The following is a 72,089-nucleotide window of genomic DNA, read 5'->3' on the forward strand; positions in this document are numbered from 1 at the left end:
AGCAGCTTGTGGAACTCAAAGGAACCAACACTAAAAGCACTAGCTGTTTAGGGAATGTTCTGGGATAGTGTTAATGCTACAGATTAGTCTTTAGTGTATAGCCATAAGTTTGTGCATTTTTTTTTCTTTAAGAAAAGAGTTGTTCTCACCTTAGTGGAGCTCTTAAACATTAACATTTATGACTTCTATATTGCGTCTTTAGTATCTCTATATTTTCCTACCATAAAAAACCTACCCATTTTTGATTGGCTGCTAGATGTGTATTTTTTTATTATTATTATTATATTGTAAGAATATGCTTCATGTATAATGGATCAATATTCTAATGTATTTATGAGATTAGGCATAAACAGTGGTTAAATGGTTGGTAGACTTCAGATCAGACCGATATTTATACGGCGCTATTTTTTGACATGGATCTATATAAACATTAATGATGTATAGGCTACAGTGCATGCACTGTAAATGTTTTAATTCAAAGCAACAAAAACAGCAATAACCCTGCACAGGAGCTGTACAAAGAAAACATTTAGAAACAACTTCAGGTGATCAACAACAAAACTGTTATGGAGAGGTCATGACATAAGGATTTAGGCACCTTTGGAAATATAATACGGTATACCAGCGAGTATAAACTTGGGTGCCTAACTGTTAAGCGGTTAATAAACTGATAATTAGTAATCAGTATTAATGTACTAATATTCATGTGGTGTTAATGTTATGGCTGATCGGTGTATGTTATACATCTATACTTCTTAGACCAGACTAAAAGTCCATTGTATAGTTCCAAGTGCTTGCGTTGAGCCTCCTACATGCAGGATTGAGTAAAAATGTGAAATATCACTCCCTCCTCTTCACTCATTCACTCCTCAGCTCCATCCTCCCACTGTGCAGCCCTTCAGAGCCGCCATTGTCCTGTCAAGGCCGAGCAAACATCCACCCAGAGATAAACAGATGAGAGAGGGAGAGTAAACTCTATGAAGAAAAGAGATCAGTACGAAGAAGCTGTTACTGTTGGTGTCTGCTTGGATTTTTTTTTATTTCTTCTTGTACAGTACAGTGTTTCTTTGTATTTTTGTTGCTTTCATGTGTATTGATTTGAAAAGACATATACACCCAGCATTTTGCTTTGAGGCCCATTTTGTCTACGTTATTATAATTTGCAAAGAAATATATAGGCCTACAAGTCGAAACTTTTACACATTCACACATGATTAAAGGTGTATGGTTAGCCCTTATTTATCTCGTCCATTAATGGAAACAGGATCATCGCTGACCAGATGTTATGTAGGTGTTGGATTATTCTCAGCATAAGAGTCACATTGACATGTGTGTGTATCAGGCACAGCAGTGTTCCTAGGATGTACAGTATCACTGTACAGAACAATCCACAGCTAAAATTCTCTAGGCAGCACTGATACTGAGCCCATAAACTTGTCTGCAGTTGTTCTACAACAAGCTTCTCTGCTCTTCATGTAGTTGAGTTACCGTTGCCCGCTTGTCAGTTCGAACCAGTCTCACCCCATGCTCCCCTGACCTCTCTCACCAACACCTTGCTCTGGCAAACAGAACTTTGAATAGCTTTTTTAAACATATTTTTTTCCGTCAAACAGAAGTGTGAATACGGTGTGGTTTTTCACACCATTCTGTATAAGAGTGTGTGTGGAAATCCCACGAGCCAAACCGAGCTCAACCAATTTCCTACAATTCTGATGTTTGATCTGAATATTCACATGCAACCTTTTTTGCTGCTGCTGTTGGATGATTGGCCGACTGAAAACAATACATGAATAAAGTGTGGAAGAATAATTATTTTTTAAAGTTTAAAATTATTATCATTTTAATGCTCATTGTCTTTGCGTCAAGCTGTAAAAGCTGATGAAAGTTTTAAATATAAAAGGTCACATATCCAACTGTTTTTCAGAGCTTCCATGAAGTGTGTTAATGCCCCAGTGTGTCATTTAGATTATGCTTTTATTCTTTTTTTTTTTTTTTTTTTTTGGGGGGGGGGTGCTTTAATTAGCTTGTTTGAGACCTAGTCAATAAAAATACTATACAATTAGGAAATAGGAATTTTGTTTGAAACAAGATATCTATCTTAATGTCAAAAAAAAATGAAAGACTAGAAAGTGAATTTTGCATCATAGTTTGTTCTCTGTTAAATAATACATTTATTTTTGGAGAATATTAGCAAAAAAAAAAAAAAAAAAAAAAAAAAAATAGCCTATAAAACTATAAAACCAAATTTTTTTTTTTTTTTTTTTAGAAATTTCACTATATATATATATATATATATATATATATATTTTTTTTTTTTTTTTTTTTTTTTTTACAATGTCCAAGCTTATGCTTTGAAAGTATTACTCACTTTCAATTATTTGTTATTAATTGTGTTAATGTTTTTACAAGAGCCAAGCAAGTCAAGCCAGGTCTAAGGGTCATTTTCTCAGTACCCCGGAGCCATGATTGGACTGCTTGCTTCATGTCTGAAACTCTGGCCTCCCAGGAACTCCTTTAACATTCCAAACATGTGGAAATGGCTTTGAGAGAGGAGTCAAGACTGTACAGGGGATGTGATTGGTACAACCTTTATACTTGTATTTTAGAGCTACACATACACTACTATTTCCAAATACAGCGGTGGAAATAAGTATTTGATCCCCTACAGATTTTATAAGTTTGCCCACTTACAAAGAAATGAAGGGTCTATAATTTTTATCATAGGTTTATGGTAAAGCAGAATATCAACCAAAAATCCAGAAAAAGCACATGATACAAATGTTATGAATTAAGTTGCATTTCAATGAGGGGAAAAAAGTGTGTTATTCTAGAATGCTAAATTTGACATGGTTATGGACACTACAGATTTTTTTTTCCTTAATTGAGTGCTTTCATTTAAGCAACAATTTTACAGGTCATCAATTAAAAGTGTCAATTCTTTGTTAAGAAATATAAATAATTTGCATTTTAAATGATTATTGTTTGACAGTATAATGCTAAAAAATAACCATTTCTTGTTCACATATAAAATAATTTCTCCAAAACGGCTGAAGTTAGCAAGTTGAAATGTTTAGGGTAGTAAGATTGGTTACTATCATGTTGTTTAAACTTCTTTGGCAAACATATTTTCTGTATTATATGTATAACATTAAAAAAATCAGCAGGAATACTGTGTTGTGGCTGGATGCATCTCGTGGCTCCTTCAGATCAGATAAGCATCATATAAAATCTTATGTTGTACATTGACAGCGGTGTTGCATTTGATGTGAATAAAATCATTAAGATCTAAGAGGAACCTAACAACAGCTCCTCCCCCTCACTGTAATTGTAGTCATTCATAATTTTCAACACAACTGGGGCAGGAAGTACTTATTTACCCATTTAAAATATACAAGGTGCCGCTCAAGCATGCTAAACAAGGTCAGGACGCACTCTAAACAAGCAGAAATAATGATTATTTATAAATGATGATATTTTTAACAGCAAACCTTCCCTGTAAAGGAATAACAATTACATTACTTACATATAGAACTGATTTAAATACACATGAAACTGACAAACAGAATAGAAATAATTACTGCATTAAGTAAAAGTGTATAATTTTTCTGGAAACAAACTATAAAAAGTCTTAATTAAAAAATAAATCTAAATAATACAGTAAGTGAAATATTTGCCTTGTAAAAAAAAAAAAAAAAAAAACATTGAAAAGAAATCAAATCTGTAGTGGCCTCTTCAAAGAATCTTCCCACATTCCCCAAACCGCCTTCAGCAATTTGGCATCACGCCAGCAAAGAGAAACCATCAAAACAACAGTGTCACCACACCTGGATAATGTAGAAACACACACATACACACACATCTACGCAAACAAACAAAGGCAACATATTTGTTGATTAAAATGGTGATAAGAGGTACAGTGCAGTGCAAGATTATGATCACGATTCCACCCAAGCATTGAAAAAGCCATTTAGCCAAAATTCCATAGACAGCAATTACTGTATGTATTAAAACACAATAGTTGTTGTTTAAAACCATCTTTTTAATTTTGATGTCTGTCAGGATTAGGCAAGTTCACACAGCAGCCACACCTTCATTTCTGTAGAAAATGCTAAGTGATGTGTAAAATGTGAGTCTATTTTGAGAAATATCAAAGAATTAATCAAATACTGGAAATGAGTCACAGATGAATAACAAGTAAACAGAAAGCCGGAAAAATAAACAAAACAATCCTTTGATTTGCGTACCAGCCGCATCCATAAAAAAAAATACTTGATGACAACATTCTAAGAAAATTTTGTGGGCGTTTCTCAAGAATTCTCATTAAAATTAAAAAAGGCAGATCATAGTAGAGATAAAAGTTATTCATGACGCAACTTTACCCTCAACTGTTAGGAGAAGTGAGGAGGAAATATTCGAAAGACAAAGTACTTGTTGCTCCCATGTTTGCTTCACATAAGCCAACCATGGCACTTCAAAAAACACGGTTACAGTATAACCACTCTGGTTACGTTCAAAATAGATATTTGTGCTTATACGAAGCCTTGCCAGTGTGTGATAATGGGGAGGCTTCAGACATCAAACTGTGTAGTCAAACTAAAGTTATCATTATTTTTACAACATGTAAATTTTACCACTACCGGAATATGGAAATGACATCGCAGAAATGCAGAACTCTCAAAATAAGCATATTATTAATATTTTTTTGTCATAGAAACAACTAAAAACGACCAGAAAAACCAATGATAATGTGTACCTGTGCTATTTTTTTTTTTTTGTGACCTATTTTTTTCTTGTTTGCTCAGTCATGTTTGGGTAGTTGATTAAAATGAACTAAAATTCAGTTCATCATATTACCTGTTTTGTGTTAAATAAAAAAGGAGTTGTCACTCTATACTGAACGACCCTGAGATATATACAGTATGTTTATAAAAAGAAAAATGCAAAACAAATAATGACTAAAATGCTCTGAACTTTAAGGGCTATAAGTGCTATTTAGTGAAGCACAAGCCATGCACCCCCCCTATAAGAGAGCTAACGTGGCTCTAACATGCGCAAATTAAGCACAGGCGCATGCACGCGGGGCGACAAAAACCACAATGTAGTATATTATCACTAGACGGATATATGCGACAAAGAACTGACAGCAGACATCGAGGGAGAACTTTACTGTTTGTTCCCCACTCTCGGACGATGGAGGAAGATCTAATAAATATGGTAAATGAAAAATTAAAAGAATGAACAAATTGATCCAGACTTATGAAGCACAGTGTGAACAAAAGCCATGGATACCATTTAGGGGGAAAATTGAGCCTCTAATAATAAATCTGCCTGTGCATGTGGTGTAAATGTGTGTGATGGCAGACAGAGTGAAAAGAAAGTGGAAAGGGGTTTTTCTGTACAGTATGTTTATTAATATTTAGGCCAACTCTAAATACACTTCGTCATTCGTGGACCTGTATGCCCACAACCCGCAATATTTTCTCTTAAGTTCAACCGAACATCCTGAGCCAATGGTACTTTATGTTCGTTTGTCCAGTGGGTTGACCTGGACAACCTTCGCAAAACTAGCACTTCTCTTTTTTTGAGCCGTCTTCAGAAGAATGCTTTATTCCTAGCAATGGGGTCATGACTGCCTCCTCACTGATACTAGAAGTTTTGTCTTTTTCTTGATCTGAGACTGGTCCTAAATCACTCTTGAGCTAAGACTAGTAGCTGGAAGTTTTTGAGGGGATTTGTAGAAGTCTTATGGATATGGCCTCAGAAATATAGCAAGACACACAGAGTGAACAATTAAGAGTGAGATTTGCATGGTCTCCCAGTGCTTAGTGGGTTCCCTCCAGGTACTCTGGTTTCCTCCCACTGTCCAAAGACATGCAGATTAGGCTAACTGGCATTCCCAAATTGGTCATAGTGTGTGTGTGTGTGTGTGTGTGTGTGTTTGCCCCGCAATGGACTGGCACTCCGTCCAGGGCGTACCCTGCCTCGTTCCCGAAGTCTCCTGTGATAGGCTCCAGGCCCCCCTCAAGATAAAGGTGATGAGTGAGTGTGAGCGAGAACAATAACAGACTGGAATGGTGGGTATGGTTGCACATAAAAGTATTGGAATCCTCTGGCAAATATATTATAGTACCCCCTACACCTTGGCATGTCCCTATGTCATATTAGCTGTTCCATTTAGGAGCAGGTTTAGGATGGCATTGTTCCTACATCTGGACTGTCAGACTCTGGTCTGTGAAGTTAGCGATTAGAAAATCATGTACACAGGAGCTGTGTTTTGGATTTTGAAGGGCACTGCAACCACCAAGGGAATTTGCTTAGTTTGTAAGATTAAAGCAAAGCCATGAGATATGTTACAGGGTTAACATGGACCAAGAAATTATTGCGGTCAAGAAATGTGTCTACATACAGTAACTAGTCACACAATATGGGCAATTCAAAAACCCCAAAAAAGCTACTGTCTTTAAACTCAGCAAGCACAAAACATTACCTATTTGCTCACACTTTTGTTATACCACTTTACCTGCGGGAAGCCTGGAGCTTGTCCTGGGAGACTTTGGGCACGAATGCGGGGTACACCCTAGTCAAGCTGGCAATTCATCACAAGACAGACAATGGGCATTTTAGAAATGCCAGTTCATCTAATCTGCATGTTTTTGGGTTATGGGAGAAAACCAGAAGACCAGTAGGAAACCCACCATGCACCATGGGCGGGATTCAAATCCTCAACCCTGGAGGTGCGAGGCCACATTGCCTCGCAATTGGGGTTTTACTGTATCTAAATCCATTATGGTAAGACTGAGCAATTGCAACTTAATACTCACTTTTCTTTGCTAAAGTAAACAGTAGCACATGATTCAAATAAAACTAGTATTTTATTAGCAAATTTTGCTACATATTTACAGTTGATACAGTGGCCACGATCACGAGCCATTTAAAAAATTGAGCATAACATGAACATTTGGCAAGAATCATAGGGTGTAATCAGGCCAAGCAGGCATGCCCCACATTATACATGACAACCTGTCCAACCACTTTCTCTCATTGAGCACAAATACACACACGGATTAGCGCAAATAGCAAGACACAGGTCTCTGCTATCAAAGCCACTCTATTGAAAATCCTTCATCCACTTAGCTCTGGCACGGCCACTCTTATTCAAACATGAGTATCTAAATAAATAGCAGCCAGCTGGAACAGGAAGTAATGGCTTCCCTTACACAGTTAGCATCTGTAAACTCGGCCAAGATCGATGGTTTATGATTTTACTGCCATCACAGGAATGTGTTGCTCCGAGAAGGCCCACACACTGGGTAAAGATGAGCCAAACGGAGTGGGTGGGTGTGTTAAAGTCTGGCAGAGAGGAATTAGTATCTGGCCATATCTCAGAATTTGAGGAATTTTGAAAAGAAAATTTAAATATATAACCAATTTAACCTAAACACCCATCCACTTTTATTTGAATAAGAGGAAAGTAAGTGAGGTTAATTAGAAGTTAGGCAAATGCTAGAAAACAAATTTAAATAAGGCGAGCATGTTGGTTCTGTAAATTTGGCTAGGAATGTCTAAAAAGGTAATATAAGTGTTAGATTAGCCTTTTGCTAGCATGATGTAGGCACAAAGCTAACCTGAGCTAGATAAGCAGGTTATTTGTACAAGGTACATTTAAGTAAGTTAATAAAAGATTGACATCACGGTGGCTTACTTGTTAGCACTATCGAATTGCACCTTCAGGGTCCGTGTTCGATTTCCACCTCGGGTCGAGTTTGCATGTTCTCCACGTGCTTGTTGGGTTTCCTCCGGGAACTTCGCTTTCCTCCCACAGTCCAATGACATACAGATTAGACTAATTGACCTTGTGTGTGAATGTTGACCAGAGGTCCTGCCAAGGTCGTAAAAAAAAAAAAGAAAAAAGAAATAGGAATAAATCACCATTGGCTTCCTAGTTGGACTACAGAGGTTGCTAGATTGATGGATGGATAATAAAAGATTAGCATTCTGTTTGCAAGGTTGGTATAGTGTTAAAATAAGGCAGATTTGTTAAAAGCTTGTTTTTAGATTTAAAACAAAACTAATACTGTATTAGTGTGAGTTTAGTACAAAGTAATGTAATTATGTATTGTAATGTTCATAAATACATCATGTTAGCATAACATCTAAGGCTAAAAGCTTAGGATCATTTCTAGAGGTTTACGGATAATAATACGTTAGTAAAAGGTGAAATAAAGTTTAATATTGGACTAACAAATTAACTGATGTTTTCTTTTGTACTGTACATCTCATGCATGAGTAGCATTTTTTCAGAAGCACAGTAGAAATGTCTTGTTTGTATAGACAGCTCACCGGCTGAAGGGTGTGTCATAGGAAATCATGCAGATACCGTTTACTGCCAGACCGTATCTCACAATTCTGAGTAGAAGCAGCTGGCATTTTACTGGCATTTTTTGTAAAGATGTCTGACCTTCAGAAAACCCAGAGGTGTTTCAGTAGAAAGTTGGGAATTTTTGAAGTGCAGCAGGAACATTTTCACAGCAATAACTTCTAATGGGAGATGAGCTAAGGAAATATTTCAAATTTAAATTCACATTAATATTTCTCTGTGAGTGTTATTCATCATGTCATCATTCTATATCCAATTGGGTGCGTTGGAAGAAATTGACTAATCTATAAATGTATACTTTATACAGTACTGTATGTATGTATTTGTATACACCAGAGAATTACTTTACCAGCCCAGGAACAGATTATTTTAAGAGATAAGAAAAGTTCCACACAGTTTTAAAAAAAAAAGGATTTTTTACAGGTCACCTACAAACAAGCAGTTTAATGGCTCTTACAGTCCTGTAACTTCTTTTTTAAGAGGCTCCCCTGTCCTCCACTCTTTAATTGTATTAATGGCATTTGTTATCAGTATAAAAGACACCTGACACCTTCACAACCTCAAACGGTCAGACTCTAAACTCCAAAAACTCCACTACGGCCAAAACCAAAGAGCTGTCAAAGGACAACTAAAGCAAGATCTCACCCCGTGGGGTCAAAATGATTACAAGAACTGTGAGCAAAAATTCCAGAACCACACAGGGGGACCTAGTGAACGACCTGCAGAGAGCTGGAACCAAAGTAACAAAGGTACAGTAACACACTGCGCCGCCAGGGACTCAAATCCTGCAGTGCCAGACGTGTCCCCCTGCTTAAGCCAGTAAAACATGTCCTGGCCGTCTGAAGTTAGCTAGAGAGCATTTGGATGATCCAGAAGAGGATTGGGAGAATGTATATGTCAAATAGAACTTCGTGTTTGGAGCAGAAAGAATGCTGAGTTGCATCCAAAGAACACCATACCTACTGTGAAGCATGGAGATGGAAACATCATGCTTTGGGTTAGTTTTCCTGTAAAGGGACCAGGACAACTGATCCGTGTAAAGGAAAGAATGAATGCAGCATGAATGAAGCATTTCAAGGTCCTGGAGTGGCCTAGCCAGTCTCCAGATCTCAACCCCATAAAAAATCTTTGGAGGGAGTTGAAAGTCCGTGTTGCTCTGCGACAGCCCCAAAACATCACTGCTCTAGAGGAGATCTGCATGGAGGAATGGGAACGAAATACCAGGAACAGTGTGTAAAAACCTTGTGAAGACTTACAGAAAACATTCGACCTCTGTCATTGCCAACAAAGAGTATATAACAAAGTATCGGGACCAAATTTTTGGTTATTGACCAAATACTTATTTTCCACCATATTTGCAAATAAATTCATTAAAAAACCTACAATGTGATTTTCTGGATTTTTATTTATTTATTTTGTCTCTCATAGTTGACGTAAACCTTTGATGAAAATTACAGGCCTCTCTCATCTTTTTAAGTGGGAGAACTTGCACAATTGGACGCTGACCAAATACTAAATAAAAAATTTTGTGCCACTGTATATCTGGATTTCCTGATTAACTTAGTCATTTACCTCAACCGACTGATCAGTAACTGCCAAGACCACAAGGAGGCACTTTGCCCCAAATAAGTTGATGGTTCTTAACCTATAAAGATGGGCCAAGACAGGCTACACAGAAGCATTACTACATAGAGCTTTGTAAGTACCTACCACAAAAATCACATACCATGCACCTACATACAGTACAACCACTCTCCCTAGCAGAACCTGGGATTCATAGGTGCAGCAAGAATTGCAGCAAGACTATATACTGTACTTAGATTTGGAACCACATCTCCACATCTGGCCATGTTGAGCACCATGTCATACTGTATGGGCTCTCTTGTGTCTCTCTGTCTTACATGCATTATGACTGATGATGTACTCAGGGAGAAGTTGGGGAAATTCATGATCACTTAAATAAGTAAAATTCTGATCAATTACTATTTTTGGTTAACTCACATTGGTGACATTGAGCAGGTCTTGTCCAGGTGTCCAAAGAGAAACAATTCCTTATTAAACTGGAGTTTCTTGCATTTCTTAGAGAACCTAGAAAAAGTTTCTTCTGTTACAGAACGCCATGCCAATCCCACAACAGCAAAGGAACTTCAAGGATTCCTGGAGCTTGGCAATTCTATTGAAGGTTCATCCATGGTTTTAGCCCCTTCTTTTCAAAAAGAAAAAAAAATGTCCCAAGCAATTGGGGTAAGACGCAGCAGCTGATGAAGATTTCAAAAAAGATTTTGGCTACATATGCTACAATCTCTATTGTCAAAAATCCAGATCCATAGTGTTTGTACATAATAGAAAGTTAGTAAGCACTGGCTTTCTACTCATAGAATCTTTCCCCAGCTGAGCAAAACTACAACATTGGAAATTGAGATCTGTTGGCAGTAAAGATTAGAGGGGGAGCACCAGTGGTTGATGGAAACAACATACCTCTGGCAAAGCAAAAAAAAAAAAAAATCCAGATTACCTGAAAACCACCAGCTGTCTGAACCTTTTCCAAACCTGGTGGTCACTGTCATTGTCTTGGCTTTTATATTATGCTTTCATTTCAAACTGCCTTTGTAGATTTAGAAAAAGCATGTGACAGGGTGCCGAGAGATGAGGTATTGTATGAGGAAGTCTGGAGTCGCAGAGAAGTATGTTAGAGTAGTGCAGGACATGTATGGGAGCAGTAAGACAGTTGTCAGATGTGCTGTAGGGTTCAAGGTAGAGGTAGGTCTGCATCAAGAATCCCTCTGAAACCCTTCTTGTTTGCTCAGTGATGACTGAGAACATCCTTCCAGTTAGTGTTTTGAGCCACCCACAATGCATGAGTGGTTTCACCAGAGTTTGCATGTATGAGAGAATGCACACAAGAGCTGGGAGCAGATGTCCAGAACAAACATGTGGTTTGCAGACCAACACAGAGAAAAGACCCCACAGTGCAAATCCAATAATCATGTCTGGTTGTCAACCCAAGACAGAATAGCCATGGCTGCAGGACACTTAAGGTTGAGTTCAGGAGTGTTGTGGTTTTGCCAGAATTCCATTGCCGGAAATTCACCCCAAAATCAATTTCCCAGAACACACAAGGTTTCAGGATTGCATAATTTCCCTGCACATTTCGGGTTATTATTATACTCATCACAACGCATAGTGATGCATTTCATATTCTAAACAATTTCTTAATTCAACTAACTAAATTCAGACCACAATAGAAGCAGTAAACATACTGTAATTGCACAAATAGCGCCTTCAAACATTGAAGTCCGCAATTAGGTCGACTGTTTCCGTAGCATTTGTAAAAACAACAAAAAGGTCCTGTTGTTGAAATTTGTTTCCTTAAGACCTCTATCATCAAGATTTGAAAATGATCAAATATTATTGTACATTATGAGAGTATAACTAAACAAATAGGAGACAAGTCGATCAAAGGATAGGAGATTGGACTTCTCATTGGAAGGTCACAGGTTTAAATACCAGCACCACCATGCTGCCACTTTTGGGCCCTTGACCAAGGCATGTATGTGCTCTGCATAAGGGTGTCTGTAAAATGCGGTATACAGTATGTAAAAAAAATATTTGTTGAGTGAGCTTTCAAACCACAGCGTCGGTATACTAGACTGAGAAAAATTTATATTTGTGCATACAGGTTATTTATTGTATATTTCTTTTTTGGCAGTGTCACACTGAATGTGTTGTACTGATCAGCACAATTCTAGTCGTGAGCCATCTGATAGCTCATAATAAGGTATAATATGACTTGCGGAAGTCCCAATCCTTTTTTTCTGTCTAATAACAAAAAAAGACAGTGAAAAATGTAAAGCAGGAGCAGAGAGATTTTGTGTAACCTGAGAAGTGTGTGTTCAGTGTTTAGCATTGGGTGTGGTGTGACAGCACTCTATAGATCAGTACATTAAAGCTAACACACTGAAGACAAAGGATTAAAAGCAAATGCACAATAATCCTCACTCCCATGCAGGGAATATTTACAAAATCTCCAGTGAAGGACAAAACATGATGATACAGTGACTCAAAATAACCAAAGACTTTAAATATCCCTGTCAGTACAACTGGGTTGAGAATACGCAGGTCGAAAGTTCATGGAACAACAACTAATCTTCCCTGAACAGGTATGCCACGCAAGATTTCACAACACACTCTCTAACTCACTAACGTTGAGGACGTTAAGAGAGGACAGTTAGCAGCTATACAAAAAGAGTTGCAGGATGAGCTGAAAGCAGCAGGAACACCAAGTACACTGAGAACAATAAGCCATGACCTGCGCTTCAATCATCTCTGTTCCTACACCTCACACTAAGCTCTTCTGCAAAACATGAAGGATAAAGACACAGACGAATCAAAACTCTTTAGGGACAAAAGACGAAACTGAAATAGAGCTCAGCTTGGTATGTTCGGAGAAGAAACGAGTGAGTGTATGATCCCAAAACGACCACACAGTGTGAAAAGTGAAAGTGGGAAGATCATGACATAGATCATGGCTGATTCTACAGGACTTTCACAGGACCTGGGTGATACACATCATCAAAGAAATCCTGAATAGAGCGAAGTCCTGGGATACATTAGAGGGGAAGTTATTCTCATCACTAACATAATACGGTCGATCAAATATTTAGAGATGCCAGAGATAATGTTTTGTATTCCTGCAATCAATGATAGAATCATTTGAAACAGAGTCGATCAAATATTCAAAGGGTGGATGAAAGTGCTATAGAAGGCTTTAAAGTCCAACTGGAGGATTTCAGTCCATGGGCTTTGTGTGTAAGAAGTGTCAAGGAAAATGTCTTGTGTAAGAGCTGCAAGTTTATAGAAATAGGAGACAGTGACAGCTAAAGTTATCTTCCAAATAATCATTATAAAAATTACTGTAAATTCCGAAACAAAGATTGGTAAAAGTAGTAAAAAAAAAAAAATGAAAAAAATTTTGACAACAAAATGAGATGAATCCAATTTTCAGTCAGTCACACAATTTGGCGAAAATGCGTCAACATATTTTGGTTAAAAATTCCTATACAGTACATTTTTCTGTTTAGAATCTTTAAACTATCACTAGCATTGATTTTCTACAGTCGACAATAGATATGAAAATCATGAGCTGTGAGCAGGATGCTATCGTGTTTGGTACACTTGGTTATTTCCACCTTTTTACGGAACTCTACTGTATCATAACCTTATGGAAATGGATGCACTTGGACGACACATGAACAGACCTTGTACAGTACTATGATAAGGCTCTGTTCATCACCTGCTGAAGTGATGGACTTTATTCTACTGCAATCTCAGGGAGTTTTTCCCTTTCCACCATCGTCCTAAGCTTGCTCTGACAATCTGATGATTCATTTTGATTCTTTGCACATTTCTCACATTTCATACACATTTGCATACTTTTCTTTTAAATCTGTAAAGCTCCTTTGCGACAATGCCCATTTTTAAAAACGTTATACAGTACAAAAAAAACTGAATTGAATTGAATTATAGATTGTAAGCTTAGTTTTGTATTGTTTTTAATGTTTCTCATGAACTTTAACAAACACTCTAAGTGATGTGAGCAGCAAAACCCAATTCGTCTTTCCATATTCCAAGTTGGTGTAATGATTTAATAAAAAAAAACAAAAAAGAAAAAAAAATCTTTTTAATAAAACCAACAATGTAATATTACATCACACATTCGCATGGCCACAAAAACAGCTGCAGGCTGATTTATTTATTTGGAGAAAACTGTGGCAGGTAGAGTTATAGCATTTTGCAAAAACATCCAAAATTCATACTGACAGAACCCCACTGCAATTTACTCCAGAAAATTTCCGGAATGTCATAAAGTGGAAGACAGACAGTCAGAAACCATCAAACAAAGCTGAGCTGTTTGCTTTTTTGCAAAAAATAGTGGGTTAAAGTTACCCAACAGCAATGTGGAGAGAATGACAAAATGCATGAAAGCTGTAATTGCAATCCAGTATAATTTGTATATGAGCACGGAAAAAAATCATCTTTTTCATAAGGTGATTTTATTTTTATTCAATATTTTATTTAAACATTCATGAGAGGGGTCTCCAGTGTCAGAGCTTTATAATAATCAGAGGTTTAGCGAAACTTTCCAGACACCTTTAGAACATAGAAGTTTGACAAGAAATGACAAGTTTACTTTTATTTCTGCCTTAGTCACTTTGAGAGCGAAACTGAAAGACAGGTTTGTATGGAATGAACTGTTTGTAGCTGCAATAACATTAGTGATAACAGAAACGAACTTGTTCTGCGAGATCGATAAAACATATCTAATATATAAAAACTGTCAAATTGCTCTGGTCTAAAGAAAAAATAAAACACTTTAATACATGCTGTTAGTCACATAACAATCGCCCGCGTCATTAAAACAAATGATTTGTGGTTAGGGGAAAAAAATGAGCACAAATCCATCTTTCTCTCTGTTGACTTTCTTGGTATTTCCTACACTTTAAGGGAAGGGTAAACTTGAAAGTGGATATCTGTGAAATGAAACTGTCGGAGTTCAATCAATGTAAAATGATGAGTTAAAGAGGGGTGGAGCAGCTGAAATAGAGGGAGGGAAGCAGGGAGGAGGAGGAGGAGGAGGAGGAGGAGAAGTGAAGGCATTAGGACATGCTGGCTCACTCTGTACAAGTTCAGAGAGGAGAAATGTACGAGCACAACTTTCAGAGCCATCAATTTTCCTAAAGAGACAGCGAGTTGAGCTTTCACACACGCAAAGACAACAAGAGGATTCTGAGTTTGGGATAAAACTAATACAATAAAAATTAAACAAGCTGGACTATTATCAAGTTTGGGAATTGTTTTATTTTTGTGCACAGTTGCAAGAAACGTCAAAGAGACGAGATCTGAGAGATCTGAGGTAAGAGCCGACAGCTGATCTGTTCCTCGCTGCGTTCTGTGTGTGTGTGTGTGTGTGTGTGTGTGTATGCACAATGTTTTACGCTGCTTTTCCTACCTGTCCATGGAAATCAAGACGTCTGTTATTATGTGTATGAAGCAGAAATACCTGAAATGCCAGAACATAAATAATCTAATAATGTTGCTAAAATATGACTTGCTTTATATAACTAATAGTAATGTAATGTAAGTAATGAGGTCTAAACTTCCACTAAAGTGTGCGACTATAAGAGGTATTAAGGAGGAATGTAAACTTGTGCTGCTTGTTCACCTAACTGGGATAGAAGTCCACAACTCCAGCAAGGATAAACTGTGGTCTGGTACAAATTCCCTCCACTTCTTACAGTAGGTACGTGTGTGTGTCTGTGTATGTGAAGGGGAAATTGAGTTGCTGTTGGGGGGTTTGATAGTCTGAAAGGTAAAATGGGACATTTTCGAAAAAAAAAACAGAAAAAAAAACTTTTTTTTGTTGCTTTCCCCCCCAAGAAAGAGACCCCTGAAACATCACCCATCAAATCCCCAACCAGGCCCCCACACACACACTCTGTCTGTCTTTCTCTCTTTTTCCATCTATATGAGCTGATCATGTTACACAACCAGAGGTGCTCGCTATCGATGCAGACATGGAACACGTTACACGCTCTTACCGTTTTCAGTTGGGCGGAGTCAAGGGTTAGCATGTCACCTCGGCGACTTGGGATGAGCAACCGGGGGGGATGAGTACAGCGTGTGATCAGAGAGTCGGGTTTAGGCCAAGAAATGATTTCAATTTGGTAACTGTTCATATATACTGTATATACGTGTATATATATATAGAGAGAGAGACTCAGTCAAAAAAAATTATACACACTTCAGGAAAGGAAAAACTTGTAAAAATATTTCAATACTAAATTATTAAATTAAATACATTACAGATTAATATACAGTATATGACAATGTTATGATAATACTATGATAATTTTATTGGTATCATATTGATATAATATACATCATATTATTTGTCTTTTCTTGAAATGTGAAATATGTGATAAAAATATTTACCTTCTATGTATTAAAACTATAAATAATTAAAAATAGAATTTAGGAAATGGTACAAACAATTCAGATAGAACTTGTAGACTACAATCCACCTGGCATTATTATTGATAATAATTTCAATAATAATAAAAAAGAAGCTGTTTAACAGCAGTGCATTAAGCTTAAAAAAATGTTCCATTGCTTTTTTTTTTTTGGGACTAAGACACAGAGTAAGTCTGTTATGCAAATGAAATTAAAGTTACAAAGAATTAGCAATTAATAGGTTTACGAACAATACAAGCTAACTTTAATATCTTCAGCTGTCTTTGATCTTAATTTTTGTTGTAAAACAACAAAAACAACAAAATAACACTATTATAAAATAACATTATTATTATTATAAGTAAAAGGTATAAGTGTAACTTCCGCTGTACTGTATGGTATAATTGTGGGACGATTAGATTCCATACATCAACCAGCACCAAGAACTGTTTGTTATTCCGAATCCAAGACTATATTTCCACGTCTTACGCCTAAGACTCAGGCTGCTCTCTTAAGCATGTGAAATGTAATCCGTTTACACAAGACACTGATGAACCACAGCCAAGCGTCTGTAAAGGATAAAGAAAGATATTTCGATCAGATCTCTGCCTACCAACAAATAAACCTGTATTTGTTTATATCATTTACTTCACATATGCTTTTCTTTCATTTTCTAAAAAACAAGACCTGCTTTTTTCCCATTTTATTTCAAATACAATTTGTCAAATCATATTTATGTAGGCTTATGCCTGAGAAACCAAACAGATGTTTTATGGAAGTAAAATGTAATAAATTAGCATAATACAAGATGTCTGTTGGACAGGAGCGTCCCTAAACACTGTAGTATATCAGCCTGGATTTGGCACTGAAACTGCCAGAGGAAATAAAACACCAGGGAAATCCCTAATGTCTTTAATGAGAATGGATCTACTTTTATAATAATGCAATGCAATTTGTTGGTATAACTTAATTATGTTATTAATTCAGATCTTATTAATGTTCAGCAAAAAAAAAAAAAAACACATTCAAACATAAAAAATATATTATTTATAATTTAATAAACATATAGAATATCAATTTGATTTATTTATTTTTAATTCAGTAAATATCTTTTTTTTTATAGTTCTTTAAAACTGTCAATAACAGGATCAACAGTGTCAATTTCCTTTAATAAAAGCATTAAAAAAAATCAATATTTTACATTTTGATATGATGCTGAAGCCAATGAACATAAAATAATTAGCAATTTGTACTCACTTATAATAATAATAATAATAATAATAATAATAATAATAATAATGTTAAACCTCAGTCGTCAGTGCAAATTCTATTTTCTATGAGGTGTATCTCAGCATCTGGATCTGATCATTTATTTTGAGACCACCAAGTGCTGCATTCATTCAATTCAAAGACAACTTGTCAAATTATATTTCTGTTTAAAGGATTTAAACCTGAGAGCCTGAGCTTAGCTCTCTTCAGTATTTAAACAGTAATAAATAATCATAAGCTGTTCTTCAGGAAGGAAAAAAATTCTGAGAAAAAAAAGAATTCCTGCTCAACTAAAAGCTAACATCTGTAAAGAATAACAGGCTTCCCGGGAAGTGAGCGGAAGTTTATAGAGGGGGGAGAAATCCCATTTCAATCCAATAAAGCCTGACAATGTCGTCTATCCTCGTTTCTTGCACGTGAGTACGTTTAACTGTCCTGTGGCTTCTCTATTAGCCATCCTACAGTAAAACCACATATCTCCTCAGTTCATTAGACTTTACAGTTCATAATCCATGACAAATGTTTGACATATTCTCAGTAACCGAGTCTTCTATACTAATCTACCATCATGTCTGAGGAAAAAGTCTTATTTCAACCATCCCTTCACTACTACAGTATATTGTCTATACTCAATAATTAACAGCTCCCGTCCGTAACCGTCTTCTGTTTATGTTGCCTAGTAACAGTGTTCCCACAACTTTAACCACATAAATATGTTGTGTGCATGTCGAAAGCATTATTTCAACAATCCCATATGAACACTTTCTGCGCTACTTGTACATAATGCGCATGGTTGTTTAGTTTAGGAAATTAATGACTAAATGGGATTTCTGATTTAGATCTGGTAAACCAAGGATTTAAAAATATATAATAATAATTAAGCAATTCTTGATGTGCTATCTTGTGCAAAAATTATGTAGTGTGCACAATTAACTAAAAAAAAATAGATTTGAGAACTAGTTCATAAGCTGCAAAATAAGAGTGGAGCATGGAAGGCATATTGGTAAAATAAACCAGATTTTGCAGTGATTGTTTATAAAGTGAAAGTTATAACTAAGACTATGCAGTAATCAACCATTAACATTTAAACCACCCAGGATTTAGGTTCCACTTGTAGCTCTGGTCCCTAGCTAAAGTCATGGCTTCCTGGGATCTCCGGGTACGTTGAGATGTTTGACATTGCCAGGTTAGCCCTGGATCCTATAGATGATGTAGGTTGTGGGGTGGGGCCTTCAGGGATCAGGCTTGTTGGTCCAGCAATCGGATTGAAATCTGCAGGCTGGTTAAATTGCAACTTTGAATTCCTTGTCTCTTCGCTTGATCCATGGCAGGGTCTGATCCGTTGGGTGATCAGGTGCTTTTCTATCAAGGCCAGCCTTAACTTTTTTAATCAATTTGTTATACATGGCTCCTCCATGTACTGAACAGTATAAACTATATTTTCTTTAGTGCATGTTGTCCCCTGATTTTTATTCAGGTTTAAAACAAATGCATGTGTTTATGTGGTCATACTCTGTAGATGCTGGTTACAGTATAAACCCTGTCTCAGATGCATATACAGTACTCATATCATAGACAGAAATTTGCACAATATGAATGCCGCACATTGCTACAATTGCTGGAATGTTTTTCACAGAATATGCATGGTGAAGTATGATCTGTGAAAAATTTCGTGTTTTAAAAAATTGAGACATTCTATTAATTATCAATAATCAACATGTGCTTTGGATTAGCTAAGATTATGTTTTACTTTAAGGGTTACATTTATGTTAGACATACAGCTTAATTATTTATTTAAAAAAAAAACACCTTAAAGATTTAACATCATGAATATCTTTGCAAAATACTGTATATTTCTACATATATACATTTCTATATTTTCATAATGTGTAAATTTTACCACTATTAGAATATTGAAATAACATTATAAATAAATGTAAAACTCTCTCTCAAAAAAAAAAAAAAATAATAATAATAGTTATTATTTACTCCAATTTACTCCAGAAAACTTCTGGAACATCATCAAGTGGACGATGGATGGTCACAAACCAACAAGCAAAGCTGAGCATTTTGCTTTTTTTTGCAAAAATAGTTGGTATAAAGTTACCCAACAAAATGCATGAAAGCTGAAATTGAAAATCAGGGTTATTATTCCTCCAACTACTGATTTCTCAATGTTATTTAGCCAAAGCATTAACAAATTAATTAAGATCTGCAAATACTGCATGATCTTGAGTTATTTGAATGTGTTGTGAGGTTGTCGTTTTCTTTAACTATACACTCTAAATAACAAGAGTTATACCTTAAATTTCGGAGAAATATTCTCAGCAATTCATAAAAAAATGAAACAAAACTGTTTATCTTACCAATACATGCACCAGAAAGAAAAAAATACATAAGAAACTGATTATTTTGCAGTGGTCTCTTTTTTTTCCAGAGCTGTATGGATTTATTTTTTTTTTTACATTTTTAGCTCAGGATAGTTGGTTAAAAAGAAATAAAATTCAGTTTATCATATTTCCTACATTGTGCCTAAAAAAAAGGATGTATCACTCTACAGTATACTGAACAAACCCAAGCCCTATAAATACATATATAACCTATATATATAGGATTGTTTATCAGGTTTTTTTTCAAAATTAGTGTTCAAAATTAGTATACAAAACTTCTAATTTACCAAAATCCACAGATGAAATGATCAAACGTACAAACAGAAATCCTTTGGCAACACTGGGAATGTACGTATCTGTTCATGTCAGTCAAGCCTGTTGAATTGAATTGTGGGACAGAAAACGGTATACGCGGGTAACACTGATCTGAGGTATGGAAGCAGATGGACAGTGGCCCTCTCCTCCTATACAATGATGTGTGTTGTTATTATTTATGAGGCCTCTCGGGTTTCCCATTGAACCTGAGTTAAAGGTCTGTCTCTGTAGATATGTGCTCACACAGCGTAGCACGCCGCTGTGTAATGAGACGTAATGAGCCCTAATGAGAGCAGCTGGGATGCTAACAACACGCGCTCTCAGGGGAGATTACAGTCGACTTCATTCACCCAGCTTCCTAGTTCAAATTTAAACAGTCCGTCATTTCGTAATAATATTGTTTCTACTGTACGGATCAGTGATGTTGGAGCTACAGGGTTTGTTTGTTCAGCACTAATATTCACTGTAGGAACTTGCTCTATTCCACAGTAATGGTGCTAATTTAATTATTTTATGTAATACATATAATACAGAAAATGTGAAGCTACTTCTGAAGTTTACACAATATAGAAGTGACAATCTTTCTTTCCTGCATATTTCAAGTTGCTAAATTAAGCTGTTTGTGTTCCAGAAATGCCTATTTTTCAGCATTATACCGTCTCACTTTAAATAATAATAATTAAAGAATGCAAATTATTCATATTTCTTTGAGTATTGATACTAAGATTAGGCTTTTGGAAGCATATGACCCATAAAAAAATGAAAGCATTCTGGGCTGAATTAGGGATTTTTTTTTTATTTTTTTTTTTCAAAAAATCTGTAGTGTCTGTAACCATGCCAAATTCATGTTGCAATTTCCTAACAATTTAGAATGTTTAGACTAATACACTATTTTAGTTTTTTTATGTGAAATTTAAATTGGCCAAGTTTCATCTGAATGACAGTTAAGATCGTTGGAAAAATTTGAATTTAAAAAAGTTCCGGACACTATGGACATAAAAGGGCATGGAATTGTATTCAGCAAATGTGTGTCCTTTAATCTGATACAAAAAACAAAGCATGGTTTGGGACATAAGAAGCCTTAAGTCTTATGAAAAACGGTGCTATCCTATCCATATGATCTTATCCAATTCCCTTTTTCACCTAGGTGAGATACTTTTTAGCACCAGTACCATATTTCGGCCGTGTGTGTGCAAAATAACTATCATTTAATCTAAACGGTAAGTGTGGATGTGAATTAAAATCTACTCATGGCTGATTGAGATTAAGATACTCTAAATGAAAGTTATGTTAGTGTTCTAGTTCGGACACATGCTAATAGTACGCCAGGTTCACAAAGTCTCTTTAGTAATTTTATTCTTTCTGCCGTTCATGGTTTGTTAATGTTAACTCATGTAAGTAAACAATACTTGTTGTAAAGGAACAGTGTGTTTTTCAGTGGCTAATTTTCTGGAAGTTTCCGATAGTTTTATCAGTCAAAGAAAGTTAAACAAAACAAACTTCAAGTTAAAGTTGAATTAGTTATACAGTCAGGTTAGTCTGATCTTATGCTACTGTAATAATACACTCATAATAAATTGTCCCACTTAGGGCAACAATGAAATGTCTAAAAATGTACAGTAGCAGATAAGTAAAGACTGGTGTGTGTACAGAACAGTACGTGCGTCTTGGTTTAAGAACAGAACTGATCATTTATTGTAGCCAACCATTAAAAAAGGCTTAAAGCAGATCAAATATAAAGTGTTACCTCCTAATCCTTACAGCTAGAAGAGAAAAAAAAATAAAATTTAAATTAAAATTAACTTATGTTTGTCACGTACACAACCATACACACTGTATGATATGCAGCGAAATGCTTAAACGATTGTTCGTGACCTAAAAAAAGAAAGATAAGATCGAAAAACAAAATAAAAAGATTTCCCTGCAAAAATAGAAGAAAACAATCCACTAAAAAGAGGTTAAATTATATATATAGTTCTAAAAAAACATAACAGAAAAAGATGTAAATTTGCTTCGCTTGGCTTTCCAGTGAAACAAACATCAGCTATCAGATGTACATGCAAACTTCTCGGTTGCCTGTATGCTGAAAGTTCTTCATATGCTATAGTATAGATGTGCAATATTAAAAGGGTATAAAAAATATGCCGTGTAGGTAAAACATGCAGCAGTATTCAGTAGCTAATGTGCATCGTAATTTGTACTGTACAGTAACTGACTATAGTTGCACAATTCTACAGTGATGTGTGTGTACAGTATGTTTTGCGAAGATGTGTGTTTAGGATAAGATTCAGCATGCAACACTGAGATAAATCACAGAGACACTACTGGGCTGGGGACATTTTTTTTACAACATATTTAGTACTATATGCATCAGAGCTGAGAGAAAAAGAAGAGAAAGAGAGAGAGAGAGAGAAAAAGAAGAGAGAGAAAATCAGTTATCATCATATTGTGATTCTGATATTATAAAGTACCATTAAAACCACGTCTTTTGATGGTGTCGTCTCACCGACCTCACAAACAAGGAGCAGAAATAATCCGGTCCTGTCACAAGCTCTGAAAAATGTTGTTCTTTTTTCATGTTAGAAAAAAAATACAAACGGTTGTAATTCATGTCATCTGACCTACTGTAGTTGGGCACTTGGAACTTTTAATGCAGGAGATGTCTGAAACGTCTGTAGTCTGGTGATTAATGAGAAGGAAAAATCCAAAAATAAAAAAAATGTTTTTAAAAAGGAGTACTTAATGTTGTGCTTGAAAGTATGTTTTTGTACAAGGTGTGTTCAAGTCAAACCAGGACTTCAATTGTGCAGAATAACAACGCAGTTTAGAGAGTAAAACCCCTGCTACACTGATGCACTTATTCTACTTTCCAAAGTGCTTGGATACCATCAAGTTTTTTCAGTTTACCGGAGCCATAATCGTATATATATCTATGTCAAAACGCTCATTTAACTCACTGCAGATTAGTAATCTTTTGTGCTGGTTGAAGGCAGAGAGCTCTTTCATCTTCCTGACATGCAGGAGTTTGTGAATGATTGTGTGGACAGTTTCCACAAACAGATGCGTCTCTTACGCAAGTTGCTGACAAGTTCATTCATTCATAGTCTATACCGCTTTATCCTGTGTACCCGGACGTGGAGGACCCATCCTAGGAGGGCACAAGGCAGTGTACACCCTGGACAAGGTGCCAATCAACAACATAGCGCACACACACACAGTTTGGGCAATTTGGGAACGCCAATTACTCTAATCTGCATGTCTTTGGACTGTGGGGGAAACCAGAGTACCCGGAGGAAACCCACCAAGTACCGGGAGAACATGCAAACTTGGACTCCCAGGCGAGAATCGAACCCTCAACCCTGGAGCTGCAGGGCCACCGTGTTAATTAACTACTACGCCCCTAATAATGAGTTATTCTTTGATTTTTAATGATTTTCATATCTGAAAAAAATGAACTCGATTAAATACATAAAAAAAAGGCTCAAAAAATGTTTAAATACCCGCTGCATTTTCTCTATAGATAGATGAAAAACATTCTCAACTACAGGAGCAGGTATAAAAGAATAATAAGCTATATGTGAATGTGATTTTTATACAACACAGTGCAATGAACTCTCGTTTTGCATGGGCGTTTGTGAATGAATGTTGTCACATATTTAGAAATCCTCAGTTGCATTTGGACACTGAAGAATCTCATCAGATTTAATTCATCTTCACTGAGGCGATAAACTGTACATCACGCGCAGTTGACCTTATTTAGAGGCACAACTACAGTACAAGTAAGAAGATAAATAACTTTCAGGTTTCGCTTCTATAACATTTAAAGAATACTACATGACAGGGCATGCTGTTTTGGGAATTGAATCAACAACTGGGTGATGGGAAGCAACAAGTTTTTGGGATTTAAATTATTGTCAAGTTATTGTCACCACCTCAATGTTTCAAATAAGAGTAATTCATACGGAATGTTTCATTCCATCAATTTTGCATTTACAGCTTGGTTAAATGTTGCAGAGGTAGCATGGTGGCTAAATGGTTATCACTGTTGCCTTGCACCTCCAGGGTCTGGGTTCAATCCCTGCCTCAGAGTCTGTGTACATGGAGTTTGCATGTTCTCCCCCCCTGCTTGTTGGGTTTCCTCTGCGTACTCCTGTTTCCTCCAACAGTCCAAAGACAAGCAGGTGACTTCAATTGGGGTTCATTAATTGCTCATAGTGTGAATGTGTTTATATGCGTGTGCCCTGCAATAAATTGCCTAATTTGGCCATAAGTCTACTGGGATAGGCTCCAGGCCCCCTGCGACCCTGTATATGGGATAAAGTGGTATAGACGATGACTAAGTGCGTAAATGCAATGTTGTTGTTGTTGTTGTTGTTTATGCCTCGGAAAATACAAAAATTGAAAAAGAAAAAAACAGAAATATTTTTCAGTAATCATTGTGTATTTTAAAAATTATGTTCTGTTTGAGTGTAAGTTATGAAGTATGAGCTCAGAGTAGAATATAATAAATAGGAAAATGGAGAGTGGTGGGAGAAGTTCGCATGAAATACTGTATTATACTGTAATCAGATCCGGTGTGATATGGATTCAAAAGGAAAAGGAAGACAAAGCTTCAGATTTTCCCACTTACAGTTTTTGATACTTGTTGCCTTGTCATTTACGAACGTACTGTAAAACTGTGTTTACAATACCTTTAATGTTATCTAGCAATATATCGCTGGATAAATAGCTGTGGTTATGGAAAACATCTGAATCTTCAATGGAGTGAAAGCTGTAGTGCAATCACCCTGCTGTCACTGATAATAAACTAAAACCAGATTTTGCTAAAACAAAAAACTACTCATGTTTGATTATACGTGGTTGTTTTTTTGGTGTAAATGACTGATAGGACTCCAAAAACAATGTCTATTCTAACAACAACAATGACATCATCACTAATTGATTGGAAAACCTGCCATATGGGACACATTTCCAACCCAGCATGGCATGCATTCTGTATTAAGCAAGTGAGTCATACTTGGACTTTAATTTCATTGTTGTTAATAGTTTTAAAAAATAGCGTTTAAATCTAAAGCTGACAAACTAATTGACTTAATTTTACAAAACATAACTGTCTCGGAAATTGTTGCTGCATTTACTGTAAGTCCTCTATCATTAAAAAGAGACGCAATTGCGTTTAACAAGAAGAATTATGAAGAAAAACAACTGTGTGAGTTCAACGAACTGGAGATAAGGAGCTGACATTATGATCTATTATATGTATTTGATATTTTATTAATTATAAGTAATAGTAGTGCTCAATATTTCTCTGATATTTGTTAAACAGATATAAAAAATCTGTTCAAATGGACAAAATTTCAAATATTTCAAAAGTTCTTCAAAAACTATATACGTTTCATAAAGTCTGTGAAATATGAACTAACATATTTTTAACTAATTATAAAGTTAACTGCCTGACATGATTTGATTTCCTCCAGTATGTTAAAGTATTCCCTTTTGAACCAGCAAGTTGGAGAACAAGTTTGTACAAAACCAATATATTACATTTTCATTGGCTTAACAGAGGCTTAGAAAAAGTGCAAAATTAAATTAAACAAAATTTTTAAATAGTGTGTTTTTTTTTTCTTTTACCTCTGTATGTTTTTTCCCATTGTGATTCTGTCATGTTTTTTTTTTTTAGACCTTGAGTAAAAACTTCCAGCCTCCTATTTGTTGAATTTAAAAATGGTACTTGATGTTGAGGGTTGGTCATTCACTGGAGCTTCGTTGTGCGTAATCAGTGGTATTCAGTACAGGATGGTTAATAAGGTGGCACGGTGGTGTAGTGGTTAGCACTGTCACCTTGTACCTCCATGGCCTGGGTTCAATTCCCGCATGGAGTTTGCATGTTCTCCCTGTGCTTGGTGAGTTTCCTCCCACAGTCCAAACGTATGCAGATTATGTTAGTTGGCATTCCAAAAATGTGTAAAGGTTTTACCCTGGCCGTTAAAATGGGAGTAAATTCAATGGTCACCATTGGCCTTCTCAGTTCTTAGCAGGACTACACGGGTTCCTAGATGGATAAATGGATTCATGGATGGATGAATAGACACGTGATAAAGACACAAACCTTATTTTGGAGATAATTTTTTCAAAAGGGTCCATTCATAACTCTATCCACTGTAAACTGTTTCAGATTGATGCTGACGTTATCCCTGACTACAGTATGATAACCTCTGATAATACTCTTTACACCAGCAGACTCTTTACATCAGCTGCGCCACTTAAACTTTTCCGCAGTGAAAGAGCAAACCGAGGATAACGCTTCTCCTCTAATCCATCTCACTTTATTGCTTTTCTTCTTTGTTTACTTATTTATTACTTTTTATCCCTCCATCAGTGTTTTGTACAGGAACTAACTGCATGTATTGATTAATAAATGGACTTCAAATGGTATCAGGTCTACAGTAAAGCGGCACTGGCTTATTGGAGTTTTATATCCTGACTTTTATACTCGAGTACAATTAAAAAAAAATCCAGGTTGATTGAAACATGAGCTTCAGGATTGGTTGACTTGTTTGTCTGCTTTTACTGTTAAAGGCTACTTAAATTGTTCCAAGGGTTTTGTGCGTGTGTGTGTGTGTGTGTGTGTGTGTGTGTGTGTGTGTGTGTGTGAGTGAGTGCACGCACACGGTGCTGTTTATTAGCCTGGCCTTCAATCAAGGATGTATTCCTGCCTTATGTCCAGTTTTTTATGGGATTGGCTCTAGATCTACCCTGACCGTGACCTGCATAAAGCATGTACTCTAGGAGCCTTACCCAAAATTTTATCCCAAGCCATTATGATCTTGAGATGTTATAAAATCCAAAGTATATTTAGATTTCTAACCTATTGGAGGGTTTCATCTAATCGATAAGTGTCTACATTTTTTCCTTTGTTCCATTTTCATGTTTTCTCTTTTTTTTCTTTTTTTATAAGATAATAAATGATAAACCTATAGACTACCTGATACTTGACCTTCAAGTAAAGAAAGTCCTGTTGTGCTTGGATCAGCTTATGCTATAAAAACATTAGGAATAAATAAAAACCTGCAGAATAATGACATAGAAGGGTTTTATCTTATAATTGAGTAACTATACATTTTCTTGTGCTCCATAAAAATAAAAGTATTACTATATCATGTTGTTTTATTATTTTTTATTATCCTTATACTTGAAATGGGTGCATTTTTGTAGCAGAGACCCTTGCACACCAAATTGTTTATATGCGTCTCCATTAGTTAATGATGGTTTGCGAAGGCCTTAATCCATTTAAGATCCTCTTAAACTCCCTGACTCATGTGTGTGTGTCAATGTTGTTATAGGAGCATCTTATTTATTTAAGAAGTGATTACCAAAAGGCCCCGAGGCATGTGGAACACTAAAACCCTTTATAGCAGTTTGCAATCTTGTTTACTTAAAGTGGGTGTATGTATTATTGAACACGTGCTAAGAGGTGTTAAAATACTCCGTAGTGTGTGTTAGGATTATACACCGAACAACAGTTTATATCTGTACTCAAGTCTCGCCCAAACTTTTTTCGTTAGGGGTTATGCTCATTTTATTGCCATAACCACTGATTATTATGATGATTGAAAGTTAATGGTTCGGACAGCTGTGTTACAGCTGCACAAACAGTGATAGAAGTGTACATACACTCATTTTTGAAGTCTGGACTAAAGTTTGTGTGTGCACGCATGTGTGGCATTGTTTGTGCAGCTGGAGTGCACCTGTAAAGTAAAAAAAAAAAAAAAAAAAGACGTTAGTCATCATAGGAATCATCATTTCCGTTTAGTTTTATAGCATCATCCTTCCAAATGGGTTATAGAGACTTTCCATTTATTAGCTGTCTCTTTGCTTTTGCATGACAACTACTTAACTAAACTGGAGGATGTCTAACACATGTTACGACTGACGCATTATATTATTATCATTTTCTATTTAATTCTGACTTTTTATGGCATTTTTGCTTTCTTAAAAATAGGAATAAGAAAAACTTGTAGAGTAAATATAGTGTTTGGAATAACAAATGCTTGTGGGGTCACAAAAGTGTGTGTTTCTTTTTGTTTAATAAGACCATTCCTATAGAATCTCTTTTTCTTTTTTTGTGCAAAAAAGAAATAGCTCCATTATTTAATTATGTTTGAACAGTGTGCAAACAGGAGAAGGTCATTTTTAAAGTAGCAGATGTGATGCTGAAAGATGGTAAACTCGTTGATGTCAGACGAGGTGGCGTTTCGCCGAACAGTGATGAGATACTGTAATGAGAACATCGTTGAATGTCAAGGTTGATCTGGAAAAAGCGTCAGCATAAGGCTCAAGGCCCTTTCCTCCCACATAACTTCTGCTCTTACAGTATGTGCAATTCAATCTGATTAGATAATTGCAAACATGATCATGTTAAATCTGCTGATAAGCATGAAACGGTGGGATTAGAACATTGAAGAACTTTAGACATTTTAACCAAGAAACTAGTCGAGTAATTTACATCTCAAAACTTCAGCTCTGGAAATTTAAATAAGAAACTGTTTGGACAAGAACTATCATTACAGCCAAGGAACTTAACTTCAGCTAAAAAAAAATACAGCTAAGAAAATTCAGCTTAGGAACTTAACAACCTTAAGCCAGGAACTTTAGTTGAGGAGCTTTAACCTCAGAACTTTAACCAAGGGGTTTAAAAATAGGAGCTAAAACTGAGAAATTCCAAAAAAAACATGGAACTTTAGCCCAGGAGCTTCAAATCAGGAATTGTAACTGAGGAATTTTAGTCCAATAATTTTAACACCAAAACATTAAAGCAGGAAATGTACATGGAAATTTTGAATCAAGGAAGTCCCATAAATTTAGTCAAGAGCCTTTAATTTTGGAGATTTTGCCAAAATATTTCCAACATTGTTCTTCATCCTAGAAAAAGTAGGTCACAAAATATCAATGATGAATCTTAGCCAAGGACCTTAGGCTTAAGAAACCTAAGCCGGGAACTTGTGTTGAGGACTTTTAACTCAGTAATTTACACTGCAGAATTTTAGCCAAGGTGCATTAGATCAGGAGATGCAACTGACATATTTCTTTCGTCAAACCTTTATTTCAGGAATTTCAGATCAGAAATTTCAGGTGAGAATTTTCAACAAGGAACTTAAGCCCAAAGACTTTAGTTCAGGTACGTTCTGTCAGAAATTAAGAAGGACCTAAACCCGAGACCTTTAACTGGGGAGCTTTTGTCCAGTAATTTACAACATAGAACTTTATTCTAGAAACTGTAGGTCACAAATTATAGATGAACAAACATAACCCCTTAAGCTTAAGCTCAAAAACTGTAGCAGAAATTATACAAAGGTAATTTAACAAAGGAAAACTTAGCCCAAGAACTTCAGTTACAGTACGTTAGACATACACGAATCAGCCATAACATTATCATCTTAACATTATCAATTATACACCAATAAACTGCTAGAAGCATTATGATGACCCAAAGCTCACCCATGCCCACAGGGACCAAAGGATAGTCCGTTCAATTCAATCTCACAAAAGAGACAATGAAGCAAAAATCTCTGAAAAAAGTCAATGCTGACCATGGCAGAAAGGTCACAGAACACCCAGTGCACTACAGTCTGCAACACATAGGGCATAGCAGACAGTAAGCCCAAGACTGCCGATCGGCTTCCAAACTCCTCAGATCTAATTGAGCACCCGTGGGATGCGTCAGGGAAACAAATCCGATCTGAGGAGGCCCCACCCAGCAACCCACAGCACCCAAAGAATTCAGTGGCAACATCCCGATGCATCTTCAGTGTTTTGTTAATGTAAAAATGTCATCTCAATTATCTCAGCAGAGTCCAGTAATGAAGTATCATGACAGCCCTTTTCCAAATCATGTAGAACCGTTCATATTACCAAAGCATTACAATGTTATTTTTGAGGTTCACTGGTCATTAATTTACTATAGGACTCTCGAGGAACGAGAACCATAATTACATTTCCACACACATACTGATGCTTTAACATGCCAGTGCGCTTCCAGCCATGTTTATTTGGGAATATTTAAACATTCTGCAAGATATCCTAGAATCCTCTATGTCTATGCTCTGAAGAATGGTTTTAAGATCCCTAGGATGGTTACTGGATCCTTAGTATGGTCCCTGGAGCCTTATACCTCATATTGCATCACTGTAGTCCTAGTATCTTCGTTGTACTTATAGTATTCTCCTTGTGGTCTTAGGGTCCCCGGTGTAGGTTTTGGATCGATAGTCTGGTCCGATAATCTTTACTGGTTCTAGGATTATTGGTACACTTCTAGAATGTTCAGTAAAGTTCTTAAATCTTCAGTGTCATTTTAGAAACCTCTGTGCAGTTCCTATACCCTTACTGTGGTTCAAGTATCCTTGGTGCACGTCTGGGATCCTCAGTGAACTTCTTGGATCCTTAATGCGAATTTAGGATCCTTAGTTCAGTTTTGAGATGTTAACTGTGGATCAAGGATTCTTAGTGTATTTCTCAGATCCTCAATGTAGTTCTGGGATCCCATTGGTACTAGGATCGTAGGTGCAGTTTAAGGATCCTCTTTGTAATTCTAGGATTCTTAGCCCAGTTCTAAGATGATTGGTGTGGTCTCTGGATCCATTTTTGCAGTTCTAGATTTTTCAAAGCAGTTCTTTGATCCTTAGTGTGGTTATAGGCCTCACTGTGTAGTTCAAGGTCATTTGAATCAATTCCAGAATCCTCAGTGAATTTCCAATATATGCAATACCAGGATCCTTGGTGCAGTAGGATCTTTGGTGTGGTCTTTGCATCCTCAGTAAAATAAACGTTTGTTGGCACATTTCAGTTCCGATTGTGTAAGATCGGTTTCAAATTGCAGTTTTAGAATTTTCAGTGCAGTTGTAGGATCCTTAATGCAATTCTGGGATCCTTAAAGTGGTTTTAAGTTTCTGGGAGGAACCTTGGTGTGGTCTTTGGATCCTTAGTAAAGTTATAGACTTTTTAGTACAGATACTTAATGCAATTATTAGACATTCAGTGCAATTATAGCCTTCTCAGTTGTGTTTTAGAATCCTCAGTGGAGTTCATGGGACATCCGCATCATTTTGGAGTCTAATTTTCGCTAGGTGTTTGTGGTGTTAAGAACCCTTCCAATGGTTCTAGGATTCCTAGGATGTTATTTAGGGTGTGTATACGATGTTCAGAGCAATCGTTCTCATTGTTGTTTAAGGATCCTGAGTATGGTTTCAGATGTTGCACTGTGGTGTTAGTATGCCTATTATGGTTCTCCATGTGGTTCTTTAATCTTTGCTGGGAATCTAGGATTTGATTTGATCTATTGCATGACTGAAATAACCAGGATCATTTTAACTGTGAGAAAACCAAGGATTTTTGTAGATATCGAAATCTTGCTTACATTTTGATTACTTGATTACTACAGAAGATTTTAGAATGGGAAAAGTAAAAAAGGAGTGTTCCCATAACCTTATCATGGCACTGATCTCATTTCTGACAATTTTCACAGTTAGAAATGTCTTACTGCGTTTATTTTTTCAGGCAGATGTTTTGAAATTTCAGTAACATAGTGCTGTATTTGTCAAGTGAAAATGATTACACGTTAGGGACACTGAATTACAGTGCTAACGATAACCTTTGTCCACCATCCTCCATCTGCTTTCACAGTTAGACATCTCAATGATCTTAGCAGCCGACCATCCAGGAAATCCTCAGTTGTCGTCTGCTTTTCCCCTGTACCTTGTAAATACAGATTATTTTGTTCATTCTCTACACAAATCATCCAAACACAAAAACATATGAAATTGATTTTTTTTTTCAATGAATAATTGATTTTTCACTTTTGCATCTTTGCTTTTTACTGGATAAAACGGGTTTCAGCTGTAAAGTCACACACTTACTGTAATATTCTGTAAGTCCCCCTTCTGTACTGTATGTCCCCACAGCCTTGACTCATTGAGGCATGGTCTCCACAAGATCTCTGAATATGCGCTGTGGTATCTGGCACCAAGATGTCAACAACAGATCTTTTAAGTCATGTAAGTTATAAAGTGGGGCCTCCAAGGGTTGCACTGAATAAGTTGCATAATCCGATTGAAATCTGTGGAATCTGGAGACCAAACACTCCAACCTCTTTGTCGTGTTCCTCAAACCATTCCCAAACAGTGTTTGCAGTGTTGCAGAACACATTATCTTGCTGAAAGTGGGCAATACTGTTGCCTTGAAGGGGTGTACTTGGTCTGCAACAATTTTTAAGTAGGTTACACATATCAAAATAACTCCCACATGAATAACAGGCCGCATGGTTTCCCAACAAATAATGGCCCAAAGCATCACACCCCACCTGCTGGCTTGCCTTCTTTCCATAGTGCATCCTAGTGCCATCTTTTTCCCAGGTATTTGATGTACACGTACCCAACAATCCACAGAATGTAGAAGAAAACATGATTTATCAGTCCACCTTCTTATATTGCTTTATGGTCCCATACTGATGCTCACATGACCATTGTAGGAGCTTTCAGTGGTGGACACGGGTCAGCATGACCGATCTGTGGCTACGCAGCCTCAATACACATTGTGTCTTCAGAGATCTTTCTATCACAGCCAGCTTTAACCTTTTCAGCTATTTGTGCCACAGTAGATCTCTTGGACGCCCATAATCCTTTCACCACTTCACAGGATGTCCCTCCTTGGACCACTTTTCGTAGGCAGTTACCACTGCATCCCTGAAACACTACGCAAGACAAGCTGTTTTGTAGTTTTGGAGTTGCTCTGTCCAGTCGTCTAGACACAAGTCATTATTTAGTCCTTTTTAAAGTGATTCAGGTTCTTAATCATGCTCATTTTTCCTGCTTCCAACACATAAATTTCAAGAACTGCTTGTTTACATACTGCCTAATATATCTCAACCCCCTTTGCAGGTACCATTGGAATGAGATTATCAACTTTTTACACTTGTTATGGCTGATTGGTGTATGTATAGTTCAGAAAACTACAGACTTTTTCTGATATTTCTGATATCTGATACTTTTCTATTATTTTTTTTACCATGTATCTCAAGATAGCATTTACTGAACAATTTATCAGAATTTACGGATCTGATTTTAACTGACTTGTTTTACTATAGCACAGAGCTATGCAAAAACTTGATCATACCTGATATTCTCAGTGTGAGGAAATTAACCAGCAAGGTTTTCAACATCTTTTGGCAGAAGTTTTTTTTCTGCTACATTTATTAAACATGGCACAACATGACTTTTGCAAACATTTAACTATGACAATATTAAAAGAAAATAAACATTTCCAAGTCAATTGAGTCATTTTTCCCGTAGACCTTAAAACTTTTTGTTTTGCTCAATACTTTAGGATGGCTCAGGATTATACAGTCTAGAGTGACATTTACATAAACAGTCTAGATATCCATTTTTCAGCACAATCTCAACAATATGATGAATCAAATTTAATTCATTTTTATCCAACTATACAAACATGACTGAGCAAAACAATCATAGACATGATCGTGTGTTTTTTCATTTGTTTTCGGTTGTTTCATTGAACAAAATAATTATATATATATATATATATATATATATATATATATATATATATATATATATATTATTTTAAAAATAATTTGAAAAAATACCTTTTTGCTGCACTGTATTTATTCTTTCTTAAAATTGAGTTGGCAGAAACAGCTCCACTTTGGCCAACACTTGATCTTTTGTGCCATTGGGATAATGTACCTGAGTAACCGTAATTAATACTCTAGCTATAAAAAGAGCAAGCCCATGAATAACACATAAAAAAAGCATCAGCACCAAAATTCAATGCTACCTGCTGGACTAAATCGTTTTTTTTTTTTTTTTTAAGATTTTAACAGTTATATATATATATATTATATATGTGTATAAATATTATACAGTATATGTCATTTAATTAGATTTTTTTTACTATAATCTAAAATGCCACTCATACAACAGGCAATTATTTTGTTTCTGTCATAAACTGTAAGGACAAATCCCAGTCATGCCACAGAGGCACCGATTTTAACACTTTTGTTTTTGGACACTTGTATTCACCAAGAAAATTCAGGAAGGGCAAAGGAAGGGTAACTGTGTTTTAACATGGCCTGTGACATCTATTATCTGCAAGCATGCACAAACATGCCAGATGTTCATTTGAAGTCAAGTGCACTTGATTTATGGATTGTTTTAAACTTTTCCACAGTCTGTGCACTTTCTTTACTCAGAGGGCTTCCAGAGAAGACTGGCTTCTAGGAGCTACAGTAAGTCCATGATCACTTTCTAATGAAGTAAGTGTTTGTCTTGAGGCCACAATCTGGAGTGCAATATCTAAATAACTGTTGATCCATTAAGACAATGTTCTCCAGTTTTACTGTAAAATGGGCAACGCAAATCCACTGCATTCACTCTACTGTATATTTAGATAGTTTTGTACATTAGAGTTATTTTTAGTTCTGTGGTATAGCAGGTTTAGCGGCATAGCAGGTTTAGTAGAAAATAAAAAAGTCGCAGGTAACGGTCGCAGGTAGAAGGGTGTACTTATTAGAATATAATGCCACACCCACCTGGAACGTTTTCAGATTGGTCGTTTGGTCTGGTACTTTATCTGTTGTTGTTGTTGTTGTTTTTTTTGCTTTTATTGCTAATTTGGTATTATTTAAAAAACATTCTGCCATTTGACATCATACTGCAAAATATGACACGTAAATAAATAAAAAGCATAGATAGATAGATAGATAAATAGATAGATAGATAGATAGATAGATAGATCGATAAATCAACCAATCATATACTAAATCAAAATTATTGTATTACCTTTTACAGTTCATCATATTCTAACAATAAGCCTTTTTTTCTTGTTTTTTGCTTGACTGCAGCTTAGCCAAACCAACAGTAGTATTTTTTTTAAAAAAAGGTACATTTAATGCAGTCAACAAGTTAATAGCATATACTCTAACCACCTTAAATAAGCAAATTCATTTTATTTTATTAATAAACTTCAGCATGTTTTACGAGCATGTTTTTGATTTAGCCACACCCACCAAATGACTTCTAGCCATTACCCATGGTCTAACAATCGTTAGACAAATGTTATAAGTTAAAAGATATAGTATACAGTTAGTTTTAATATTGTGCTTTTTGCAGATTGTTCACTTTAATACTTTTGACAGTAATGTTTTTGGGGAAAACAATTCTGATGCTAATTCCAGAATTTCTCTGAGAAATTGCCAAAGAACTGACTTTAAAAACCTGATCATTACTTTTTTGGCTTACATCGTGTTGGCTCTGGATGCAGTCTGTCATGTAGCAGTATTCAGCAACCAATAAATATTTTGAAAGAAACCTTTTAGTTGCTAGAACAATTGCCTCGACCATATAAATTTATTATACATATATAAACCCTAATAAATCACTTAATTACGAGCACCCGTACACACTTTTTATTTATGTGGTTATCTAATCAGCCAATCATGTGACAGCAGCAGAATTCATATAATAATAGGGATAAAATAATAATAATAAAACAGATACGCAAACAAAAGCTTTAGTCGAATTAAGCACATCAATGTGATTTCTGTGACTTTAATCATGACCATGATATGGTTGTTGGTGACATACGGGCCGGTTGGAGTATTTTGAAAATGGCTGATTGCGTGGAATTTTCATTACCATTACAATTACAGTACCATTATATCTACATTTAGACATGTGGCAGACGGTCTTATCCAGACCATCTTACATTTAAATCGAATTAAGCAAATTACATCAAATGGTGTTACAAAACATCTTGCGTATGAAGTGTCTTGTTGATGAGAGAGACCAGAGCGAATCAGAATCAGAATAGTGCGAGCTGACAGGAATGAGATACCGAAGTAACTTACAGTAAATCAACTGTCCAGTTTGCGTAAGAAGTTGTCTTTTAACACTATGGTTTGTTTTCTAAGCACATAATGCATTAAAGATAAGTGTATTCCATGGGCAGTACAAAATCTTTAGTGGTCCAATATCTGGAACAATTACACAATGATTTTATAGTGGTTAAGAACATGGCGCAGCAAATCATATTTTAACAGCTGAACTATTTTCAAAATGCATTTTTCTCGTTGCTACGTAAAACACATCAAGACTAAATACAGGTAATTTCCAATTGTACTGTACATCCACATCCAGATTTCTGTAAAGCTGCTTTTTACGGCCAAGTGCTATACAAATAAATTGAATTGAATCCGAGTCAATGGAAACATTTAGCTTTTGGAATTATGTATAATCATGTGTAATCATATATAATTAAGGTTCTCCTAGGGATTTGTGTTCCTATGGTTATTTACAATGGTTCATTCAGTTCATTTCGGTTTGTTTTCCGGCTCTTCACACTATAGCACCTCAGTGTTCATTCACCCATCCATCTGACAGAGTCTCTCTCTCTCTCTCTCTCTCTCTTTACAATATCGACTGATTAGAAGGACCTGTTTCTCATTACCATTCGTACTAGAGTATAAATATCCGTTCCAAACGTGATCTGGTCGATTTCCTGTTGCTGTTGTTTCCTGACATTTTGTCTGATCTGATTATTGGTTCTGACTCAAGCATGTTAGATCGTTTGCTATTCTATTCCCTGTACCACTCTATTCTAACACTCGTTATTTTGGGTGCTAGGAGCTGCTCAAGGTCAGTGGTTAAGGGTAAGATGGTAATGATTAGCAGGTCATGGGTTCAAATGGTGGGACTAACAGAGAACTGGTGCAGGGGTTCGAGAAAGGGTGGTATTGTTTGTTTTTTTTAGGCTTGTAACCACTCAGCCCTAATGCTTTGATTGGACTTCGAGTGAAATTATCGTAAGCTATTTGTTAGTTTTGTCATTAGTTTGTCTGTTTAAAAGATTCGTTTCCGTTCCTGTTGTTTTTTTGGCTCAAGGTACCAATTAGGAACGTGTAGAAAGGTTTATTGATGTGTTGAACTCTTGTTGTAAAGACTACAGTTCCAACTCTCCTGCACTCTCTGGCATCAAAGTTCTTTCAAGGTTATTCAGCAAATTTGGACATTTCTTTTCCATCAGAAGGTTATTTGCTACATCTTTTTTTTTTTTTTTTTTCATTTTATGGTCAAGCATTATGTTTCACAACATCAAATAATGTTATTGTTTTAACATTGATGTTTTTAATGGTTGTTGGAAAGACAAGTACTGTTCAGTATGTCCAAAAAACAGAGAACCTGAACAAATAAAGCAAAAATGAAATATATAGTACAGTACAGTAACTCTCCTGACATACTACGTTAAAATAAAGACTACTGTACTTACAAATAAGATTCTACTTCTCATGTAAGGAGACAACACCCAAACCCCATAGAACCTCATTTAGAGATTCGTTAATCCAGGGCCATAACATACATTCCATCAGCAGGTGATCTCTAATCAAACATTCCTTTTTTTCTCTACTCTTGTGTTATAATGTGATTACGCCCATAAAATACAGTCTTTCAATCCAGTCTTTTTAATGCACTTCAAAAGTGCATTATAAACATATCCTAACTCTGTTGAACAGACACTTTCAACGCTGACAAGCTGTCATAATCAATAAACCTTCAGATGGAGTGTGGACCAGTTTGAATTGTTGTTGCAAAAGCTGCAGTTCACCTTTGAACTTCAGCACACCATATTACAATCCCCTCGAGATTAAGTTCTTTCATTCGGTCACTCATCGAGAGTCATTGTGCAAGTTCAAACATATCGGTATCCGGCAAATCCTATCATGCTGAATTTCAAAGAGACGTTCATCACTAATCATTCAAAGGGAACGCCAGGGAGTTCTAGTATTCTGTCATTCAACATGTCTTTAGCTCATTTTCAACGTACATTTTTAACGTACATCAAAGTTTGCCTGCAGGCTCAAGACTGCTACGAGTGATCTCTGGCCAAGTGTAAAGGGTTTGTTCAATTGTGCTGTTTATATTACAAAAATCTACCTAGGTCTTAAAATCAATGGACATCAAAGTCAGCTTCATCAGTCGAATCATAAGTTAGGGGTTAGTGTCGATCCTAACACTAACGAGGTTATGACAGAATGGTATCACCATTCTCTTGATAGAATGGAAGAGGCAAAAAAAAAAACCTCAAACAAGATTAGATAGCAGCCCACAATTCATAACAAATAACCTAAACAAGACCTGAATGACATCATCATCACTAACTCAAGTTGTCTGAATGGGGAAATTATTTTTGTTTTTTTTAACAAAATGTCCTATAAAGTTTTCTGACATACTTGGATATTACAATTTCATGTCAGCACAGATGTTTCAGCATAGGGTCAGTGGTGACCCTTGGGCAAGACCCATACCCCTACGCCCATTACAACCTATCCCCTTCACCAGTGCCAGAGCTTGGTTGGAAAATGGGAAAGTTGCAACAGGAAGGGCATCTGGAGAAAAAAGACCTGTGGCTGACATCTAGGTCTGTAACTTACAAATAAAGAAAAAGTAGTGAGATATGTTCCAGAAGGTTCTGGTTTCTGGTTTATGATTTTTTTATTGTTTCTCATAAACCATACCATGTTAAGCTTATATAATTTGGTACTTATCCGCTACTATCCATTGTAATGGAAAATCCATTAATCAGACATGTGCTTCTGACTTGGCATTTACCCAAACATCTTGATGTACACCGCTCTGAAGCATCGCTTATTGTAAAATAGTTTTGATGTTCATACTGGTATTGTCATTTAAGTATCCAAATACATTTATTTTACTGTTAAAACGTCGTAAATGACAGCAATTAAATTTTTCATGAGTCTTCCTTCTAAATCTTTGTAGCAATATATTAAAGGCATTAGGGATTAGTCAACCCCTGAAATACTTTATAACTCTACTGTATGTAAAAGAGGACTATAAAGATGTGTGCCATGTAAGTACTGTACAGTAATCTAAACTACAAGAAGAAAGATTTGATCTTTACGTTAAATATTGTCTATAGCAAATTTCCAGCTTATAAAAATTAATTGTCAATGCAATTACTTTCCAAATTAGCATTAACTAGAATTCTACAAATCTATTGGAAGAAGGTCCAAACTGTTGTATTTTGGCTAAATTTACTTTGTTCACGTATGTTCACTATGGCCCATCTCATTCCTTCCTGCAAGGAAATTCATTTCTGCTGCTATTTGCAATTAACTAAATCCTATACAAAATGGTTTAAAGTGCTTTGATGAAATGAGGTCATGGAATCTAATTAACTTTTAGTTTTTGGGAATCCACTGAGGTAACATGAATTGTTGTTTGTTATGACGCCACTTATGATGTTCATACTTCTTGTTTGTACCGCAGTGTTCTTGGCCCCGTTTTACTGGAGACTTCCTTACGGGTATAATAGATGGTCCAAAGCTATAGTCATCATACTGTAGGCTGTTCCAAATTTATTTTTCATTTATTTGTGCTGGCAAATAACCCAATGGTGCAACAAGTAAAATTATTTTTTTTTTTTTACATCGCATCTGCATTTCTTTATCTACTTTGGTTTTCCATGGGATCTCAGAGTGTTGAATACAGTTCACGTATCACATCTGTTATGAGCTTTTAGAATAAACTGCACAAAAGAAACTGGAAATGTTGTCCGATTTGCACAGTTACTACAGTAGGTTAACCTCAGAAACATGGAACCCATTTTAAATAATAATTGCGAGGGGTTTTCTAAAGTGTAGAATCAGTGTATATTAAAATACACAAAATAACCAAGGCTGTAATGTTAAAAATGTAAATGTACTGTAACTATGCAACACAATTTCCCTTTATTCGTCTCTTTAATACTAGTCAAGATTCTTACTAGCTGGCATTTGCTCACATTTGGTCCATCGTGGTTTTAAACACAATGAACAAAAGATAGATTTATTGTTCACACTTATCAATAATAATGTTATTTGTATGAAGTACAACCTAATCAGTGGTTAGACGTTTTGTCATGCCTTTTCCACTGGTCATCTGTTTTTCTTCTTTCTCTCTGTTTTTCTGTTTTAGCTTTCCACTTTGTATCCAAAAACATCTTAATTTGTGGTCAGTCATAAGCATGCTTGCCTTCCTGTTGTTTTCTGCTAGATGCTCAAATAGGTTATTTTTTTCTTTTATTATGAGTACGACTGGGTGTTCAAGTCAAACCAAGACTCGTGATGAAAATAGTCATAAATGTAGATTTTTTTTTAAAGAAGTACATACTGTATATCTATGATTGACAGTCCTGCACATGGTGGCTTAATACCCACTGCGGTCATTCTTGTAAAAATTAAGCATGTTGAATGGCTGATGCTTAAATATTGACAGCTAATCTGTGGGTGGGAACTTTGCACACCATCATTCAAAAGCACCACCCGCGGATGTTACGGATGTTACGGATGCCAATTCCACATGTGCCATTAAAGTTCCTGGGAGGCCAGCGTTTCGGATGTAACAACAGGCAGTCCGATTATGGCCCCGGCGTACTGAGAAAACTTTCTACCTTGATGGTGTCCAAGCTGTAGTGAAACACTGGGAAAAGTGCATAAGTGCAACAGGGGGATTATGTGGAGAAATAAAGGGACATAAACTTAACTGTTTTCTGTTATTCGGCACAATCAAAAGCCCCGCTTTGACCTTAATGCCCCTTGTAAATTATTTTTAATTTATAGTAAATACTCTATACATTATATTCACAGTAAAGTAATATAGTTTAATCTAATTACTGATCATTACAGGTAGCTCTTTACAGTGTATACTGTACATAGGTTGTATTATTATCAGTAAAATTTTTTAGTATAAAATAAAGCATAATCCAGTATATTTGCTCATTTGGCTAATGCAGCATACAGCAGCTCTGAGATGTGAACACACAACCTTCTGTCATGTCACTCAAAGCGTTGGTAATGATGTTTGTTTCATTCCTATATATTTACCTAAAAGTTAAAATATGAAAAGTTTTTTTTAAAACATGGAATATGGTTTCTTAAGATTGTATATATTGTGAATATAGCCTGCAGCATGTCAAATTTTTTTATCACCCATTTAATAGCTTATTAGAGAGATTGTTTCGTGAATTGACCTTCTCCTTATTTTCCTTATAATGGCCATCAAATTGTTTTCCAACGCAAGAATCAACATCTGCTTGTCAAATCAGAGATGTATATCCGGACAGGACAGACGGTACCAGCCCACCCTTGAGTTATTTTACGATTAACGTATTTGTCCTCAAGGCTGAAGAGAACAAGGTGAGTCCAGACGGAAATAAAATCACAGAATATTACCTGTAAGGGACAGCGGTAACCCACGTACAGTACAAGAGATCACATCACAGTCCCGTTGTGATTTCTGGACTACATCTGCATTAACGTTTGAACATATATTAACTTGTCATCAGTCATTCTGTGTTACACAGATATTATGTTCAGGTCACCATAATCGCTATGGAATAATGGCTCTGTGTATTGACTGAAACGTGTGTTTAGAATAACACATGGTCTTAATAATGGCTTTGACCTCAGTATAACCACAAGGAGGATTTTATGGACCACAGACAGCGAGCGCGAGAGAAACAGTGAGAGAGGGAGAGAAATTGAGGCTGAATTGAGAACTGGAGTAACATTTATTATTTATGAAGCGATAATCCTTGGTTTGGAGATGTTTTAAATATTAATTTTAGGATATTGAACGATGTATTCCAATTCAGTTTATCAGATCAAAGGCATGTCATTTGGCATTTGTGTAAGCATGATAATTAAATAAATGTGGTTTGACATGGAATGCAAAACATTATTACTAGAAATTTACACACCTGGCAGGATGTCCTGCGGTTTGGTTAAAAACCCGCAGCAAATCAATATAAAACCACACATTTTCCATGTTAATACTGAGCTTTTATGGCATTTCCAAAACACTGAGCCTCACATTTCGCAACAATCATCAATGGAATATCATTAACAAGAGTGTATTTTACTGTGTGTAGAATAAAAGACGTGCTTTTTTTTTTTTTGCAATAAATTTTACAATTCCTTTTAGAAGAGTAACCTTAAATACCTAGAAATGTTTCTTTACAGTAAAAAAAAAATGCTCTTATTTTGCATTCTTTTCTAATTTGATGCAACATTGTATTATTGACAACAATTTAAGTAAATTTACTGTACATACATGTTTGGTATTTAGCACGTCCTCTATTTGTGTTAATGACAGCATGCGCTTGAGCTTCACAAACTTCACAAGTTGGTGCAAAAACCTTTGATCCGTTTTAGATCAAATCCATCAATGTGTCATCGGAATATGTACTTCAGTAGAAGAGACTGGATATAAAGAAAATCTGTTCTTTTGTACAAATTAGTTAACATGGTCAAGATCAGATTGTAAAAAGTGATTTCTTAGTAGTGAAAAGATCTTAAATCTGGTCAATTTAAAATCTGAATTTAAGATTAAAATAAACCAAGTAGAAGATTATTAGGCCTTAAATCCAGACAAATGTTCTAGTTTTTGAGCATACATTACTTGTCTTGGCAGATGATTAAATGCTTAATAACTAGCAAAATTATCTAAAAATAGACCAGACATTTATGCTTTAAATAAAAATAGGTTTAATAGCCTTGTAGTTGTTTTGTTTCGTTATATTTGCTTCTATAAAGGAAAGGAAAGGTGTACAGGACAGAGGTGAGACCAGCGATGCTCTACGGCTTAGAGACAGTGGCGCTGAAGAAAAGACAGGAGGCAGAGTTGGAGGTAGCAGAGCTGAAGATGTTGAGGTTCTCCTTGGGAGTGACAAGGATGGATAGGATCAAGAATGAGTTCATCAGAGGGACGACCCACGTTAGATGTTTTGGAGATAAAGTCAGAGAGGCCAGATTGAGGTGGTTTGGGCATGTTCAGAGGAGAGATGGTGAATATATTGGTAGAAGGATGCTGAGGTTGGAACTGCCAGGCAGGAGGTCTAGAGGAAGACCAAAGAGGAGATTTATGGATGCAGTGAGAGAGGACATGAAGTTAGTTGGTGTGAGAGAAGAGGAAGCAGAGGATAGGGTTAGATGGAGGCAAATGATTCGCTGTGGCGACCCCTGAAAGGGAACAGCCGAAAGACAAAGAAGAAGATATTTGCTTCTATAGATTTAAAATATATATATATTTTTTTTTTCAGGCTACTCATTCACTTATATTTAAAGGACACCAACTAATTTACTTTTTAGACATTTATAAACATTTAAATTTTCTACAGTGTCTACGTTAAAACAAAAAAATAGGAACAAAACATTCCCTGCTTTTTTGTCTTTGAAAAAATAGGCCCTGGGTCTAAACCAGCAAATCCCCCATTTGTGACCTCATATAAGAAGTTGCTTTGCTGTTCTCTTGTGGGTGTAACTTTTTACAGTATACAGATTCTAAAACAGCACTTATTTTAAAAATGCATAATCTGAGCTGGATAATAAACACACACACACACACATACACACTCTTTGGGGGAGCTCTATGACCTGTGTTGAACTTATCTTATCTTATCTAATCGTATCCATATTGCTGTATATTCTTTAAATACCGAATTAGATTTAAGCAAGAAATGAATAAACACATTTAAAGCAATAAAACACACAATAAAACATCTGGACAAAACAGTAAGACGTGTAGTCGGCAGGAAGGTATCCCTGGGGTCTGGCTCCGACTGTATGATCTTTCTGAACTGGAGCCATTAGAATTATTCAGGTAACAAGATTTAATTCCCTGGTTAAGCACGCTGCACAGTAAGTATGTACAGTAAGATGAACTTAATCAAATTTGACTTGGCAAATTTCCAACTGGAGACACAGTGTTTAATTTATTGTAATTCAAACACAACTCAGTCGTCCTTCTTTGTTTTTATTACTGTTTAAATCTCGAATACATTCGGCGTCTCACCTCCTGGTGACAGAAACGAGGTATCCGTCTTTAACACCACCTCATAATCTCATCTTTGCTGTCAGCGCCTCAGCAAGTGTGTGTACTTTGGCTAAAAGCAGCATGTCGACACCCAACACCGAATCAGTTAACACGCTGCTCTCGTGGTGTGAGACGCAGCGCTCGGTAGCAGGATGTTTGCCTTCCTGAAGGACGTTAATTTATCCGACACTGACAATCTATTAGCGCAGGATGCCGTGGGCTAATTACAGAGAGCATGTAAGCTAAGTTTGTGGTGGCATTAAAGTCTCATATCAATAATCACCTGGCGTTTGATTACTACTAATGAGGTTATTACAGTGTTATCACTGTGACATTTATTGTTGTTGTACAAATAGTTACCAGCTTTTTCAGCTTAGATGAACAGCTAGCTGCTTTTTACTAATTCTAGCAAGTTTTTAAGTCTGGATTTAGTATGGACTCGTCCGAAATATGGTATCGGTGCTAAAAAGTGTCTCATCTAAGTGAAAATCTTTCATATAAAGTCATATAAAAAAATAATTCATAACAGTTGATGCTTCTTATCTCCTGATTCATGCTTAATTTTTTTTGTAAACATGCATACACATTTATATTTGTATCAAATTAGAAGAAACACATTTGCTAAATACAATTTCATGCCCTTTTCATGTAGTGTCTGTAACCTTTTATTTAATTAAAATCTTTCAACAATCTTAACTGTCATTCAGTTAAAACTTAGCCAATTTTTAGATTTCATATGATATAGATATCATAATAAAAAATTATTATTCTAAAAATGCTAAATTGTTAAGATATTGCAAAATGAATTTGACATGGTTACGGACACTACAGATCTCTTGCTTTATAAGCTTTTGCCAAAAAACATCCCTCATGTAAAGCACTAATGTATCCCTGGAATTTCAATTGCATATCTGTTAAGAATTATTATTGGGCAGATTACAGAAAGCTATTTTAATAGCTTTATATATATATATAAAATACCACCAATACTGTTGGCCAACTGGTAAGAACATTTCCAGCCAAACCCAACCTGGTGACAATATACTGTAGTGTTAGGTCATCTACTTTTTTTTACTTTTTCACATTGTGTTTTGTGTGTTTGTGAATGTGTGTTTTTCTTGTTGATGTCAGTTCAGACTCTGGATATTAACAAGCCTGATGTCTTGACTGTTACACAGTCTGAACGCTTTGAGACCTTTTGCATCAGGAAGATATCCGGAAGGTGAAGCGTTTCTGTGCCGGTTGCATGCACATTGTTGGTGGTTTTGCAGATAAAGCGTGTTCTATCTGATGCCGAAAGTAAATACACTGCTGAGATTTCGCTGCTATGGAGCTGGTGTTCAGGGAGCTGGTGTATGTTTAACTTAACCAAACTTTTATACTTATATAGGGATTGCAATACAGTATAAAGACACTCCTGGACGTATCATTTTCTATTGTTTTAAATCAATACCAAAGTTTAAAATACGGATGAATAAGAAAAGTGCAAAGGGTTTTAGGGACGTTTGGATTGTACTGGTCCCTAAATGATCCCTAAACCACAGGAAGAACCAATAAAGGGATTTCCACAACTACTACCACACCTGGCTTTGAATATTTTTATTATTGCAAATTCCTGTCCAATTGCATTACATTCTGAGACTTGGGTAACAGTGTCATCATTATCATCACTATCATCCTTAGCCCCTAACTGCCATCAGGACAGGGTTGCCCCCAGAGCCAGTAGGCTGTTGTGGGTGCCTGTGGTTCATTTTTGAAGTCTCGCCAAGCTTGGCAGTCTGTGCCGGTCTTCCTGGCATCCTCAATGACGAGTCTTCGGTTTCTCAGGTCCTTCTCGACCTGTTTGGACGACAGTTTCTTCCACACAGTTTGCTGAATCTTCCACTGGGTGGGTCACGCTTTCCAGAGGAGTCTGTATGGAAACTGCTTACCAGTCATTCCGCAGACGTGGCCAAACCATCACAGTCGCTGTTTCTGTAGCAGGTCTTCTTGTTGCACTTGAATAATTCTCAAGCGATAATTTCATTCTGTCCAAAGTGATGTCCAGGTCAAACATTTCGATCGGCCATGTTGCTTCACATTTTCATCATAATGGATTTCTTTCTTTGTTCAGTAAGTCGCTCCTCACCAGTACCCTGGTTCCTCAATGTTGGTGCATCTGTATGAAAGATTGAATATAACCAGATTACCTCTGGTTGTACGTCTCGGTTCCCCAGTTGCACAGTTCTGGACACCATAGCAAAGTGACTACCCTCCTTTTATCCGAGTCTGGGACCAGCAGTGGTGGAGTTTGGGAAACAATGTGTCACACTTACAGTTAAGGTGGTAGATTCTGAGACTTGGGCTTTCTCCATCAGTGAAGCAGTCACCACAAAATATTAAAGGGTAAAAAAAAATGATGGAAAAAAACAGTTTACATATCATTTCATTGCCTTCAACTTATTCCATGCATATTCATTACATCCATGGGGACGTCTACATAACCACGTGTTTAGTGCTAATTGTAGGGTATGAATTTGTGGTCATACTGTAAGTGCTGAAAGACAAAACATAATGATAATTATCTTTATTTTGCCTCGCTTATTTTTTTTTTACTTAATATGCATGAATTGTTTTTTTATGAATTAACTGTTTTGTTCATTTTGGGCTTCTTTTTTAATTACCTAAACTGATTAAAGTTATAATTTCTTTTGTTTTTTTTCCCATTGCCTTTGTGAATGATAGTGCCAATACAGTATTATATTCTTGAAAGCATATGTTTGTGTGTATGTGTGTGTGTGTGTGTGTGTGTGTGTATGCCTTTGTGCATGCATATCTATTTTATCAGCACTGCAGTTATCTGCATTATTATAAAATATTTAACAGTTTAATGAAAAAAAAGTTATTCTTATGAGGTCACATGACCTTCGCAGTCTGAAAGAGTCAGGTGCTATTTAAGGATTTTGTACAGTATGTGATCATGTTGTGTTATATTTTGCACCACCGGGGTGTGGGTTCAATTCCCATCTGTCTGTACCCGTGTCGGAGTTCTCTCCAGTTTCCTCCCACCGTACAAAAACATGCAGGTTAGGCTAATTAGGTGTGCCCTGCAATGGATTGGCACCTCCAGAGTGTCTAATGCCCTACTGTACAGTAAGTCTCCTGGGATAGGCTCCAGGAGCGACCCTGTATACAGGATAAAGTGCCATAGATGTTGAGATGTTCATTTATTTGGTAATGTCAAAATTTTAGTCTTATTTTTTTAGTTATATTTTAGTGAATTGTTTTGGTCTAAATTAAAATGATGAAAACGTATAGCATTTAATATCATAGATTTTACTTATATTGATAGATTTTATTATAAGGTTTGAGCAGAAGACTAAATTGTTATTTACCAAACATAAAATTTTTATTATGGATTAATAACAAAGAGAAGTATTATTTATCTTATCAACAATTTTTGTGTGACAAAAATAGTATTCTTCTGTTGTGGAATATTTATCAGGCAGTGTGTGGTTTGGGACGTGGCCTCAACAGTGGCGGAGCGTCAGGCTAAACAGGAAAGACAGCAAAGCATAAAAAACAAAGATTCAGCCAAGACTGTTTAATAAAGGATTTGTATATTTTAGCATGATGTGTGTTTTGAGATGTACACCACAACTACATGAAAAATGAATGTTTTTTATGAATTACTGTATGAAGAGTGTGTTCTGGTCTTCCCCTAGAAAAGGCTCCATCCTAAATCCCATCCTAATCTGGATGATGTTATGGACTGCATCTCAAATTCCATACCAGCACAGTTACAGCATGTAGCAGACGCCCTTATCCAGAGCGACTTACCTTCATCTCATTACACATATGAGCAGTTGGCAGCTTGGTAGTGCTGGGGTTTGAACCCGGGACATTTTGACCAAAAGTCCAAAACCTTAACCACATTACATTGTTGTTGGACTTTCAGCTCTTCCCATCAATGGGTCGCCACAGCGGACCATCCGGACGCAACCGTTCCATTTCATCCAGGCTTGGGACTGGCACTGTCTGGGGTTTGGAAAATAAAAAATAAATAAATAAAGCAAAAAAGGTAGAAGCAAGGCTTTTAAAATAAATGTTGGGTGTGTTTGTCACTTTTTTATGACCTCATCTTGTAGCACCTCCTCAAAAACATAAAATTCCTTTAAAAAGGTTAATAACAAGCAAGTGGTACCGGCGTGTTTCTGTCCGGTGACCCGTGGCTGTAGTGTTTAGGGGTAGTGTGTAGTGTGCGTTGAAACAAGCCGACAGAAGGATTGGCTAAACCACTTTGACCTCCTGTGTCTGAGCCAGTGTGTGTTTACACGAGGGGAGCATGGAGCGCACATTTCAGCGCTAAAGTGCAACACGCTCTCGCCGTAGTGTAAATACAAACCCCCCCTCCCCACCTTAGTCATCCTGCATCCATCAAGTGAGTGTGTGTTTAGACGGACCGCACATGTGCTGCATGCGGACGAAACACACCACAAGAAAGTGACCACATGCACCAAAACCATACTTGGAACTGGGGACTGATGTGTGAAGCTTTCAATACTTCTTCTTTTTCACGGTCAACTGCATAACGCTGTCATAAATAACCAGCTGTTTCAAAATATTATGCTAAATGTAACGTTTGTAATTTAGCAACCCATGCTGTTTTGAATTCATAATACAAGGAAGGTCAAGGTTGCTAGTTCTCCTCCGTCTCTGTATAATATTCTAAAGAGAATAGAGCAAGATGACATCATCACAATGTGAATAAACAGAAACAGAACTATTAAGTTTTCTGCAAGAAGACATTTTAACGCTTATATTATGAATGCTTATGTACCTTTTGTGCGACCAATTCCAGTAGTGAACCTTTCGACATATATAGTAACACTAAAATGTTAAGTTCATTTTATTCCTTTATTCCTCACATATTGTACACAGTAAAATTCTTTATTGTTCACATATTACAGCTTTTGTTTGTTAGTAGGTAGGGGTCAGAGTGCAAGGTCAGCCGTTATACGGCACAACTGAAGCAGACAGGGTTAAGGGCCGTGCTCAAGGGCACAACAGCAGCAACCTGGCACAGCTTGGACTCGAGCCTCCAACCTTCCGATCAGTAAAGCAGCGCATTAACACGATGAACCACCACCACTAGCTCATAGAACTCTTTAGGTAGTAGTCTAAAGCTTGCTAAAGGTATAAAAATGGTAACGCACCTTAATCTCCACTTAGACGTGCAAGGAACACAGCATTGCCGTTGTGTTACTGGAGAGGCTTCAGACATCAAATTGTGTATGTGGGTTTTCAGATACGTCAGGTGAAACAAAAGTTATCATCATTACAATAAGATGTACATTTTTCCACAACCGGAATATGGGAATGACGTCGCAAAAATGTAGAACTCTCAAAAAAGGCATTTATTTTATTTATTTATTTATTAAAACAACCATAAAACACGCGATTATGTGAATCTGTGCTATTTCTTTGCCTATGTGACCCATTTTTTTTAATTTGTATATGTAAAATTAACTAATATTCAGTTCATCATATCGCCTTATAAAAAAAAAACAGATGTCATTTTATACCGCACAATCCTAAGCTATATATATATATGTATATGTTTAAAAGAAATTAGAAAAACAAGTAATGACTAGAATGTTCTGAGTTTTAAGGAGTAATACATCATTTTCTGAGTATACGATAATTATAGGAGAATTATTTATTTATTTCAACGAGTACAATAAAATAATTTAGTCATAAGCAAAAATCATAGGTTAAAATGATTATAAATACTGTACTTTAAATGTCATTAAAAAAACATTGCAAGTGGACCGTCAGGGAGTGATACTGTATTGTGAGATTGCATCATTGTTAAACGATTTGTTTATGAAATGAATGGATTTAAATTTAAACTCAATATTATCAATGATATAAAGGCAAATTTGGAAAGAGAGAGAGAGAGTGTGTGTGTGTGTGTGTGTGTGTGTGTGTGTGTGTGTGTGTGTGTGTGTGTGTGTGTGTGTGAGGCACAATGCCATGTACAGTCTAGTCGACTCCTTTGGGTGAAGAAATAAGAGCCGACTTGTAGTTACTTGATATACGAGTCGCGGTCTTTCCCCAACTTCCTTTTTATTAAAACATCTCAGTGTACATCCTTTTAGCATCTTGCTGTTAGTTAGTCTAAGTGTGACGTAGTGTACTGAGGTGTGTGTTTGACTCAGATGTGTATGGGGCAGCATGACAGAAAGTCAATTAATGCAGGCGTTTTTATTGAAATATCTCTATAAAATAATTCAGAAGTAAATGAACAAAAGTTTATTTAAACACTGGGTGGGATTTTGTGAAGGAAAATGCTGAAACATGAATAAACAAGCACTCAAAATATCCAGTAACTTTTTTGTGGTTTAGAAGGTGAAGTAAGAGTCGACTCCTATTGGAAAGCTGAGCCAAACGACTTGACTCACTGAAATGAGAGGGAATTCCCATGGCAACCTTTGATTTGTTTATAACACTAACTAATGTTGGATTTGGGACAGACTGTGTGTGTGTGTGTGTGTGTGAGAGAGAGAGAGAGAAAGAGAGAGAGAGAGAGATCTGTCAATATGTAAAGTACTTTACTGCCCTCTAGTGGCTGTATGTCTATAATGTGGTGGACACAACCCACTCACTCATCGTTTATACCGCTCTATCCTGTCTGTATACAGGGTCGCGGGAACCCGAAGCCTATCCCAGGAGACTTAGGGTATGAGACGGGGTACACCCTGGACGGGGTGCCAATCCATCACAGGGCACACACACTGTACAGGCGATTTGGCTACACCAATTAGCCTAACCTGCATGTCTTTGGACTGTGGGAGGAAACCAGAGTTCTCAGATGAAGCCCACCAAGCACGGGGAGAACATGCATGCCCACAGAGCAGAGACGGGGATCGAACCCGAAGCCTGAAAGTGCAAGGCGGCAGTGCTAACCACTAAGCCCGCCAGTGGACAATCTTAAAATTTAAAACAATTTTCAAGCAGTTGTTTATTAGTTTAGCAGGAACCATCGATTTAATAGATTAAACTAAAATATGTAAAATATTTCTGGAACAAAAAAACAATTTGATCAAAAAAGTTTTTGGCTGAAGCTGCTATTATGCATTGGAAGAAAAGACAAGAACCTGCTTATTATTAAAAACTAGTCTTAATATAATCTTTATACAGATAGCATGTTTAAAGTTTTGAATTAACATAAATTAAATATGATTTGTATATTGATTTGTTTCTAAAAATTTTTTGGTCCAGCAATCACATGCTCTGAGATCTCCTTTATTAAAAATAATAAAATAGGGTATTTTCACATGATAAAGTGAATTTGCGTATATGGGGACTGTAACCCCTCCAATAACCAAAACTGGGAAAGTTCAGTACAATGAATTTGATGAATTAAAAAGACTAACTGTTCCGCAACATGATAAAGTAATTTGCTATCTCAAATTTAACGTAACTGGCGAGCAAAAAATAACATCCCCCTCCACTCCACCCCTGCATGAAGCTTGGTTGTGTCAGCAGTAACTGCAGGCACAAGCAAAAGGAAGCGCATAAACAATGAAAAGAGAAAGAGTAAAAGACCAACTAACAAATCAACAAATGTTGGGTTGTTCAACAGAAAGAAAAAAAAAATCCAACAGGTGGGGTATGTTACTGTATTTACAGTATGATATATACTGCTAAATACAGGTGGCTTAGTGGTTAAGTTCCGGGTTGGATTCCTGCCTCGGATCTGTGTGCATGGAGTTTGCATGTTCCCACAGCCCAAAGACATGCAGATTAGGCTAATTAGTGTTCCCAAATTGCCTGTAGTATGTGAGTGTGTGTGTGTGCCCTGCAATGGATTGGCACCTTTCTTTGTGCCCTAAGTACTGTAAGTCTCCTTAAATAGGCTCCAGGCCCCCCACGACCCGGTATACAGGATAAAGCGATATATCGTCTATACTTAGGGCACAAATAAAAGGTGCCAATCCATTGAGAGAGCGCTATATATATATATATAGGGAAATTAATAAAAGTGTGTGTGTGTGTGTGTGTAACAGAGAGAAGCAGAGGCACAGGCCGGTCCTGATGGCAGGCTCTCGGGGCTCAGCCAGCACTGGACACTGGCTTTAGGAGCCCACGAGACGTTCACTTCAACCAGGAACATTTCACAGGTGAAACACACAGACATACTGTATCACGCTACACACTCACTGTGAAGCACATACACACGTACATTTTAGAAATTGAAATGTAGATAATAAGTTAATCAGTCAGCCATACTTCTGGCCAAAATTGAGCAAACATAGTTTAACAAATATAGCAAAGAGAGACAATTTTTTTTTTCGACCGCATCACTTCCTCGGAGCTTCAGTAGTAAAATTATAGCAAATTGGGTTTTGGGGCGAGACAGTCTTCCAGTACTGTACACCTGTCACACCCCTTTCTGTCTGTCTCTATTTCTTTTTAGCTCGTGTGCCCATGAGGTCGTCGACGCCGGTCCTGCTCTTCCTGATCAGCGTCCAGGCTGCACTCAACACGGTGGGAAACGCCCACTCACAGGAACCAGCCAATCAGAACGCAGGAACCCAGGACTCGACCCACGATGACCTCATCCCCACAGTTGACCCTAAACTGTTCAGAAAACGGGGTTACCAATCACCTCGTGTGCTCTTCAGCGACGCAGTGCCCTCCGATGGCCACACGCCGCCTCGGAGTCTGCGGACACCCCGGAGAGTGCGTGACTTCCAGAACCGTGGAGAATATTCGGCCTGCGACAGCGAAAATCACTGGGTGGGAAACATGACCCGTGCTACAGACTTAGGGGGAAACGAAGTGATGGTGCTGCCTGAGGTTCGCATCAACAACGTGGTCAAGAAGCAAATGTTTTATGAAACCACGTGCCGCGTCACAAACCGTGGCCCCACCCACCGAGGGATGAAGGCGGGAACGACCGGGTGCCGCGGGATCGATAACAAGCGCTGGAACTCCTATTGCACCAACACACACACCTATGTTCGTGCGCTAACATCTTTCAAGAATCAGATCACCTGGAGATTTATCCGAATTAACGCCGCGTGTGTGTGCGTGGTCAGTCGAAAATCATGGAAGCATTAATGAATTCGTGGTTCATTTGACTTACTTGTTTTCTCAGTGAGTCACGTGAATCGTTTCATGATGAGACCAATCTGACTGATTCGTTTTTTTTAGTTACTCAAGTGCATCAGTGAATCAAATTGACGTAGTTTTGGCTCATCGATGCGTTTAAGTCGTAAAAAAAATTTGAATTGTAGAAATTCTTCGATTTGTTGCTTCGCCCGCTCTGTCAAACGGATCGGCGTTAGAAAATACAAATCGCTGATTCTGTTCACTTGTTTTCTCAAGCGAACCAACAAATCAGATTGTCGAAGCGCTAATTCACGAAATTCATCAAACGAATCAAATGCAGCAAAAGAATTGATCAAATCAAATCGGGTCTGTGTGTCCAGAGCAAGCTGTTTTAACAGCAGTTTCTCTAGATGTGCTGATTTAGTTTGATTGTCTGTCTAAACCTCGAACCACCCGTAAACTTCTCCGAAAAAACACCCATCGTACTGCCAATTCAGCGTACCAGGCTCCTTCCCCCCGTTTTATTTTTCTCCACCTACAACACCCCGACCCTGTCCTACCCTACCTCACACTGTAAATTATTGGTCTGTTAAATTATGATTGACTGCATGACATATTTATATAGTTTATACATTCAAAAATATTAAATATGTATGTGTATATACAGTATACATTCAGAAAGCAAGCATTATGTTGTGTCATTGTTGTTGTTCATGCTGTTATTTATTAAACACTTCAGTACTTCAGAGCATGACTTTTCCTTCATGTCAAGTGGATTTTATTGTCATTCCTTCACAATGTTTCTTCATGTCTATGATGCAACACACAGCAACACACTGTCTAAAAGTAAAAATAATTTAAAAAAAAACGTACCTGCTAGCTAGACACAGCAACGTAAAGTACAGCGAGACCTCGGCATACAAATTTAATCCGAAAATTAAAAGGCGAAAATTTGCATTGCGAAACGATTCCCAGAGGAAGTAATAGGAAATGTAATCCCATAGGAAATGCAATGTAAATTCTTTATATTTCTAAACACTATAATCATATTTTTCATATAAAAATCTAAATATTTAGAAAAGACATGAAATAAAATATGAAATAAATGGACATTAAACATTACTTAACCTTGATTTATGATTCCTCTTGGCACCGGCTGCTTTAAAAACCAAATTGAAAGTAGCTCCCTTTTCTTCTTGCTACTGTCCTTGATAACATTCTTGCGACCCATGGTGCTGTGTCTTCACTAAATCTTACACAATATTCCACAAATGGATATGTAAACTCGCTTCGCTTGGCTTTCCGCTGATGCAAACCAGTTTTGAGCGACTCCTGGACATACATGCGACTTAGTCGGCGTTCAGTCCAGCTCGGTTTGGTCGCTCGTATGCCAAAAATGGTTTTTGTATGCCAACGTACCACTGTTCTTGTGTTTTAATAATTAGCATTAGCATAATTAAAGAAATTAACACATTGCCTTTAATTCTATTTTTGCAAAAAAAATTCCCTTTTACAAAACCTAGCTAAATAAGCATAATGTGGCCGTCTGACTTGAATGAAATGCTAGCTTAACAAGTTTATCCTGCTAAATAAACTAACAGGATCATGTTCAGCTTTAAATTAACAACTTGCTAGTTAAAAGCTCAATATAATCAGGCATTTAATATAGCATTTAATAGCTCGCTATCTAGTATTAAGCTTATGGACTGCGTTTGAATTTACCATGTTAGATAAAAAAATAAATAAACAGCTAAGTAGCTAGCTAGCTTGATACAGTAGTGTAGATAGCCTTTCTAAAATGTTATCTACAACGAAGATTGCTATCGGCTTCAAAATCCAATAAGCTAGAATATTTATTACCACAGAGACCATTTCATCCTTAAAACTTAAAGTGTTTTCATATCAAAAAGCACATACAGTACACAACCATTAGCGCCATGATTGGACATGAAAGGTTAAATATGAACGCTATAATGTTCCTTTACTTGATAGCTACATTAGTCTTGGAAGTTCAGTATAAAACTAAAAAAACAGACACAAAACATGTCTTGGGAATTTCGTGCCCAATATATTCTTGGCTGAACTTCCCCTTTAAAGATTTACATGCGTGTGTTAGGTGTGGAACCGTGTCGATATGGACATCTGGAATTGTAAGCTTTGGAATTAGCATGCTCTGGAGTGGCCGTGTTTTATCCAAAAGGATGTTTACACATCCTGGGGATGATAACAGTGAGGAAGACAGAGAGAGACTGCTGAGGACCTGTGGGAGAAGTGTGTGTGTGTGTGTGTGTGTGTGTTGAATGAAGCAGCACTCTAAAACACACGATTTTGTCAATTCCTTTTTCCCAAATAAGACTCCTTTAGCACTGAACATGTGATCAAAACCCTACATTTTTTCACATATCGCGGCATTAGCCTGCTAGCTAGTTCGTTATGCTGTACTCACACCTTACTGTTGGCTTTGGATTTTTTGAGAAAACTTTCTACCTTGATGGTATCTAAGAACTAGTGAAACACTGGGATAAGTGCATTAGTGTAGCGGAGGATTATATAGAGAAATAAAAGTAATTTTTACTCTTGTAACTTTTAACTGTTCCGCACAACCAAACGGTCCAGTATACTGTAACTCAAATGCTCCACATACGTACATTACAAAGATTTTCTTTTCCGATGTAAAAAACTAAGCAAAGCACTTGTTAACCTTGGATCTGCCATATTTTCCAACTTCCAACTGAAATCACATGACAAATTGAAGGAAAAGTCAACATACAGTGTGTTAATAAGCTGTTGAGCCACTACGAGCTGCCAAAAGAGCTTCAATGCATCTTTGGCCTTGATCCTACAAGCCTCTGGAACTATACTAGAGTGATGAACATCGTTCTTCCAAAAGATTTTCCCTCAGTTGGTGTTTTGATGATGGAGGTCTGCGTGTTAATGTCCAAACCTCAATTTGGAACACAGCCGGTCAGACAGTCAGAGATGACAAGTCGTGTTCAGTAAGGCAACACCTGATGATTAGCTTTCCAGCTGTGCTGAATTTCACACACATCTGGATCTTTGTAGACGTCTTCTCACTGATAATGTTCACCCTGAAACCTGGAGAATGTGTGCCGTAAATCTTACGAAGTGTGTTTGTGATTCCCTCCATGAGAAAGCGAATGAGAACAGCTTGTGTTTGAAACATTTCCTTTTCCCCACAGTGGAGCCTCACATTATGAAATAGCAGTGAGGAAAAGCCAGAAACTGTCAACTTTAATCGTATACCTGTTACAAATAGCATAGCTAACAAGCTAGCACTAAAACTGTTTATAGTTTGTATATTTTATACAGCTAGCTAAAGTTATTTAAAAAAATTTAAATAAAAATTATTACTTATTACTTAACCTTGACAACTAGCTAAGGTGACCAATTAAAACTTTCTTAGGTAGAGTTTTTAGCGCTTAAATGCATTAGCTCCTAGAATACGAACATGCTAGTCCTGCCTTTCCTAGTAATTGTTGTTCTAAATATGTAGCTAGACAACAAGCTAATGTTAAAAAAAAATACTTTTTACGTATACATTAATGACTAAAGTGGTGTTCTTGATAACTTTTTTTTACATCAGTACTACAAATGAACAGAAATGCTAGTCATGAGTAATTGTCCACCTAGATATTTAGCTAGCCAACAAACTCGTGTTAGAAATCAGTGTGCCTAAATTAGCTATATACAGGAGTATTCTTAGTAATTATTTTTGTTTGATTAGATTACAAAAAAAAACGTTCTAGTCAAAAGGTCTTAAAAATGTATATCTACCTAAATACCTAGCTAGCTAACAAAATTTTCATGTTAATGATTAAAAGAATTTATGGTTAGCTTGTGTGGCATTTTTTTACATGCTAAACATCACTACTAAAAGGAACAAGTTAACTATCCATCTATTTCTTATCTAACAAGCTAACACTGTTCATTTATTTAAATTCTTCGCCACTTATCCTGTACAGGGCCACAGGGGGCTGGAGTCTATCCCAGGAGACCTTGCCAGGCACAAGGCAGGGTACACTCCGGACAGGGTGCGAAGCCATTGCAGAGCACACACATTCATGACAGGCAGTTTGGTGATGCCAATTAGCTAAATTCGCATGTCTTTGGACCCACAAAGCACAAGGAGAACATGTAGATTTGGTGTCAGGGGTAGCTCAGTGGTTAAGGCATTGGACTACGGTTCGGAAGATCCCAGGTTCAAACCCCACAACCACCAAGTTGCCACTGTTGGGCCCTTGAGCAAGGCCCTTAACCCTCAACTGCTCAGATGTGTAATGAGATAAAAATGTAAGTCGCTCTGGATAAGAGCGTCTGCCAAATGCCTAAATGTAAATGTAAATGTAAATTTCATGCACACAGACCCAAGGCAGGAATCGAACCCTCAACCCCGGAGGTGCAAGACGACAATGCTAACCACTACACTCATTAAGCAATATAGTATTAATAAATGAACGTAATAATAAATGAACAAATGAGGTTTCTAAACTGATTTTGTTGTTGTTGATGATCCAATATATTCCCAAATAGAAAATGAACAAAAATCATTCGTTCATTCATAAATATATAAGTTATTGCTCTATATTCAGGAACCTCCTGCTATTAGGAGGAAACACAAGTGTTTTTCTCCGATGTTATAGTGTGATTTGTTTTGGTGAATCTTACATTTACTACAAAGCAATGTGCATTTAAATTTACACGGGGCATGGCGGCACAGGTGTCAGGGCGACGTAGTGGTTAGCACCATGAGGGTTGAGGATTAGGTTCCTGGCTCAGGTCTCTCAAGTTTGCATGTTCTCTCTGTGCTTGGTGGGTTTCCTCCCACAGTCTAAAAATATGCAGATTAGACTAATTGACATCTCTAAATTGAGTGTGTGTGTGTGTGTGTGTGTGTGTGTGTGTGTGTGTGTGTGTGCCCTGCGATGGATTGGCACCCCATCCATGGTGCACCCTGCCTCATGCCATAAGTCTCTTGGGATAGGCTCAATGCCCCCAACAAACCCTGAAACAGGATAAAGCATAATAAACGATGAGTGATTGAGTGATTAAGCTGAACATGAACATTACTGCACACTGCCATGTAGAATAACAACTTGGTTGGAAATTACAAAATGGTGCCCTAGGTCTCATGGGATAGGCTTCACGCTCCATCCCCCCAAACCCTGTATACAGGGTAAAGCATTATAAACTATAGTGATTGAGGGATAAGCTGTGTCTGTCTGTCTCTGTAAAAAAAAAAAAAAAAAAAGACATTTTTAGACCACACCTGTCCCATTATGAGCCATGGATCAGACCTGATGGAACCAACCAAGGAAGTGAAGACTCTTTTTCAGCTCAGCTGCAACTTGAAATAATAAAAAGCATAACATAATGCAATATGTAATTTATGCAGTGTTCCACTAGGGGGCAGTGCAGTTCCTCAGCAACAAGCATACTATTTATGATTACTGAACCTTATGGCTTTCCATGACATTTAGCTGACAAAACATTATTCTGATGAGACAACATGCTTCAGTATGGCTCTGGAGAGAAAGATTTCACCTGCCAATTAGAATCAGCAAAGGGAAAACACTGGGTATCTCTCTCTCACACACACACACACACACTCACCTTAGCTTTTATTCTCAGGAGAATCTCAGGAGTCCTGGTCCAGAGTGTCTTGGGATTTCTGATGTATTGTCACCTGTGGTGCTTCATTAAAGCAGAATTGATCTTCCACCCATTTATTTAAATTTATTCAAAAACAACAGTGGGGTCGATGCTCAATTTGAGTTCCACAATTCATAAAGCGTCACTACAATATGCTTGGTTGCTGATTTTGATTAAAACAGTTTCACTAATGTTAGTTAGATCAGTAGCAACCTTGGAGAGCAACTTAATGTTACTGTATATAGCTACTGCTAGTGCAGGACATTAACATTAGCTAGCATGTGGATGAACAATGCTAGCACAGCATCGTAATTAGTTAGCTTGATGGTTTAGCTGTTCGTTCATTCAGGTGCCGTTTGAGTTCTTAAACCTTCAACTCAAATCAATAAATCAACAGTTATTCATCTAAGATTACTGGGGACACACAGTATCGCCATCCGTTAGGTACAGTATGCCCTAATACGGTAATCAGGTATTGCTGCTGCAAGCAAGCTAGCTAGCTATGGTCAGAAGAACGTTTTTTCAATTGGAGTTTTTAACCTCAGACACCATAAACAGAAATTGTTTCAGCTTCATCAGTATCAGCATTGACCAACAATGAAGGATGCTGTTTCTGGTTTGTGACTAATTGATTGGTGTTGACCAGCATTCTACTGTAGCTAATGTAAGTAATTGACAGTCGAAATCAGAGCTGTGTTTATTAATACTCACCGGATTTGGACTAAACAGCTGTGTGACCATAGGAAAACCACTTGTTAATGAGACTCATCAGAAATAAGGTCAGTTTGTTAGAGAGCATAAAGACTGGACTTTGAGACTATGGAAAAAGGTCATGTGGTCTGAGAAGTTCAGATTGAACTTATTCCAGAGTCATGGGTGTCTCAGGGTAAGAAAGGAAGCTCATGAAACCATCATGCATAGTGTCCACTGTTCAGTTGCTCAGGTCTAGGCTCACCTACGTTATATGGCAATAAATGAAGTCAGATGATGACCTGAATGTACTAAATGACCAGGTTGTCATGGAGTCTATGGAGTTTTTCTTTCCTAATGGCACATATTTCCGGACAACAACGAGAAACTTCATTTGCCTCAAATTATGAAAGAATGGCTCTGGAAATGTTTCTCAAAGATGAATTGATGACCATTGAATGTCTTGGGGATGTGCTGGAGAAGACTTTACAGAACTCTCATGACATCAGTACAAGATCTTTGCCAAACTCTGGTTGGAAATAAATACTATGATGTAAGCTTAATATTAGCTTCAAGGTCTGGACTAAGGCCTAAATGTATAAAACATCTGACTGTGGAAGGGATTGGTCAGTTGGTCACTGCTGTCACTTTCTTATTGATCATTTGTACACCCTTTAAACCTATGATGTGTCCCAGAAACACCACTATCTGAGGCTGAGGTTCAAATTTCTTGCCCTTGAAATAAATAATAGCTGATTCTCCAGGAGGCGAACCAGAACTTAAATGTGCGTTGGGGGATAAATTAAGATGTCACCAAAACAGGCAATAGCAAACTGCCCAGCTTGTCTCTCTGTTGTTTTCCACTCATTATGGACTAGGCTGTTGGCACTCCTTAACTACAGCTAAGTAAACACTTTAGCCTTTTGGAGCTTTTCCAAGCCTGTCAGAACAAATAAAAGGGGGTAATTACATTTTATTTTAATTTGAGACCTCGGTAGTCAATAGAATGCAGAGTCCACCCCCTTACCCTCATTGCAAAGGAACCCAGAGGTTGCTGATATGTTGAAAGCCAGACAGTATGTACCCATTTTGTAGGGCTTTAGTTACATACTGTATTTTGCCACAGCTTCAGCTTTTTGTGATAAAGGATATCTTATTGCATAGAGGGGTTGTGCTGGCTAGTCCAGTAAGTAAAAGACATGACGTCATGTGCATTGTGGTGGTAGTCCACTTGCTTTGACTTTATTAGACGCTTTTACGGAGCTGTTGATATTACTTAGTTCAGCTTTAGAATGTTTACCTTGGCTTGGCATTCAGGGCTTTCAGTAGCAGTGGTTGCAGTGGTCAGTGTAGGCTGCCGAATACATTGTGTTTGGCTCCTTCCATGATATTTGTGGATGATGAGCTTGGAACTACCTGAAGCGCTACTACTCAGTGTAAAATAAAACAGTCCTGTTTAGAGCCTGTAAAGGTAATAAATGTTGCAGTGGTAGCTGAGGTTTTCCGGAGAACTTGCCGTGAAGTTGGCCGTAGTGCCGGGGTGATTAGTACTGTAACAGGCGTATGATTTGAACATGAAGGTAGATTAAAGTTACAGTATGACGGCCAACTTATTTATTCCCTCTGACAGAAGTGGAGTGGAGGCATAATTGCGGTTCAGGCTTCTGCGAGTGGGACAGTGGCCTGACTGGGCAGTTGTACATGATGCACTTAGGGCTGCCAGAGTCATACAAACATCTTCCTGGTGATGTCATTGGTGCTGGTCAAGTTCATTTACCCTAGTTGCATTAGCTTGGTAGGGAACACTTCCTTCATGGAGGCGAAGTGGGTGTACCCTAGTTTTCTCTTGAACAGGGTGCAGAGAACAATAAATCTATCAATTAGTGCATCCAAGGACACTTGGTCATCTTTTTTGTGCCAACTCTGTTAGAATCATCATTCATCATAGCATTCAGTCTATGATGATGTGTTGCCTTGGTTCCCCGACTACCAGTTGCCATGGTGTGAGACTTGACGCATCCTCTTCTCTGCTCTTCTGATTTTCCAATCTCAGAGAAAGTACAGTAGGCCCTACAGCAGAAGACTGAGATTAATCACAATATTTCCAGGAAACTTTCATAGGATGCTAAGTGTTCTTTGCCTCAATTCCAAACCTCTGTACTCCAAACCAGAGTTTTGCCAGTGAGAAGTATGAAGAAACTAGGAAACTTGCTTACTAGCACATTTTTGTCCCATGAAGTATATACAATACTGCAGCATGAGATCTTTACAGTGTGAGGAATCGCCAGAGTACTTCTCTAGGCAGGTGACGAGTTAAGTAATGATCTGAGGTGACAGGGCTAAAAACAGAGATGCAGATCAGTGGCTTGTTGGGATGAGGAGGTTTGAAACTGCTGTGCTCCTAAATCAGCATGCTGGAATAACATCTTTGGTTTTCAAGTTCTTCCCTCAGTTTGGCAAATTCGTCTTTTGTCTGCTGTGTCCATGGTAATGGAAAAGTAAGTTGAGACTTAGTGGATGCAGAAAAACAAGCTTTGAACAATATCAAGGGAATCAAAAGAAACTTAAATGGAGTTGAAGAACAAACAAAGAGGAAGCCATCACTACATTAGTTCATCATCAACCAATTGTTCTCCTAAAGAAGAACATGACAGTTCCTGGGGGAGTTCTGCTCTTTGTTGGCAGTGTACTGTACTAAAAAAAACCTTAACTATTATGGAACAAAAATACTGACATAGTATCGACTGTTACTCAGTGAAAATGTGTAGCCTGCCACTAAACCTGTGTTGGTTTTCATTAATATATATATATAATTTTTTTTTGTGTGTTTTGTGTTTGTTTTCTGTGTTTTGTTGTGTGACCATAAGGCCTTATTTTTACAAATTCATTCAAAACCTGAAAATAGTTTGCCTTCTAAGGTTGTGCACCGGTTCATGGCCACTGCATGAAGTTTGCATTAGACCAATTATCATTTTTATGATACGATGTCAAAACAATAACTGTTTTAAATAACAATTTCAAAACAATTGTTATTTAAGATAAAAAAGTTTCTATATTTTTTTAGTTACTTTATACAGCATTTTGTTCACAATTGTTTCACATTTATAAAGTTAAATTTAGAGTTTTTATGTTACTAAGAAACCTTAAAGTTAAACCTAAAAGCAGAAACATACAGCTGTGGCCAAAAGTTTTGAGAATGAGACCAAAATTCATTTTCACAAAGTCCGCTGTTTCAGTGTTTTTAAATCTTTTTGTCAGATGTTACTATGGTGTAGTGAAGTATAATTACAAGCATTTCATACAGTAAGTCTCAAAAGCTTTTATTGACAATAACATTAAGTTTATGCAAAGAGACTATATTTGCAGTGTTGACCCATTTTTTTTAAGACCTCTGCATTTCTCCTTGGCATGCTGTCAATCAACTTCTGGACCACATCCTGACTGATGGCAGCCCAGTCCTGCATAATCAATGCTTGGAGTTTGTCAGAATTTGTGGGTTTTTGTTTCTGCACTCGCCTCTTGAGGGTTGACCACAAGTTCTCAGTGGGTTTAGAGTCTGAGGAGTTTCCTGGCCATAGAACCAAAATTTTAATGTTTTGTTCCCTGGGGCACTTAGTTCTCATTTTTGTTTTCTGGTAAGGTGCTCCATGGTGCTGGAAAAGGCATTGTTTGTCACTAAACTGTTCTTAGATAGTTGGGTAAAGTTGCTCTCTGAGCCATGTTCCTTGGCTGGGAAGCGACCCCACACATGAATGGTCTCAGGATGCTTTCATTTTGGCATGACTCAGGACTGATGGCTGTAAAGTGCTGGCACTGGGTACCCCTTTCAAAAATGTTAAATAAACATCTTCCTACATCAAACTTTTTCTTTTTTTTTTATTCTTATAAATGACACCTAAAGATGCAAGTATTTACTGGCTTTTATTATTTTTCTTTACTTGTTCGGCTTATACTTTCTATCCCACTGTAATCCTAGCCATATCTATGATTTAAGCTGATGGCTGGAGCTGCACACACTCATATACAGAAGTAATCATGCAATCGTTTCTTAAATGAATTTTAACTCATTATAGTGCTTTGGAAATCGTATAGGAAATCCAGTTGACATTTAATCCCATTAAATTGTGTCACAGCGGACTAAATGTACTCTAAATGCTTTTCTTCTACAATCACATCCCCTCCCTTCCTCCCTCCCAAGACATACAGTACACACTCCCTTGCTCCTCTCCTTACATGTTGCTAGGTTATGGTTTAAACGTTGCTAGGCGTTGTCAGACCCATAATGCATCTGGGAAGAACGGGTCCTCTCATGAGAGGCGTTAAAAAGAAGACAGGCATTAGCTGGAAGAGCGGCTGTGGTTAATGTCAGGGCCATTTCCTTCCTCAATAAGTGCACTGTGAGGTCGGGCAGAAATAAGATGACATCTACTCGACCTTGCAGAGCTCGGTGTGAAAACAGCTGTTTGCCTTCCGCTATTAGCACAACATTAACTCACACATGAACAGGATAGAGAACAAGAATATGTAGACACTTCTGTTCTGAGCAGAGATAAATGTATGTTATATAAAGTTTTTACACACTTGCTGGCCACTTTATTGGGACCACTTGTACCCATGACTACCAGCCAATCACGAACATTTCGGTCATTTTCGAATAAAATATTAAGAGTGGTCTTTTTTTCTAATGATCCTGTCCCCTGTCTGCTCAGATTCCTGTTACAACATGGTTGGTTACTTAACTTACCATATCCTTCCTGTCAACTCAACTATTTTCCTCTGACCTTCTTATCAACAGTTTTATGGTTCATATATATATATATATATATATAAACTCAAAAATGTCCCTTTTTCAGGACTGTGTATTTCAACAATAATGTTGTAAAAATCCAAATAACTTTACAGATCTTCATTGTAAAGGGTTTAAAGAATGTTTTTCATGCATGTTCAATTAACCATAATCAATTAATTAACATGCACCTGTGGAATGGTCGTTAAGACCTTAACAGCTTACAGAAAGTAGGCATTTAAGGTCACAGTTCTAAAAACGCAGGACACTAAAGAGACTTGTCTACCGACTGTGAAAAACACCCAAAGAAAGATGCCCAGGGTCCCTGCTCATCTGCGTGAACGTGCATTAGGCATGCTGCTGGGAGACATGAGGACTGCTGATGTGTCTAGGGCGATAAATCGCCATGTCCGCACCGTGAGACGCCTAAGACGGCGCTACAGGGAGACAGGAAGGACAGCTGATCATCCTCGCAGTGGAAGACCACGTGTAACAACACCTGCACAGGATCGGTACATCCGAATATCACACCTGCGTGACAGGTACAGGATGGCCACAACAACTGCCCGAGTCACACCAGGAACACACAATCCCTCCATCAGTGCTCAGACTGTCCGCAATAGGCAGATCCTTAAATTCATTCTTAGAAGGTGTTGATTCATTTCCTACACCAGCTCTGAAAATAGTAGCATGCGTAATTTAAATCTGAGGTTTATTGTATATTTATGCACAAAAAAACTAAAACTAAATTGTTGTTGATATTTTATTAAACAGAGGATTGTGGAAGGAGTCTCCAGTGTCAGAGCTTTAAGATTGTGCATTTTTTTTTTTTGTAACTTATAGAGAGACTAATGAAGGAATGCTGTTTATAGCAGCTACTGTAAAATGAAAGTGATGACAGGAACTAACACATTCCATAGAATTCTAAAACATGGAATGTTACGAATTAAAAGTATAAATTGCTCTTAAATAAATAAAACATACTTTTATGCATCAACAAATTGATGTGGTATAAGGGGAATAAAACACCACGGAGCAAGCTTTTAGGTACTGCAGCATTCATTTTTTTTTTTTTATCTCCCACTAAGCACTTAAACAAGACCTAAACAAACACTTCTACTTTGTGGTTTTTGTACATGATGTCTTCAAACCATAGCTTACGTCTACTTCCTCGTACAAGGACATGTTTTTGAAAGCGCTTCTATAAGTCACTCTGGAAAAGAGCGTCTGCCAAATTCTGTGAACGTCCATGTAAACATATTCGCCCCCTCAAGGACTGAGACACTCAGACACTGAGGGTGTAAAAACACTTAACGATGAAATAACCACCAGTCAAGAATATTAATCGAATTCGAGCGAATTCCGTCTTCTAATGTTTAAGGCTGAATTTAAGCCCAGGTGTTCTTCTGGTACTAATGCTTAATGAGACATGAAGAGTAGTGTCTATTTCCCTACATAAAAAATTTGGAAGTGTGTTAGTGTTGTCACTGTGACAGATATGAGGATGGAGAAGAGCTCGCTGAGAGCTCCTCTTCAGGAGGATTAAGAGATTTCCTCAGTTGTGTTGTGTTAATAAAAATGGCTAAAGACACTGAACAGGCTGTCGACAGTCTGGCTAAAAATACCACACATGTCTGTCTCATGGGGAAAACACACACACACACACACACACATTGGAGTAACAGATGTCATCTGCACTGGGGTTCACTCACATAACTGGAACAAAAATGCATTTGACTTTTAGCTCTGAACTCCACACTTAAGTCTTGCATTTAATAATCTGATTTCCATACATATTACATGTTTCTTCATTCAATGTTTTAAGGATAATGGATATTTCTATAAAACTACAAAGGCAAAAACAAAAAAGTTCCGGTTATCACTTGGTACAGCAGCAGATGAACATCTGTTTCTTCACGACCTCTCGTTTTTCTTTTCCTAGAATTAATAATACCTTAGAGCAGCTTGTGAATCTACAGACAAGCCATGAGTCCTGGACAACTTCCGATGTTGCTGACACTGAAGACTCCTTTCTTGAAGGTCCCATATTTTACTACTTCTGAACGGGTGGTCCTGGAGCTTCCCCAAAATGTCTGTATGTGTACGTTAATGCTCCAGCTGAAAAACCCCTTAGATAATGCATTTTTTTCCACTCCTCATACCTTTGTTTCACTCCACGTCCAAACACACCACTTTAGTGTCTATGTACAGTAAATGAGCTTCTGCTGAGCCACGCCCATCCAGAGAACTGTAGAGTGATGGGAGGAATACTGTTTAAGTTGAGCACTTAAATTAAGATGAAATAAAAGAAGAAGTATTATAGCTTGATGCGGTTGGTTCGGAAGAACTTAACCGGCCCTAACACAAAGCCCTGACCTTAACCCTCAGCACCTTTGGGATGAATTGAAACGGCGATTGCGAGCCCGGCCTTCTCGTCTAACATCAGTGCCTGACCTCATAAATGCTCTACAGAATGAATGGGCACGAATTCCCACAGCAACACTCCAAAATCTTGTGGATGGCCTTCCGTAAGGAGTGGAAGCCGTTCGTGTATAGCTGTATAAGAGGGATTAACTCCATATTGAAGTACTGTATATGTACTGTATGTGGATACAATGCCACTGCCGGTTTGGCCAAATAGTTTTGTCCACATAGTGTTTGTAGCATTTATTTAGCATTTTGATCTTATAATAATTTCCCTTTAAAGATTTATTCTTATCTAAATCACGTAACCATTAGCCTGCATTAGATTTCTTAGAATTGCTCAGCCCTTTCATTTGGTTTTGAAGAAACCACAAATCCTGCACTTGTATCCATTATGTCCATGACACAGTAAGCATTCGAAGACCATTAGTGAAAGAATTATTTTGGGATATGACTGCAAAATATTACCAAGAAAAGAAAATAGATTACCAATCCATCTTTATGCATGTGAAGGTTTCATCATTAATTGACTACCTAAATGTCAAGCTCTCACACAATCTGACCCTGGGTCTAAGCAGCATACCAAACAGCATTACACACATAGTTCAAATCGAATCCAGAGAGAGAGAGAGAGAGAGCATGCCCAAATGCCATTAGTCCAATGCCATTCCATATATGGTATTAGGAAACAGAGGACCAATCTAGGTTTTTCATAAAAGTTATTTAAGTTTTAAATTTTATACATATCTCTCTATCACATGCTTATAAACTACTAAATGCCATTGTGTGTACAGTATACTGTATGTGTGTGTGTTTCCAGTGAACACTGTAGCACTGTAAGGACGAGAGCCCAAAGATTCCCGAAGGCTGGGTCATGTTTCATGCCTTTCATGCAGATTGCTGCAAACAACATTTATAAAAAGTGTCTCACCGCAGACGGCTCTCACTGTCTCCCACACGCAGACACGCGAACCCACACACAAACATTAAAGTCCACATCCATGTCTGCATTTGTAGCCCAAGCAAAGTCCTTTTTTTCTACTCTGTCTCAGTGGCTGGACAGAGCAACTCCAACGTGTAGGACTCCGCCATAACCTCTCATTCTCTAATAGCACTCACTTCTACCAGAAATTTTAAAATAAACTTGACTGTTATTGCAATTATTATTGTATATAAGAGTTTACAATTATATGCTCGTATTTAAGCACTTTGTTATCTTATAGCCAATTTAAATTGTTTCGAAATTTATAAAGGGCCCACTGGGGTAATGAATTTATTAATTTTTAGATATACATACTGTGTACATCCTATTCAAATCCGGGACAAAAAAAGACATGTAACAAGTCAGTCTGACTGAAATTGTCTCGAGATTGTGTGGTGTGTGTCTAGAACTATGTGTCCTTATTTAGCTTTGAGTTTTCAGAATGCACCCTATGAAGAAGCCCAGTTTACTCCCATTAAAACAAACACATGCTGTAGACACGACCCAATCGCTCATCCGATATATTCAGCACAATGTCATTTACAGCTCACCTTATAATGATCAAATAATGATTAATTGTGTATTAGAGATATGATTAAACAACAGAAAATTACATATTTATACATTCACATTAGTGAGTAACAAAGACAAGTGAATATTTGTTTACTTTCTATATAATTTTTTTTTTTTTAAAGCAAAGAAGGGAGCATCCAGAAATTGAGATTTACAATTAAGAATTCAACTTTCTGTCATACACTGATCAGCCACAACATTAAAACCACCACCAGGTGAACTGAATAACAAAGATTATCAATGATTATCAATTATACAACTGTAAACTGGTGACAGGATCATGGGCACAAGGCTTTTGGAACAGAGCATGCTGAAAAAAGTCAATGCTGACCACGAGCGAATGCGGTGTCCCTGATTTGCATCACAGCCTGCCGCATATGGGACTTAGCAGGCAAAGAGCCCAAGGAGATCAACCACATCTAATTCCTGCTGGGAAAAGCTAGTGTCAGGCCTAGGTATTATAAATAAGAATTATTTCATTATTCGATTTGTGTTTAACTGGTTAACTATAAAAAAAATACATTACCGGATATAAACAAAAGTAATTGGCAAACCTGTTTATTATTGAATTTAGGTGTTTTAATTAGGCTCCTTATCCCCAGTGAAGGGCAATCTTCCCTTATGCTTCATCATACTAAGCTTTGCTATGCTTCCAACTTTGTGGCAACTATTTTCTATTCTATTTCTATTCTATGCCTTTTCTATTCCAACACGACTGTACCCCAGTGCACAAAGCAAGGACTGTAAAGACATGATGGGATGAGTTCAGTGTGGAAGAACTTGACTGGGCCCTTGACATTGAGCCCCCTGACCTTAACCCCATCGAGCACCTTTGGGATGAACTGGAACCAAGATCTTCTGAGAACTGGAAGAGTCAGACCTTCTCGTCAAGTGCCTGACCTTTCTTTTTCTTTTTTTTTCCTCTTGTGTGCTAGTTTTTAAAAAAGAGCTTTTTTGTTTTTTTTTAAATGTCTGCATCAGTAAGGAAAACAAATTTTACTGCAATTTCTTTACACTTTTAAAATAGATGTTAAAAGAGCAGTTCAGGAATGTTAATCATGTTCGGAAATAAATAGTAAAAAAGTAAAAAAGTTTTACTCGCCCATAATTACCTGCTTAGATTTACCTAATTAAATTTGCTTTACCATATAACTAATCTTTATAATCCGACTTCTAAATTATTCATCGCCTCATCGTCTATACTACTTTATCCTGTATCCAGGGTCGCAGGGTGCCTGGAGCCTATTCCAGGAGACTTAGGGCACAAGGCAGGGTACACCCTGGACGGGGTGCCAATCCATTGCAGGGCAGACACACATACACACCCTCATTTACACATTACGGGCATTTTGGGAACGCCAATCAGACTAATCTGCATGGCTTTGGACTGTGGGAGGAAATCGGAGTACCCAGAGGAAACCCACCAAGCACGGGGAGAACATGCAAACTCCATGCACACAGAGACAGGAATTAAGTCTGGCCGGGAATCGAACCCGAACCCTTTCGTGGGAAATTTTGAGGATTCCACCAAATTTTAAACAAAAACCAAACAACTGTGAGTAAAGAAAAAGCAAATCAAATTTATTGAAGACAAACCTTCCAGTCAGACAATAAACCAATAAACCGATCAGACAGACAGACAACTCTGTAAGTCCTCAAAGTTCCCCTCACTTTCTCACATGGGTTTATATACCTGTTCTTCATCGCTCCTCCTTGTTTTTTGTTCAACCAAATTTTTATTTAATGTTCAATCAATATATGTCAATTTGTTTATCTTTAATTTATTATTTAATCATGTCTATTAGTTTTATTGGGCCTTCAAAACTTTTATTCTCCTTTTTTCTTTAAAAAAAAATAATTAGTTTGTTCCTCTTTTCCTAACTAGAATATCAGAATAAGTTTTAAGATTTTTACAAGATGCCTAAGTACAGTATCTTATTTTTATTTTTCAACCTGTCGTGTCTCATTTGTCCTTAGTATGCTTTAAGTTATTGAAATCATTTATTTATTCATTTTTATTCTTATTATACCTTTTTTCTTTTATGATCTCAAGATAACATGTCACATAATAATTAATTAATAAACTTGACTTGACTACGGTTAGGATCAATATAATTAACATTGTCAAAGCTTGATTACATTAGAATATATTATTATTATTATTGTTGTTGTTGTTGTTATTGTTGTTGTTTTTATTATTATCATCATTATTTTTCCTGATTTAAAAGACTGATCATTAAAATTTCGATCCATAACATAATTCATAAATCATAATTTATTCATTACCCTATATGATTTAAATTTAACCATTGACATTTGACAACATATGTATACATACAGTATAGTGATTAGTATAAGATTAGTATTTATAAACACAACCATTATTAATGAACATGGGTCATATAGTGGAATATAGAGTAATAGTGTTAGTTGTAGTAGTAAGGGTTAATTTTAATTTTAATATCAATATCAAGTCAGTATAAAATTTTCTTAGGCTTACAATTTGTTTAAGCGCTGTTGTATTTTCCTTAATTTAGTATACAGCAGGATAAATTTTTGGCATTGCTTAATTTTGACTTTGAATTGGTTAAATCATTTTGTAGGCTGGCTACTATATTATACCTTAAAGCACTCTTTAACATATAGAGTTAGCTCGAAGGCTGCGCTCATCTCGTCCAGGGATTCTCCTGAGAGCTGGTACCCACACCCATCAAAATCGTACAATTTTCATCTGATTAAAGCATTAGCTGCTCATCACCTGGAAAAGGTGGTAAATGTACTCAATAATGGATTTGATTATTAATTATTGATATGCATTTGTTTCTTAGCTTTAAAAAAGGGAAGTCTGGCCATCTGTCCTCTGTGTCCGGGAAAAAACGGAACTGAAAGTTATTTCTATAACTTTTCCTAAGTGTTAATTTTAGTTTGCCGAACCTCGACGAGGTACTTTCTGCACTTTTCCATTACACTGTCTGCAGTAAAGTTCCTTATTTCTTACTTTTCGTGTGTACGGGTCATCCTTCGGTCACGCTCCAAGTTTTCTTTATGTTTTTTCACTTGACTTAAGTTAATTAAAATTCAATAAAATAAAATCCACAACCCTGGAGGTGCTGTCGACTACACCATCTTCCAAATTACACTTTATAAAAATACCTGTTATTCCATTTTCACAGATTTACATGGAGAAAAAAAGTGATCCTCGTTGTCCAACATGGTCGTCTTATGTATTTGATACATTTTATGAAATACATCAGCAAATCTGCGGGACATCACTGAGGAAATGGATGTGGTTCAAGACAGAACAGAGAGATGGACTTCTATTAGTCGTTAGCCACACTCGGCCAAGAGCCGTAGCAGGGGCGAAGCCAGACCTTTTACAGTGAGGTCGCTGGGTTAGACGCAGTGAGTTAATAGGATACAGCCTACAGTAGAGTGCAGCAACATGACACACTAAATACGTATAGAACATGGCTTACCCTTTTTGTGTATAAATTAATGCAGTATACCTACAAAGAATGAATAGCATGTATTTAAAAATATATAATGATAATTTGAACTTATTTGC

The 72,089-nt window shown here is 37.0% G+C and overlaps 1 protein-coding gene across 3 annotated transcripts; it reads left to right on the forward strand.

Annotated features, from left to right (window-relative positions):
* The first annotated feature begins 15,072 nt into the window (after positions 1 to 15,072).
* ngfa (nerve growth factor a (beta polypeptide)) lies at positions 15,073 to 54,101 on the forward strand. 3 transcript variants are annotated; one of them, XM_053482938.1, is made up of 4 exons: positions 15,073 to 15,290; positions 34,603 to 34,660; positions 52,352 to 52,465; positions 52,762 to 54,101. In XM_053482938.1, the coding sequence occupies exon 4, from the start codon at positions 52,773 to 52,775 to the stop codon at positions 53,406 to 53,408; it is 636 nt and encodes a 211-aa protein (XP_053338913.1). In that variant the 5' UTR covers positions 15,073 to 15,290; positions 34,603 to 34,660; positions 52,352 to 52,465; positions 52,762 to 52,772; the 3' UTR covers positions 53,409 to 54,101. The 3 variants fall into 3 exon arrangements, with proteins under 3 accessions (XP_053338913.1, XP_053338912.1, XP_053338914.1); XM_053482937.1 differs by lacking the exon at positions 34,603 to 34,660; XM_053482939.1 differs by lacking the exon at positions 15,073 to 15,290 and having other exon boundaries at positions 34,654 to 34,687.
* Positions 54,102 to 72,089: the final 17,988 nt, after the last annotated feature.

Source organism: Clarias gariepinus, chromosome 22 (assembly GCF_024256425.1).
Source record: "Clarias gariepinus isolate MV-2021 ecotype Netherlands chromosome 22, CGAR_prim_01v2, whole genome shotgun sequence".
NCBI lineage: Eukaryota > Metazoa > Chordata > Actinopteri > Siluriformes > Clariidae > Clarias > Clarias gariepinus.

Bases quoted from the DNA above. Each gene is read 5' to 3' on its own strand.
- ngfa (XM_053482938.1), top strand. From the start codon at position 52,773: ATGAGGTCGTCGACGCCGGTCCTGCTCTTCCTGATCAGCGTCCAGGCT.